Raw genomic sequence first — 72089 nt, 5'->3', positions numbered from 1 at the left:
TGTATATTTTGCTCTCCTTGAGTAGAATATTTAATAAATACCACTCAGGTCAATTTGATTGGTAGTGTTTTTCAAGTCTACCTTTTCCTAGCTATTTCTCTACTTGTAATATAAATTATTAAGGAGGTGGTATTGAAATCTCACTGTGGATTTGTCTATTCCCCCTTACAGTTCTAGCAATTTTGTTTCATACATTTTGAGTCTCTGTTTTAAAGAACATGAACATTTAGGACTTTTTTTGTCTTTTGATTAATTTATCCCTTTATTATTATGAAAAGATTTTCTTTATCCTTGGTAATATTCTTTGTCCTGAAATCCACTTTGATATTAGTGTAGCCATTAAAACTCTCATATATTTATTGCTTTCATAATACATCTTTTTCCATACTTTAAATTTTTTGTGTGTTTACATTTGAAGAGTATTTATTGTAAACAGTATATATTTGGGTCTTGATTTTTACATTCAATCTGACAATCTTAGCCTTTTAATTATGATTTTCAGACCATTTAAATTTAATTCACTTATTGTCCAGAGGAGTCAAGATGAGAGTTATAGGTGGGCCCTATGCATCCCTTGTCCCTGAAACACAACTAGATAAGTATCAAATCATTCTGAACACCCAGGAAATGGATCTGAGGATGAGAGAACAAGCCAAAACTAGAGAAAGAAAAGAAGCCACATTGTGGAAGGTAGAGAGTGTGGAGATGTGACTTGGGGGAGAAAAGAATCATGGTTTCTGTGGAGGGGAGGGAGTCCTGATGACATACATAGGGGAGAGAGAGAGAGAGAGAGTTAGAGATAGAGATAGATAGATAGATAGAACACACTGCATGGCGGAATGCACAAGAAAAACACTTCCCCAAAACCACTGAATAGGAAATGATAGGGGTTGACTATCATGAGTTTTTAAAAGCAGGAGAACTCAAAGACTGAAGTTTTTGAAGTCCCCATCATTGCAGGTGTGGAGCCTGGTGGGCATAGCAGTTCTCCTTTGGAGAAGGAGGAAGGAGGCCCGGAAGTGGACAAAAGTGTCTGAGGATCCCCTGGGTTGTGCTGAGAGAGACAGTTCCCCTTCCCCTTGTTGGAGTGCATTTGGGAGAGGAGGCAATGCCTTTCCAGGAACAAAAGAGCTGGCAGGCGCCATTGAGCTGCTCCATTCATTAGCATAGGAGCAGAGACACCTGATGAGGGCAGTTAACTGAGATGCCAACTTTTTGCTGGGTTTTACCACAGACTCCAAGACTTTCATTCATGTGCCTGTCCTTCTGGGACAAACTTCACCAGCCACAATGCAGTAAGACCTACCCCCAGAGGATCAGCATGGGTCCACATGGCACCAGGTCCCGAAAATGGGGAGTTTTGAAACACAGCCAGCAGGCATGAGATAAAACACAGGAACATTGCACCACTGGGAAGGAAGATGGACTGGACACAGACAGGGTGAAGGCAAGGATTTGAGGGATCCCTGGGCCACAAGAGAGGAGATTGTCTACTGTTCTGTGAGGTCTTCCTGAACAGTGGCAATTGAGATTTCCCCTCTTCAAGGACAAGACAGCAGGTTGATGCCATTTCCCTTGCCTACATAAGCATGGATGAACTTCAGTGAGCAGCACGGTGCTCACAGTAGAGGCTTGAGGAGTTACACCAAGCCCTAGCCCCTGTACTCTCTAGGTGCCTTTTTAAAAAATAAGGGCAAGTATGCCTGAGAGCCAGAGCATCAGCAGGCCTCTCCCCTAGAAGACCAGGACAAATCCTATGCATGCACCAAGTCTACTGACCATAGAGTGCTGCAAAGCTTCAGCTCTAGTGAAAACAGGATCTAGCCTCATTTAACAAGCAGACCAAAGCACACCTAGTTAAAACTTGCCACACACTGTATAAGATTCAAACACTGCCCACTGCAGGCATGGAGAAACTCAGCAGAGGACTGACCTAAGGGAAAGAAGAGACAAAACACAACAGCAGAGTGCACACAGCATACATCAGCAATGTTTCCTAAAGCACCAGGCCGTGGACAGTATATGACCTCTTCTTAATATAGCCATTACTCTCAAGAGGAAGAAACATAACAAATTTTCCTAACACACAGAAGGAGACAGAGACTTAGACAAAATGATAAGATGGAAGAATTCATCCCAAAAGAAAGAGCAGGAAAAGTTCATGGCTAAGGATCTAATAGAAACAGATATAAGTAATATGCCTGAACCAGAATTTAAAGTAACAATCATAAGGATAGCGGCTCGGCTTTAAAAGACATAGAAGACACCAAGGAGTCACTTACCTCAGAGATAAAAGACCTAAAAACTACTCAGGCTGAAATAAAAAATGCTATAACTGAGATGTGGAACTGATTATATGTAATGACCACAAGGATGGAAGAATCAGAGGAATGAATAGGTGATATAGAAGATAAAATAATAGAAAACAATGAAGCTGAAAAGAAGAGGGAAAGAAAAATATTGTATTGCAAATGTAGACTTAGAGAACTCAGTGACTCCATAGAACATAATAACATTCATATCATAGGAGTCCCAGAAGAAGAGAGGGAAAAAAGGGGCAGAAGGTTTATTTGAGCAAACTATAGCTGAAAACTTCCTACTCTGGGGTAGGAAACAGACATCCAAATGCAGGAGGCACAGAGAACTCCCATGAAAATCAACAAAAGCAGACCAACACCAAGACATATCATAGTAAAATTTGCAAAACATAGAGAAGCAAAAAATCTTGAGAGCAGCAAGGGAAAAGAAATCCCAGGCACCTTGGTAGCTCGGTTAAGTGTCAGACTCTTGATTTCAACTCAGGTCATGATCTCAGTGTTGTAAGATTGAGCCCCATGTCAGGCTCTGTGCTGAGCATGGAGTTCATTTAAGATTCTCTCTTCTGGGGCACCTGGGTGGCTCAGTCATTAAGTGTCTGCCTTCGACTCAGGCCATGATCGCAGGACCCTGGGGTCAAGCCCCACATTAGGCTCCCTGCCCAGTGGGAAGCCTGCTTGCCCCTCTCCCACTCCCCCTGCTTGTGTTCCCTCTCTCGCTGTGTCTCTGTCAAATAAATAAGATCTCTAAAAAAAAGATTCTCTCTTCCTCTCTCTCTGCCCTTTCTCCTTGTTCACACACATTCATTCACTTCCTCCCCCAGTCCCTCCCTCCCCCAGCCCCTCCCCAACCTAAACCATAAGATGCCTAGGAATAAACCTAGCCAAAAAAGTAAAAGATCTGTACTTTGAAAACTATAGGATACTTATGAAAGTGATTGAAGATAACACAAAGAAATGGAAAAACATTCCATGCTCATGGGTTGAAAGAACAAATATTATTAAAATAGCTATACTACCCAAAGCAATCTACACATTTAAGGCAATCCCTTTCAAAATAACACCAGAGGGGCGCCTGGGTGGCTCAGTGGGTTAAAGCCTCTGCCTTCGGCTCGGGTCATGATCTCAGGGTCCTGGGATCGAGCCCCGCATCGGGCTCTGTGCTCCGCAGGGAGCCTGCTTCCCTTCCTCTCTCTCTGCCTGCCTCTCTGCCTACTTGTGATCTCTGTCTGTCAAGTAAATAAAATCTTTAAAAAATAAATAACACCAGAACTTTCACAGAGCTATAATAAACAATCCTAAAATTTGTATGGAAACACAAAGACCATGGATAGCCAGAACAATTTTGAAAAAGAAAGAGAAGCTGGAGACATCTCAATTCTGAACTTCAAGCTCTATTACAAAGCTGGGAATCATAAGGACAGTATGGTACTGACACAAAAACAGACACATAGCTCAGTGGAATAAAATAGAAAACCCAGAAATGGACTCATAAGTGTATGAGTCATAACCCAGAAATGGACTAATAAGTATATGGTCAACTAATCTTTGACATATACTCAAAATCTTTGACATATACTCCATTTATTTGTCATATACTTTGACATATACTCCATTTCTGGACTCATAAGTGTATGGTCAACTAATCTTTGACAAAGCAGGAAAGAATAGTCAATGGAAAAAAGACAGCCTTTTCAACAAACGGTTTTGGGAAAATTGGACAGCAACATGCAGAAGAATGAAACTGGAGCATTTCCTTTTTCTTTCTTTCTTTCTCTCTTTCTTTCTTCTTTCCTCTTTCTTTTTTCTTTTTTAGAGAGGGAGGGAAGGGACCAGGAAGGGAGAAAAGGGAGAGGGAGACAGAATTTTAAGCAGGCTCCACACCCAGCATGGAGCCCAATTTAGGGCTTGATCTCATAACCCTGAGATCATGACCTGAGACAAAATCAAGTCTGACACTTAACTGACTGAGCAACTGAGGTGCCCCACTAACTTAAATTTAAATAAAAGCTTGAAACATTAAAAAAAAATAGAAGTGTTTCCAAATTAATGTGTGAAAGTATGTGGAAAATAAAATATACTTAACTGTTTGAAACTAAAAACATTAATTAGATTATTCCTAAAGGTATGTTTGATTCTATTAATTTGCTGTTTAATTTCTATTTGGCCCATAGCTACTTTGTTCCTTTTTCCTTTTTTTCCCTAATGATTTTGCATTGAGTTCTTTTTTTATGATTGTGTTTTGTCTCCATTTGTCTTGGCTTATTAGCCAGAAGTTGTTGTTTTGTTTATTTTCCAGTGGTTGCTTAAATTTTTATGAAGTACATTTTTATTACTATCTACTTCAAGTGTTATTATTTTATATGAATTTTAGAGATTTGGGGGCTGATCCAGGAAATAGACATGACCACAAGGTGGCAGTAGCATGCAATAAATTTTATTTGGGCAAAACACATGTTTGCATGGAAGGGATTTCTTGACAGCAAGGAAACTCCTAGAGTTTCTCCTAGGAAACTCCTAGAGGGAGCTTATATGTCTAAGTCATATAAATTAGCCACCTGACAAGGATATTCTGGATCAGAGAGTACTGAAGAACAGCAGTCACTTAGGATCTTTTATACCTATAGGGCTTATCTAATCTATGGCTAACAGATGTTAGGCATAGTTTTGCAGGGTATGCAAAAGAGGTAGGCTCTGAATGGCTAAAAATCTGTTTATTGGGGCTATGTTTAAGACAACTGGATGGGGGGTGGGGCAAGATGACGGAGGAGTAGCAGGCTGAAATGACATCAGGTCTCAGGAGTTCAGCTAGATAATTATTGAACTGTTCTGAACACCTACAAACTCAGCAGGAGATACAAGAGAAGAGCAGCAATCTTAGGAACAGAAAATCAACCACTTTCTGAAAGGTAGGCTGTGCAGAGAAGTGAATCCAAAGTGATGGATAGACTCCGGTGGGGGGAGGAGCTGGCTCCCAGCAAGTGGTGGAGCAGCAGAGCACAAAAACAGAACTTTTGGAAGTCTGCTACACTGAGGAACACCATTCCAGAGGCTAAGCAGAGGTGGAGCCCTTTCAGGGACAGTGTGGTCTCAGGTCCTGTGGGGTCACAGAAAGATATGGGGTGTCTGAGTGTGGCAGAGCTCCCAGATATCAGAGTGGAGAAGCTGATTACAGAGTCAGAGCCAAGGAGTGAGCTTTCAGATCGGGGTTACCTTAAACCGTGATCCAAGGCATAGTCAGGTCACTGCTCTTTGAGCAGGGACCCCACAAATGACAGATCTGGGGAGACTCACCTTCCTTCTCTGGGAGGAGCAGTATAGCAGGAATCTGCTGGGTTTGGAGACAACAAATGGGGCTGTGTGCCAGAGATAGAAATGCTCGGGCACAGGCCAGGTGGAACACTGAGCACGGCTGGATACCAGGGAGACGGGATGGATTGACTGCTTTTATTCGAGGGCGCACTGAGGAGTGGAGCCCTGAGCTCTTGGCTCCTGGGCTGGAAATTGGGAGGACAACATTTTCATTCTTTTCCTCCAGAGCTCTACGGAAAGTGTGTTCAGGGAACAGAAGCTCCTGAGAGTGAACCCGAGAAAATTACTTAGCCTGGCCCCTGGCAAGGGCAGTGCAATTCCACCTCGGGCAAAGACATTTGAGACTCAGTGCAACAGGCCCCTCCCCCAGAAGATCAGCAAGAACATCCAGTCAAAACCAAGCTCACCAATCAAGGTGAACAGTGGAACTCCAGAGCTAGGGGAAAACAATGCATAGAATTCATGGCTTTCCCTGCATGATCCTTTAGTCTTGCAAAGTTAAATTTTTTTAATTTTATTTTTTTCTTCTACTTTTTTTTAACTTTTCTTTTTTAACGTTTTTAAACTAGTTTATCTTAATACCTTTCTTAAACAATCTTTTTAAACCTTCATTGTTATATTCATATTTTATCCCTTCATTGTATTTAACCTTAGTTTTTGTAAACATATAGGCTTTTTTTTTCCAAAAATTTTGAGATACAATTTCTTCTAATTGATCAAAACACCCCTAAATCTAGCACATGGATTTGTTCTAGTGTCCAGGCTGAGCACATTCTCTCCTCTTTTTGTTTTATTTCTCCAACCAAATTATCAATTTATTTTTTGGAATTTTAAAAAATTTTCATCTTTACACACATAGTCCATCTCTTCACTGTGCTTACCCTTATTTTTGTATATATAAGGTTTTCTTTCTTTAAAATTTTGGGAGGTAGTTTCTCCCAAGAGACCAAAATACACCCAAAATCAAGTGGGTGACTGTTTTTTATTCACCAGTCTAATATATATATATATGTATATATATATATATATATATATATATATATATATTTTAAATTTCCTTTTTCTCCCTTTCCTCTCCCCCTGGTTTTGGGTCTCTTCTGACTTGGTTAGTGTACATTTTCCTGAGGTCTTTGCCACCCTTTTAGTATTTTATTCTCTCGTTCATATATTCTTATCTGGATAAAATGACAAGGTGGGAAAACTCACCAGAAAAAAACAAAAAGAACAAGAGGCAGTGCCAATTGCTAGGGACCTAATCAATATGGACATTGGTAATATGTCAGAAATAGAGTTCAGAATGACAATTCTCAAGGTGCTAGCTGGGCTTGAAAAAGGCATGGAAGATATTAAAGAAACCCTGTCTGGAGAAATAAAATCCCATTCTCGAGTAATAAAGGAACTAAAATCTAACCAACTTGATATCAAAAAAGCTATTAATGAAGTACAATAAAAAATGGAGGCTCTTACTGCCAGGATAAATGAGGCAGAAGAGAGAATTAGTGATATAGAAGACCAAATGACAGAGAATAAAGAAGCTGAGCAAAAGAGAGATAAACTACTGGACCATGAGGGGAGAATTTGAGAGATAAATGGTACCATAAGATGAAACAATATTAGAATAATTGGGATTCCAGAAGAAAAGAAAGGAAGAGAGGGCCAGGAAGTATATTGGAGTGAATTATAGTAGAGAATTTCCCTAATATGGCAAAGGGAACAAGCCCTTAAAACCTGGGAGACACAGAAAACCCCACTCAAAATCAATAAAACTATGTCCACACCCCATCATCTAATAGTAAAACTTACAAGTCTTAGTGACAAAGAAAAAATCCTGAAAGCAGCCCCAGGACAAGAGGTCTGTATCATACAATGGTAGAAATATCAGAGGGGCAGCAGACTTATCCACAGAGACCTGGCAGGCCAGAAAGAACTGGCATGGTATATTCAGAGCACTAAATGAGAAAAACATGCAGCCAAGAATACTATATCCAGCTAGGCTATCATTGAAAATAGAAGGAGAGAGAAAAAGCTTCCAGGACAAACAAAAATTCAAAGAATTTGCAAATACTAAACCAGCCTTATAGGAAATATTGAAAGGGGTCCTCTAAGCAAAGAGAGAGCCTAAAAGTAGTAGACCTGAAAGGAACAGAGACAATATACAATAACAGTCACCTTATAGGCAATGCAATGGCACTAAATTCATATCTTTCAATAGTTACCTTGAATGTAAATGGGGCTAAATGCCCCAATGAAAAGACATAGGGTATCAGAATGGATAAAAAAAAAAACCCATCAAAATGCTGTCTATAAGAAACTCATTTTAGACGCAAAGACACCTCCAGATTGAAAGTGAGGGGCGGGAAACCATTTACCATGCTAATGGACATCAGAAGAAAGCTGGGGTGGCAATCCTTACATCAGATCAATTAGATTTTAAGCCAAAGAGTATAATAAGAGATGAGGAAGGACTCTATATCATACTCAAAGGGTCTGCCCAACAAGAATTTCTAACAATTTTAAATATCTATGCCCCTAACATGGGAGCAGCCAACTATATAAACCAATTAATAACAAAATCAAATAAACACATTGATAATAATACAATAATAGTAGGGGAATTTAACACCCCCCTCACTGAAATGGACAGATCATCTAAACAAAAGATCAACAAGGAAATAAAGGCTTTAAATGACACACTGGACCAGATGGACATCACAGATATATTCAGCACATTCCATCCCAAAGCAACAGAATACACATTCTTCTCTAGTGCATGTGGGACATTCTCCAGAATTGATCACATCCTGGGTCACAAATCAGGTCTCAACTGGTACCAAAAGATTGGGATCATTCCCTACATATTTTCAGACCACAATGCTCTGAAGCTAGAACTCAATCACAAGAGGAAAGCTGGAAAGAACTCAAATACATGGAGGGTAAAGAGCATCCTACTAAAGAATGAATGGGTCAACCAGCAAATTAAAGAGGAATTGAAAAAATTCAAGGAAACAAATGAAAATGAAAACACAAATGTTCAAAATCTGTGGGACAAAGCAAAGGTGGTCCTGAGAGAAAAGTATATAGCAATACAAGCCTTTCTCAAGAAACAAGAAAGGTCTCAAGTTCACAATCTAACCCTACACCTAAAGGAGCTGGAGAAAGAACAGCAAAGAAAGCCTAAACCCAGCAGGAGAAGAGAAATAATAAAGATCAGAGCAGAAATCATTGAAATAGAAACCAAAAGAACAACAGAACAAATTAACGAAATTAGGAGCTGGTTCTTTTGAAAAAATTAATAAGATTGATAAGCCCCTGGCCAGACTTATCAAAAAGGAAAGAGAAAGGACCCAATAAATAAAATCTTGAATGAAAGAGGAGAGATCATAACCAACAGCAAAGAAATACAAACAATTATAAGAACGTATTATGAGCAACTGTACACCAGGAAATTTGTCAATCTGGAAGAAATGGATGCCTTCCTAGATACCTATAAACTACCAAAACTGAGCCAGGAAGAAATAGAAAACGTGAACAGACATTATGGTTAATGCTGGTCTTAACCAGTAAGGAGATTGAACAGTCATCAAAAATCTCCCAACAAAAAAGAGCCCAGGGCCAGACAGCTTCCCAGGGGAATTCTACCAAATATTGAAAGAATTAATTCCTATTCTCCTGAAACTCTTCCAAAAAATAGAAATGGAAGGAAAACTTCCAAATTCATTTTATGAGGCCAGCATTACTTTGATCCCAAAACCAGGCAAAGACTCCATCGAAAAGGAGAATTACAGACCAATATCCTTGATGAACACAGATGCGAAAATTCTCACCAAAATACTAGCCAATAGGCTCCAACAGTACATTAAAAGGATTATTCACCACGACCAAGTGGGATTTATTCCAGGGCTGCAAGGTTGGTTCAACATCCACAAATCAATCAATGTGATGCAATACATTAATAAAGAACAAGAACCATATGATACTCTCTATAGATGCTGAAAAAGCATTTGACAAAGTACAGCATTCTTTTTTGATCAAAACTCTTCAAAGTGTAGGGATAGAGGGCACATACCTCAATATCATCATAGTCATCTATTAAAAACCCACAGCGAATATCATTCTCAGTGGGGAGAAACTGAGAGCTTTTCCCCTAAGGTCAGGAACATGGCAGGAAGGTCCACTATGACCATTGCTCTTCAAAATAGTACTAGAAGTCCTAGCCTCAGCCATCAGACAACAAAAAGAAATTAAAGGCATCCAAATCAGCAAAGAAGAAGTCAAACTCCCACTCTTTGCAGACGATATTATACTTTATGTGGAAAACCCAAAAGACTCCAATCCCAAACTGCTAGAACTCATACAGGAATTCAGTAGTGTCAGAATATAAAATCAATGCACAGAAATCAGTTGCATCTCTATATACCAACAGCAAGACAGAAGAAAGAGAGATTAAGGAGTCGAGATCCCATTTACAACTGCACCCAAAACCATAAGATACCTAAGAATAAACTTAACCAAAGAGGCAAAGAATCTGTACTCAGAAAACTATAGGGGCGCCTGGGTGTCTCAGTGGGTAAAACCTCTGCCTTTGGCCCAGGTCGTGGTCTCAGGGCCCTGGGATCGAGCCCTGCATTAGACTCTCTGCTCAGAGGGGAGCCTGCTTCTCCTTCTCTCTGCCTGCCTCTCTGTCTACTTGTGATCTCTCTCTGTCAAACAAATAAATAAAATCTTTTAAAAAAAGAAAACTATAAAGTACTCATGAAAGAATTGAGGAAGATATGAGAAATGGAAAAATGTTCCATGCTCATCAATTGGAAGAACAAATATTGTGAAAATGTCTATGCTACCTAGAGCAATCTACACATTTAATACAATCCCTATGAAAATACCATCCTGACAAGATTGGGGAAGTAGGAGGAGGCGCCCTTTCAACCCGTACCCTAAAGTGAGCTGATTAACTTCCAAAGAACTCTGATCACCCACGAAATCAGCCTGAGATCAGAATTATACACGTCTGGATCTCTACAGGAGCAGAAGACGCCAGTGGGCAGGTAAAGCGGAGTGGGAACGTTGGACTGATATTGGAAGATAAACAAAAGGGGGAGGGAGCCACCAGAGGCGACCCATTGGAAAGTAATATCCCAATACGAGAGTGCCCTGCGTCTGGGGACCAGCATTAACTCGGAGTCTGGTAGAAATCACTCAAAAAGAGCAAAGGATCACGGGGGCGGGGCAGGGGGGGGAAATTGTGGGAATCAGGGCGGTTTGGGACAGGGGCTTAAGTCTCCAGACCCAGGACAGCCACCCCTGGCGCAGAGCCAGAGAGAGTGTGGCGGAGAAACCAGGTCTTGGTCCCTGACCCACCAGCACACCTGAGAGCACGTGGGGTCCGGCTCCCATGAGGGGCTGGGAGCCTCGCCCGCGGGCAGAAGAACAGCCTTTTTGCAGTCCCCACGCGAGTGCCGTGCTGTGCTATCAGAGTCTGAGTTGCGCCCCGCGCCCTCCCCTGAGAGAGGTGTGCACAGGCGCCAGCCCGGTGCTCTCAGACTCGGAAGGACCAGGCACTCCCAGCCCGGGCCAGCAGGAAAATCTCAGTGTGTGATAGCTGCTTGGAACTTCTCTGGCAGTCTGGAGCTGCCCAGACAGCCGCCGCTGCCGTGGTTTTGGGTACAAGCAAAAAATCCTGCGTCCCCAGGGACGGTGACTCGGAACCTGCTCTGCCAGCGGCCTAGGAGGAATTTATTTGGGCTCTGCAGCCAGACTGAGGCTTCTCTGAGACGGAGGTCAGCGTGCAGTTTGCTTTCCTCTAAACCTACAAAACCCATCAAAAGCGGTCAAGGCGAGAGAGAGAGAGAGAGAGAGAGAGAGAGAGAGAGAGAGAAAAGTGAACAAACATAAAAACCTCCAGAGAACAAAAGCCTGAAAAAACCGGTTTCCTCAGAGCCCACCCCCTTGAGGGGGGAGGGAGGACTTAACTCAGAGAACATCATTGACTGAAAACTCACATGGCAGGCCCCTCCCCCAGAAAACCAACCAGGAAAGAAAAAAAAACAAAACAACAAGAGAACAACCACCACTACTTCATAGGACAACTTTTATTTTTAATTCGTTCCCACTATTCTGGCTCATTTTTTTATATAGATAATTTTTTAACTTATTTACCATCACAGTGAGATGTCCAGTACATCAAATTCCATAATAATCTTCTAACCTGAACTTTTTGATACAAACACCTGTGTTTTTCTTTTGCATTTCTATTTTTTAAATTTCTTTTTTTAAAATTTTAGTTTAGTTTAGTCTAGTTTATTCCCTTTTTATTTTTATTTTCTAATATTCATATAGAGTTAAACTTCAAGGTAATCCCCTTTCCCCAATCAATGCTACCCCTATAGGTAAACCAATTTTTAATCTCCCTTTATCTTACGAAAGTTGAGTCCTTTAACAAAGATATCAAGATACATCCAGGAAGAATCAAAACAACCTTCCTTGCCCACACTGAGAATTTATAACCACTCTCCCATCTTTTTCTTCCACCAGTGTTTCTGTGTTTTTGTGTTTGTCCTGATAGTATATAAATCTTACACTTGGGGTTCTTTTTGACAAGGTTCTTCCTGTATTTGCTTATATATATATATTATTTTTTTTCTCTTGTCATATACTTTTATCAGTCTTTTTGTTTGTCTGTTTTTGTTTGTATACTTCATAAATCTTACCTTGGGGCCCATTTGGGCTGAACCTTCTTTTTTATCTTCCCTTTCTTTCCTGTCTCTCTCTTTTTCTTCTTTTTCTTTTTCTTTTCTTTTTTCTCTCATTTGGGTGGGGAATCCTGATTGCTCAGAAGTGTTCCAGGGTGCACCTTGACTGCACCACGGTCGATACATCCAGCTACATCCATTCAGCCATCTCTCACCAAAATGACTAGAAGGAGGAATGCCCAACAGAAGAAAAATACAGAGGATGGGCCTTCTGCAACAGAGCTAACGGCTATCAACATAGACAATATGTCAGAAAGAGAATTCAGGCTAACAATTATCCAGGCAATAGCTAGGTTGGAGAACGCCATGGATGACCAAACAGAATTGATTAGGGACGAACTGAAAGTGACCAGAAAATACCATCCTTTTTTTTCAAGGAAATGGAACAAATATTTATATGGAACCAGAAATTTATATGGAACCAGAAAAGACCTCGAATAGCCAGAGGAATGTTGAAAATGAAAGCCAAAGTTGGTGGCATCAGAATTCCAGACTTCAAACTCTATTACAAAGCTGTCATAATCAAGACAGTATGGTACTGGTGCAAAACCAGACACATAGATCAATGGAACAGAATAGAGGGCCCAGAAATGGACCCTCAACTCTATGGTCAACTAATCTTTGACAAAGCAGGAAAGAATGTCCAATGGAAAAAAGACAGTCTCTTCAACAAATGGTGTTGGGAAAATTGGACAGCCACATGCATAAGAATGAAACTGGACTATTTCTTTACACCACACACAAAAATAGCCTCAAAATGGATGAAAGAGCTCAATGTGAGACAGGAATCCATCCAAATCCTAGAGGAGAACACAGGCAGCAACCTCTTTGACCTCAGCTGCAGCAAATTCTTTCTAGGAACATCGTCAAATGCAAGGGAAGCAAGAGCAAAAATGAACTATTGGGACTTCATCAAGATCAAAAGCTTTTGCACAACAAAGGAAGCAGTCAACAAAACCAAAAGACAACTGACAGAATGGCAGAAAATATTCGCAAATGGCATATCAGATCAAGAGCTAGTTTCCAAAATCTATAAAGAACTCATAAAACTCAACACCCAAAGAACAAATAATCCAATCAAGAAATGGACAGAGGACATGGACAGACATTTCTGCAAAGAGGATATCCAAATGGCCAACATGCACATGAAAAGGTGCTCCACATCACTGGGCATCAGCGAAATAGAAATCAAAACCACAATGAGATACCACCTCACACCAGTTAGAATGGCAGAAATTAACAACTCAGGAAATGACGGAAGTTGGAGTCGTTGCAGAGAAAGGGGGATGCTCCTACACGGTTGGTGGGAATGCAAGCTGCTGCAGCCACTCTGGAAAACAGCATGGAGGTTCCTCAAATAGTTGAATATGGAACTACCCTATGACCCAGCAATTGCACTACTTGGTATTTACCCTAAAGATAAAAATGTAGTGATCCAAGGGGCATGTGCACCCAGATGTTTATAGCAGCAATGTCCACAATAGCCAAACTAAGCAGCAATGTCCACAATAGCCAAACTATGGAAAGAACCTAGATGTCCATCAAGAGATGAATGGATAAAGAAGATGTGGCATATAAATGCAATGGAATACTATGCAGCCATCAAAAGAAATTAAGTCTTGCCATTTGCAATGACGTGGATGGAACTAGAGGGTATTATGCTGAGCGATATCAGACAATCAGAGAAATACAATTAGCATACGATCTCTTGATATGAGGAATTTGAGAGGCAGAATGGGGGGTTTGTGGGGTAGGGAAGGAAAAAATGAAACAAGTTGGGATTAGGAGGGAGACAAACTATAAGAGATTCTTAATCTCACAAGACAAACTGAGGGTTGCTGGGGGGAGGGGGTTATGGAGATGGTGGTTGGGTTTTGGACATTGGGGAGAGTATGTGCTATGGTGAATGCTGTGAAATGTGTAAACCTGATGATTCACAGAACTGTACCCCTGGGGAAATAATACATTATATGTTAATAAAAATAATTAATAAAACAATTTACATAATTGAAAAAAAAACCCAAAACAACTGGATGTATAGGCATTTGAGTTTAGAGCCAGTGGCTTTTGAATTAACATGGGCAAATAAACAACTTAAAGGCTAGTATACAGGAGGCATCTTTAACCCATTTGTAGAACAATCCATTCACTGTTTTTATATTCTTTTTATAATCTAAGTTGTATGTTATCTTCTAATGCCTGAGTTTGGAGCCATAGATAAAGCATTTTGAAGACCCAGAATAATATAAGGGCAAAAGCTAGGATTTCAAAACCCACTCACAGCCAGTCTTCCCATTTAGGAGGGAAAGTCTGGAGAATAGATCACAGAAAGAAGTTTTTTATTTGTTCAATTGATTACTTAGTAGAGTTATATGGTCCCTTTGGTGAATATCTCTAGTCATCTGTAAAATTTGGTGCATATTATTTGCCCACATACAACAAGATGTGTTAAGTCCACAGATCCCTCACACAGCAGCCAATAACTAATTTATGACTATGGGGTTATCTAATATGAAGGTCCCCAGTGTGTGGCGAAATTTGACCAAGAGTTCTAGTCCTTAGACTGTTCATTTAATTTGTGTGGATAAGTCCTTAGATATGACTATCTATGTTTAATTGTTTTGTGGTGTCCCACACATAGGCTGTTTCTACTGGTCACAACATTAGTGATTCTAAGATAGTACTAGGGAGACTATTTGGAAAGTTTGTTTTTGGCATTGGAGAGTTGTGGCTAGTGTGGTTTGTGAAGGCAAGTCCTTGGGAATTCTACTGTTGAGTTAAAATCTACTGGAATTTCAAGAAAAACTCAAGTGAAGGAAATATTATTCAGGGTCAAATGAAAAAAAGACCTTGTGAGATTCCCTCAGGAGATTGATTCCCTTATAGATTTACCAGGCTCCTTTTGCTGCCTGTATTCTCTATGTTCTTTTTTTTTTTTTTTTAAGATTTATTTGTCAGAGAGAGAGAGAGAGAATGAGAGAGTGCACATAAGCAGGCTGGCAGAGGGAGAAGCAGGCTCCCTGCTGAGCAGGACTCAATCCCAGGACCCTGGCATCATGACCTGAGCTGAAGACAGAAGCTTAACGGACGGAGCCAGACGTTCCTATTCTCTACGTTCTTATGAATATGTTTGTGTGGCTTAGTACAATTCTAGGGGGTGTTAATAAAAGCATGCAATGTTATAGTTAAACAAGCTTTCATGTTATTCACCTTGCATTCAGCACCTTGGTCAACTAAATTGGTTATGGATCAGCTTACCATGTCCCACATATTAGTATGAGATTAGCTTCTGGATATCGTTGTTGGATGTCAGTATCCAGGAGAATAGGCTTATCTTCATAAATGAGGTTCATGGGGGAGCTTGGCCAGGGGAGAGGTATTATGCTATGTATACTAAAAACAGGTTGGTGAAAGGAAGCCCAGTATGCAGTTAAATTTGTCATCTTATATGTTGTTGTGACTAAGGCTACATGCAGTTTTGGTTTGGTGGGTAATTGTATGTCCCTTCCTGTTCCAAAAGATGTGTATTTGTGTCTTAGTTTCCTGATGCTTGTTAATAGTAAATACATCTGCTAATAATAAATATGGACATAGGACAAGCTTCACAGGTGCTCTCGGTGGTTTGAAAAAAGTTTATTTAGCTGTGCACCAAATTAGACCTTGAAGTATGGGGTATTCACGTAGGGGATCCTCACGGATAGACCAAGTTATTTTAAAAATATGGACATCAAAACATATTTGCCGATTTCTGTCTGTGTTTATCATGACTTTGTTTTATTTCAGTGGGGGACCACCTGCTCCATCACTTCAGTTCTAGGGGAAAATTTTCTGGGGCATCCATTTATATAGATTTCATAGCTCATGGGTGGCCCCTTGGGAAATGCTGATGTGACTACACCAATAAATTTCCATCAGGTTAGCTTTGTTGTAAGTCTTCTCATCATTGTTTCTATCTCTTGTAAAGTGGGGGTATGTATTTTTTAGGATCCCCCTGAAGAGTAACACTAGGTGGCAATTACCCTCAAATATTTCTCATGTCTTTATTTATTTTTTTAAAGATTTTATTTATTTATGTGATAGAGACACAGTGAGAGAGGGAACACAAGCAGGGAGATTGGGAGAAGGAGAAGCAGGAGAAGCTCCCCGCTGAGTGGGGAGCCCGATGTGGGGCTTGATCCCAGAACCCTGGGATCATGACCTGAGCTGAAGGCAGACACTTAAGGACTGAGCCACCCAGGCGCCCCTTCTCATGTCTTTATTAATGGTGACCTTGGTAAAACCAGCATATTTTGTAATAGCTGTAAGCAAGTAGTTGTCGATTGGAGGGGAGAAAGGCCCATGTAGAGAGTAGTTAGGTTTCTCCATGGGATCAAATATATTTTTCATAAGAATTGTCTTTACTGTAAGACCCAAGAGCTATGACCATTCACTGTGGACAGCCAGCATTACAATTGTTTTGCAACCTATTCCCACTGAGTGTTACGTAATACTTGCAGTTGGTACTGTGGTAAGATTAGGTTAGGGGAGAATTCCCAAAGCAGTTGTGGTCCCTGATTTTTTAGACATGACTTGGCCCAGATAATATTATATAATACATATTCCATTTCTCGTACATATTGATTAGCATCCAGGAAGGAAGTCTGTGTTAAGGTGCCTTTGGCCACTTGGTTAGTGCAATTTCTCTTTGCCTTAATAAATGGGATGTGTGCTAGAGAGAGAGAGAGATCCTTATCATCAACAGAAAAAGAGGCCAATATTTGTAAGGGCATACATTGTTGACAGGGTTTACATTTAATCATCTGGGAATTAGTGAGAACTAAAATTTTATCTCTGTAATCCCATAAGGTTTGTTGGCATTGGCTCTAGATTATTTTCAATTTGATTGTACCAGTCACTAGCATCCTGGTTATATTACTGGGTGCACACCCTCTCTGGGCATGCCTTAAATGACTCTCATAGGTAGTGGCCCATTGCTCTATTTTTTTGTTGGCACTAGTTGGTAGTAATCATTTTCATCTGATTTCAAGGAGAAGTTGGCCCATGACGTTAGAAGGTACCTGTAAGTCACAAGCCATATTTTAATGTCTAGCTTAACCAGAATGGGTATTTGCTCTATTATGATAGGAGGAGAAGTGCTACCTCAGTTTTGGTGTCTGTGGTAATGTTAGTAGGACTGACAAACCTGAAGGGTCAATAGCATGGTTTCTGTGGTCCTCACCTTGTTCCATATTGTGTGTAACCCTGTTTTGTGCATGTGGTATGTTGTTTCAAGACAGACCTTGTCAGCAGGAGGGTGTAAATTGCCAGGGCACGGTGATCCATCAATGGGTATGTATTTAACACTGGCAAGTATAGGAATTTCTCAGGTAAGAAAGGGGCACAGAAGGAGAGTAAGAGTGAAAGTCGGAGGTTATCTGTGAGCAGCAGTAGGAGATCTGATTGTCCCTTGGGTATCACCCAAATGGTGTTACTGGTCTGGGGGTGATTAGTTCTACCTCCTGGGTGTCAGGAACAGGTCCGGGATTGTTCCTCGGTACTTTAAGTGGAGTATATGGGCAGCAAATTAGGACACCTTTCTCTCCATAGTGGTCCGTGGCTTGCTCAGCTAACACCGTATGAAGAGGAGAAGCAGGCTGAATATTGTCGCATAGCTGGTGGTCCGTTAGAAGGTCCCCTTTGAGATGGAGGGAGAAGGGGCTAGGCTCTGGATTTTCTGTGAGGGAGAAAGATAAGGTGAAAGTATCAGGTGGATGTTTCTTTGCTGTAGGAGGCAATGTCAGGGTTCCCACGTCAGCAAAAACTAGTAATTTGCTTGTGTCCATTGTGGATATGTACACCAGCAGGAGGCACAGTATCTCTATTGGTGGTCTCTTCATTTGCTGTGAATTTTAATATGGTGCAGTTATGCCATAGGGCTATGGATTTAATATAATCAGGACTGTGGGCAGTATTTTAACCACCTGGAGAGCCACTGTCTTACAAGTTCTCTTAATAGCCTTTGTTTTTAAATATCATTATATTTTTCTATGACATCTGTTGCTGTAGGACAAAAGGGTAGGTGAAAAACCCAAAGCAGTTTTATTTTGTAATGCCCATCATAGCATTGCTTTGCAGTGGAGTGGGAGCCTTGATCTGATTGTATTACTTGTGGCACTCCTGAAGGCTATAAGGCTGTTGTGTGAACTCCTAAATAACATTAGTGGAGGCTGGTACCCTGCATGGTCAAGCTGATGGAAGGCCTGTATCAGTATCCACGATTGCCAAGTTGCCACTGCTTCAGAGAGAGGCCCAGTGAAATCAATTTGCCTTTTCTGATGTGGCCCTTCTCTGTAAATCTTTCTCCTGTGTGGTGGGCCCAATCTCTAGATTTCTGGCATCTGATACAGTCCTTAATGGTTTGTATCTCTGCTGGGTAGGCTCCTCTAGTAACAATCCATTTTCATAATCACATGATGCCCAAATACCCTCTCATGTGTCCACTGATAGAAGGGGGTAGAGTGTCTCCTCCCAAACGTCTGGAGATTCTCCCTCTTTCTAGAGCCCTACCTCCTTTAGTGGTTCAGTCAGTGAATTAGGTTTGGCTTTGTAATGTGCCTCCTCCATGTCTTGTTTGGCTACATGTGTATCATGCACCCATATTGGCAGAGTGGGAGCCAATGTGGTGATTTTCCCCACATCTCTGTATCCCAAATGCTTTCACTTATATTTTCTAACCCTGATTTTGTCAAAATCCTGACCAAGTAGTTAGCTCATTAGCTACCAACCAGGAGTCAGTAAAATTATAAACCTCAAAAAAATGTTTTTCAAAGGCATATTCTTTGCTAGGACTATTATACATAGTTCAGCCCCCTAGGTACTTTAGTTTGTCCCCTGTATAGACCTTGGGTGTTTAAATAGGGGTAAGAAGCTGTAGCTGTCCATTGTCTGTCTGGTTCCTTATATTCTTTGCTCACTCCATTGGTAAAGAAAAACCATTGCTTTTCTTGTTTTGAGAGTGCTGACCATCTTTCCTCTTGTCCCTATTGAGCAGGGGCAGAGGCATTTCTGGGATTTTTGGCAAGTTAGCCTCAGTGGCAGAGTAAATGGCTCTTTCCTCATGGAGTCTGGTAGTATTCCAGTGGGACAGGGTTTAGCTCAGTCCTATTGGTACCACTTTTATTTTAATAAGGAGGTCTCTGTTGCTGATCCAATTTTACCAGGGAGCCTTTTCCATTACACAGGGCGTACTAGGAACCTGGTCTGTAGGTGGTTTATTTAGCCTAGGAGGCAGGAAGCCTCATTGTTGTTAGGAATTTTGATTTAGGCTAGGTAGGGTATTGTCTAAAGAGTTCACAGGTTAACACTTGACACCAAGTTTTTCTTTCATGGGTTTCTATTAAATCCAGGGTAACTATAGCTTCTGTATTGCTTTAGCATTAGCCATCATTGCCAGTAAAGAGGACTTAACATTTGTCAGGAGTCCCTCTGAGAAACAATTGTGTAAACTCAGGATTTAATTGAGCTTCCTTTAACTAGCCAAGTCATTATGCAGCACACCATCTGTTACCTGATAAGCTCACTCCAGCACCCTCAGCTGATGGAGATCTTTGGCCTCAGCTAGGATTTTTCTATTGATGATCTATCTCATGTAGGGTGGGTGGTCCTCCAAGCCATAAATATCCACAAGGTATATGTGAACTGGGGTCCAAAGCCTCCTCTGGGTGTCCTTCCCAACTTCCTCACAAGTTGCGCAGGATGTTTTTGTGGAACTCCATTTTTCCATCCTGAAATATGATAGCCATTTAAAAAATTTCAACCCCTGTCAGGTGGAACTCCCTCCTCACCAGATACATACTATATTACCTGGCATCCCCTTTTTCATTTGGTTCCTGGGCTAGGTCCTTAAGGAGAGACTGGAGAGAAGGGGAGAGAGAGAGAAATAGAAGAAGAAGGAGGATGAGGAGGAGGAGGAGAAGAGGGAGGAGGGGGGAGGTGGGGGGAGGAGGAGAGTTCCCTACTTCAAATGACAACCAACCCCTCCTTGACCCTCACCCTCTTGTCTCTTTTGTGTATATTACCTTGCAGGTGGTCTTGGGGAGAGAGTAGATTCTCTTCTCCACTACCATGGTGGTATTGTGCAGCCTGTTCCTCTAGAGGGCACCAGTCCTCTTCTCCTGGGTCTTCCCTCCATTTTTGTCTTTCTGTCCTGGTGAGAAGCTGCCAAGGGGAAGGCCTAACATGCATCCTTTGGTTTGGAGCTCCAGTTCACCAGGACAGCCCCCTGTTTAGTAGTCCTGAGAGGGGCAGGGATATAAACTTCCTTGTCTTTAGTCACTTTAGTGCTTTAGTCCTTTTAGCCCAAGGTTTGAAGTCTGGATACCCCTCCAGATTGATGCCATCAGTCCAGGGACATGCACTTCTCTCTCCCTTTTCTGTTCAGACTGGCAGGTGTTACTTACATTCTTTATCACCTGTTTAGTGGACCTAGGTCGGTGGGCTTACCTCCTCCCCCAGGCAGCTTGGTGCCTCTGACCTCAAAAGTCAGTTCTAGTAGCTTTAATTCATTCAAATATTGGTATAACTGCTTGGCTAAGTTAATGAGGCACTTGGGAGACTGAGAAAAATATAGAGTAATACATATAAAATATAGAGCAATACAGCACAGAGCAATGTTACACCAAACTTAACATGGAGGTGTGTTCCAAATTTTGAGTCCCAACCACTTAAAGTCATTCAGGATCATTTTGCCAATTAATTGTCCTACTGACTGGATGGACTCCATGTCTATTTCCTGATCGTGACCCAAATCCTCTCCTTTCCTCTTCTCCACTTGCAGTTAGTTCAAAGGATTTAAGGGCTGGTCAAGGAAGGAGATACAAGCGTGAGGTGGCTGTAGCATGCAACAAGCTTTGTTTGGGCAATGCTTGGATAGGGATATATGGGGGAGTTTCCTCACAGCATAAGACCATCTAGTTATGGTATATGGACCACAACCCAGAAGGAGAGGAAAGTAAGAGAACCGCTAAAGGGCAGGGAGATATGGATGGGAGTTTATGTGTCTAGGTCATGTGTCAGTAACTCAGTGGGGATTCTCTGGGTTATAGAGCTCCAAAGGACAACAGAAATTTGTACTGTAGGAAACTGGGCACTCTTCCCTCTATCTTTTTTTTTTTTTGATGGCACTTTTTTTAGCCTTGAGTAGTGTTCTCACATGTATGTGCTGATCCAAACTCTGCTGAAGAGCCAAGATTCTGAAAGTCTCGGGGATTTTCTTCCTATGCAGCTTTCTACTCTCTAGTACTCAGACCTATGATTTCCTTGTCACCTTAATTCAGAGAGTTCTCCATGCTCTGTCTCATTCCCCTTTCCTTGTACTGTGATCTGTAAATTTCTCAAAGTAGTTAGGTCTCAGGGTCATTATCCTTTACTGCTTGATGTCAGTTGTCTTGAAAACTTTGTTTCATATATTTTGTTTCTCTTGTGTTGTTATTTCAAATGGAAGATTAAATCTAGTTTCTGTTACTCCATATTTTCCAGAAGCAATATTCCCCTAAAAACTGTCTAAAACATTTTGGATTTTTATTTCAGCCTAAGCCTTAAACAAAAGTGTTGCTCAGCCCCATATCATTTTCATTCTATGCATTATCTCTAGTTAAACTCATCTTCTTTCTTTGATTCACTTAACATCTATGTATAGGTGATTTCTGAATCTTAAGCTATAGCCTGAATGTCTCTCAGAAATCTATGGTCCTTTATCCAGCTGCCTGTGTACTGAGAAGCTCCACTTAGAGGTCCCAAGGAAGCTTGAAATCAGCAAGTCCAAGACTCATGGTCATTATTTGTATCAAACTTGATCCTCCTTTTGTATGACCTTTTCCACAAGTGGTACTGTTCTTTGATCAATTGTTCAAAGAGAAAAAAGGTAAATAAACCCTTTGGGTTCATCCTGGTATCTTCCCTTCTTTCCCTTGTTGTCAGGCCAGTTGTTCCCTAGAGTTCACTACACAAATATCTATAACATCTGTCCACTTTTCTCTATCTCTAATTCCGTCAGTGTAATCAAAGTATGAGAGAATATTATGGGAAACTCTGCTGATCATGACTTTCTGACTGTGGTCAAATATCTGGGTGCTGGTCTGAGGAGAACCATTTATAATCACAGACTGGCATTATCCTCAGGGCTTACTAAGAGCAGGCAGAACAGGACCCAGTCATGCTAAAAGTTTCCTGAGCCATATTATCCCTCCTGGAAGGGACACTGATTCACTCAGTCCAATGTCACTGACAGTATATGGTGATGAAGGAGTTGATAAGTTTTACAGTTTCCAAACTATCAAGACTTCTGTGAGTCTTGAAATGCTGACTCCTGGGAATTCTAGAAGAGATGGAGATGGCCAGTAGATGAACCACAGCCTCAGAGTTGTCCAGGATTCCAAGTCCTCTGGGGCCGCTGCGGGGTAGATTACCCTGACCTGAAATTACCTGTTTTCTTGTTACATCTTCAAATTCTTCACATATAGCAATTCCTGCTTCTTCATGCCTCCCTTGTACCCCATTCCTGGTATTTTTTGATAAGGGTATAGACTGTGATATCAAAAATACCCAGGCTGGAACTCAGGCCCTACAACTTAAATGACAATTAACAAGTTATTTATTATTGCTATGTCTTAGATGCTTCATTTGTAATATGGGCATAATACTAACCACCTTGTAAACCCTGACAGGGAATACCATATATTATGTTAACTCCAGGGTGTAGGTAAAATAGTACTGTGGAGTGGTTAATTTGGAACACTGATCCAAGAAACTAAAACCAGACCCACTTGAGAAATGTTGGAAAATGAAAAGAAGAATAACTTAAATACCCATTTCACATATGTTAAAAATATTTTCAAGCATTAATATTTACACTTCCTAAGTTTTCCTAAGGCATTTGGAGGAGTTCAATGCAATTAAGACATCAGTATTTAATTTTAGATCTTACTAGGCCATAACTCTGTTGAATTTCTAATCAAATAACAGTTGTGGCACTTTTATATCACCATGAAACTTAGATAAGTAACTCATTGACAAAGACAAGGATCAAAGATTTGATATAATGATGTCTTTAACTAGGTCAATATAAAATGATGGAATATTAGGGGAAATGTCCCTCTGAAACTACAGAGGGATGCAGGATTTTCTTTCTCATTAAAATTAGATGTTCCTTAATAGGGTATTTCTAGAAGGTTTTTTTAAGGCATGTACTCATTCAACTGAAGTATGTATACATTTTATACAAATACTTGAAAAGTCTATTATTCAGCTGCAGTTTCAGGTGTGGAGTTAGAAGGGCCAAGTAGTCAAACAATATGCCAAAACAATTTCTGGCATCCCTATATGAGGGTGTGGTCCTAATCACTCTCAGATTACCATCATCTCTAATCAATGTCATATCATCAGTAATGTAACAAACCATAACACCTGGAGTTACGGTCATCACCTGAACATACTCTTTCAATGATAGGCAATATTTCTAGTTATAATTTAAAATTAAATCTAGATGTAAATGTATTTGTTTACTTTATATGTTGATAGTCAGTAAAAGTACAAATATATATTCAGCATAGGTAGAGTAAAATGCAGCAATAATTAATGATTGTGAAAGCTGTAATTAATTCTTTTCTCATTTATTCAAGTATAATTAACACAGTGTTATATTAGTTTCAGGTGTACAATATAATGATTCAACAATTCAACAAGGCTAGAAATTCAAAATAAAAATGTCAGTTGGCTGGATTTTTTTGGAGGCCTCTCCTCAGCTTGTAGATAGACATCTTCTTGGCATGTCCTCATATGGTCTTTCCTCTCCCAGGGATGTTTCTTTGTGTGTCCCAAATTACCTCCTTTAAAAAAAATTGAATTTTAATTCAATTTAGTTAACATATAGTGTATTATTGGTTTCAGGGATAGAATTTAGTGATTCATCAGTTGCATATAACACCCAGTGCTCATAATATGAAGTGCCCTCCATAATGCCCATCACCCAATTATCCCTCCCACCAACCCCAGCAACCCTCAATTTGTTTCCTAGAGTTAAGAGTCTCTTATGGTTTGCCTCCCTCTCTGTCTTTATTTTATTTTTCCTTCCCTTCCCCTGTATTCATTCATTTTGTTTCTTAAATTCTACATGTGAGTGAAATCATACGGTATTTGTTTTTCTCTGACCAAATTACCTCACTTAGCATAATACCCCAAATTACCTCTTCTTATAAGAACATCATTTAAATTGGATTAGAACTCACTCTAATAGCCTCATTGAAACTTAAACACACTTCAAAGGTACTATTTCCAAATACAGTAACATTGTGTGGCACTGGGAATCAAGCTTCAACATATGAATTTGGGGAACACAATTCAACCTGTAACAAACAGTATTCTTCAGTCAACACATGGCAAATCTTATTTTGCCTATAGGTCTAGACACTTCTCCCATTTCCATATTATTTTGAAGCAAATGCCAGGTATCTTTTAATCAGTAATATTCCTTCAGTGTATTTATTTTTCTAATTCAAGCATAATTAACATACAGTGTTATATTAATATCAGGTGCACAATATAATGATTCAACAATTGTATACATTACTCAGTATTCAGAGTGTACTCTGAATCCCTTTCACCTATTGCACTCATTACCCCAACCTCCTCCTCTCTGGCAACCATCAATTTGTTCTCCATATTTGAATCTGTTTTTTTTATTGTTGTTGTTTTTATTATTGTTTTATTGTTTTTTATTATTATTTATTATTATTGTTTTATTATTATTGTTGTTTTATTGTTGTTTGTTTCTTATTTGTTCATTTGTTTCTTAAATTCCACATATGAGTGAAATCATGTGGAATTTGTCTTTTTCTGACTGACTTATTTCACTTAGCATTATACCCTCTAGGTCTATCCATGTTGTTGGCTAATGGTAAGATTTCATTCCTTCTGGCTGAGTAATAGTCTGTGATATCTATATCTATATATAGATCTTAATATATACATCATCCTAATATATATATCACATCTTCCTAATATTCCATTATATATATGTATATATACACATATACATACATATATACATATATATATGTGTGTGTGTGTGTGTGTGTATCTATATCTTACATCTTCTATATTCATTCATCTATGAAAAAAAAACTTGGTTTGGCTCCATATCTTGGTTATTGTAAATAATGCTGCAAAAAACATAGGAGTGCATGTATCTTTTTGAATTAGTGTTTTTATTTTCTTTGTGTAAATACTCCCTGGTGCAATTACTAGATTTAATGATATTTTTATTTCTAACTTTTTGAGACATTTCCATAGTGTTTTCCACAGTGGTTACATGAGTTTGCACTCCCACCAATAATGCAAAAGGGTACTTTTTTTCTACCTCCTCACTAAAACTTGTTATTTCTTGTCTTTCTGATTTTAGCCATTCTGACAGATGTATAGTGATATTTTATTGTGGGATTGCAGTTCCCTGATGATCAGTGATGTTGGGTATCTTTTCATGTGCCTATTGGTCATCTATATGCCTTCCTTGGAAAAATGTCTATTCAGCTCCTCTGTCCATTTTTTAATCAGATAGTTTGGTTTTTTTGGTGTAGAGTTCTATAAGATCTTTATATATTTTGGATATTAGCCTCTTATTGAATACAGCATTTTCAGATATCTTCTTCCATTCAGTAGATTGTCTTTTTGTTTTTTTGTTTTGTTTTGTTTTTTTAAAAAAATATTTTCTTTATTTGCTTGAGAGAGAGCAAGAGCTAGAGAGAACACAAAAGGAGAAGAAGAAGCAGATTCCCTGCTAAGCAGGGAGCCGGATGCAGGGCTTGATCCCAGGACCATGAGATCATGACCTGAGCCTAAGGCGGATGCTTAACCGCCTGAGCCACCCAGGCATCCCCGCCTATGCTTTCCTACAGGAATTTCATGGTTTCACGTATAACATTTAGGTCTTTAATCCAATTTGAGTTCACTTTTATGTACGATGTAAGAAAACAGTCTATTTTCAATCTTTTGCACGTAGCTGTTCAGTTTTCCCAGCACCATTCATTGAAGACGACGTCTTTTGCCCTTTGCATATTCTTGCTTCCTTTTGTTATTAATTAATTGACCATATAAATATGCATTTATTTCTGGACTCTTTAGTCTGTTCTATTGATTTATGTGTCTATTCTTGTACAGGTACCATACTGTGTTTATGACTACAGCTTTGTAAGTTTATCTTAACATCTGGGATTGTGATACCTCCAGCTTTGTTCTTTTTCAAGATTCCTTTGGCTATTCAGGGATTTTGTAATTCCACATAAATTTTAGATTATTTGTGGGGCAGCTGGGTGGCTCAGCTCATTGAGTGTCTGACTCCTGATCTCAGCAGGTCTTGATCTCAGGGTTGTGAGTTCAAGCCCTATGTTGCACTCCATGCCCAGCATGGGACCTACTTAAAATAATAGATTCTTTGTTTTAGTTCTGTGAATATGCTGTTGGTATTTTGATAGGGATTGCATTAAATCTGTAGGTTGCTTGGAACATATGGACATTTTAACAATACTGGTTCTCCCAGGCCATGAGCATTGAATATATTTCCATTTGTTTGTGTCATCCTCAATTTCTTCATCAATGTTTTATAGTATTCAGAGTATAAGTCTTTAACTTCTTTAATAAAGTTTATCCTATCTATTTCATTCTTTTTGGTGCAGTTGTAAATGGGATTGTTTTCTTAATTTCTCTTTCTGATAGTTCATTATTAGTGTATAGAAATGTGACAGATTTCTGTGTATTAATTTTGTATCCTGTGATTTTACTGAATTTATTTATCAGTTTTAGTAGTTTCTTGGTGAAGTCTTTAGGGTTTTCTCTATATAGCATGTCATCTGTGAATGGTGAAAATTTTTCTTTTTCCTTACTAATTTGAATGCCACTAATGTCCTTTTCCTGCCTGAATGCTGTGGCTAGGACTTCCAGTACTATGTTGAATAAAAGTAGTGAGAGTGGACATCCTTGCCTTGTTCCTGACCTTAGGATAAAAGCTCTCACTTTTTCACCATTGAATATGATGTTAGCCATGGATTTTTCATATATGGCCTTTATTATGTTGGGTATCTTCACTCTAAATCTACTTTGTTGAGAATTTTTACCATGAATAGATATACTTTTGTCAAATGTTTTTTCTACATTTATTGAAATGATCATATGCACTGGGTGTGGTGCAAAAACAATGAATAGTGTTATGCTGAAAAGAAATAAAAAATTAAAAAGAAAAGAAATGATTATATGGTTTTTATCTTTTCTCTCTTTTTTTAAAATGTGATATCTTATCTTAATGGATTTTCAAATACTGAAATACCCTTGCAACCCTGAAATAAATCCCATATGATTGTGGTGAATGATTTTTTAAAATGTATTGTTGGATCAAATTTCCTACCATTTTGTTGAGGATTTTTGCATCTATGTTCATCAGAGATATTCGCCTGTAGTTTTCTCTCTCTCTCTCTCTCTCTTTTTCTTTTTGCAATGTCTTTCTCTGGGTTGGGTATCAGGATAATGTGCCTCATAGAATGAATGTAGAATCTTTTCTTCCTTTTCTATTTTTTGGAACAGTTTGAGAATAATAGGTATTAACTCTTCTTTATTTTTTAAAGTTTTTATTTAAATTCCAGTTAACAGGGGCACCTGGGTGGCTCAGTCAGTTAGGCATCTGCCTCTGGTTCAGATCATGATCCCAGGGTCATGGGATCGAGCCCTGAGTCAGGTTTCCTGCTCAGCGGGAAGCCTGCTTCTACCTCTCCCTCTGCTTGCCATTCTGCTTACTTGTGATCTCTCTCTCTCTCTCAAAAAATAAATAAATAAAATCTAAAAAAAAAACAAATTCTAGTTAACATACAGTGTAATATTAGTTACAGTGTACAGTATAGTGATTCAACACTTCCATACATGTTTGGTAGAATTCACCTGTGGAGTCATCTGGTCCTGGGCTTTTTGTGCTGGGAGTGTTTTGATAACTGACTCAATTTCACTGCTAGGAATTGGTCTGATAAAATTTTCTATTTCTTCCTGATTCAGTTATGTTTCTAGGAATTTATCCATTTCTTCTAGATTATCTAATTTGTTGGCATCTAATTTTTCAGAATATTCTCTTACAATTCTTTGTATTTTTGTGGGGGCAGTTGATATTTCTCCTCTTTCATATCTGATTTTTTTTATTTGAGCCCCCTCCTTTTTTTTTTGGTGATGAAAGTATATCAGTTTTGTTGACTTTTTCAAAGAACCAGTTCCTGGTTTCACTGATTTGTTATATTGGGGTTTTTTGGGTCTCTATTTCACTTTTTTTCTGCTCTAATCTTTATTATTTCCTTCCTTCTACTGGCTTTAGGCTTTGTTTGTTCTTTTTCTAGCTATTTTAGGTGTAAGTTTATTTTATTTGAGATTTTTCCCTGCTTCTTATTTCATATATATATTTGAAGTTTTTATTTAAATTCCAGTTATTTAACATACAGTGTAATAATAGTTTCAGGTATATGATATAACGATTCAATACTTTCATAAAACACTTGTTGCTCATCACAACAAATGCATTCCTTATTCCCCATCACCTATTTAACCCATCCCCCTAACTCCCCTCTGGTAACCATCAGTTCATTCTCTATAGTTAAGAGTTTGTTTCTTGGTTTGCTTCGCTTCTCTTTTTTGCCATGATCATTTTTTTTTTTGTAAATTCCACATAAGAGTGAAATCATATGGTATTTGTCTTTCTCTTAGCATAATACTCTCTAGCTCTACCCGTGTCATTGCAAGTGACAATGGCTGAGTAATATTCCATTGTGTATATACACTATATCTTCCTTATCCATCCATCAGTCCATGAGCACTTGGGCTGTTTACATAATTTGGCTCTTGTAGATAATGCTGCTATAAACATTCAGGTACATGTATCCCTCTGAGTAGGTACTTTTGTTTTCTTTGGGTAAACACCTAGTAGTGCAATTGCTGGATTGTAGGGCAGTATTCTCCTTGTGCATATCCTTGTGTGCTCCATTTTCTCTTGCCTTTCCCCATGACCAGGTCTCCCTCACTCTGCAGCACCTGTAATCCATTTCTCCTCAAACCATGTCTCCACACTTAGCACCTTCCTCCATGTGGCCCCTTCTCTCCCACAAGTTATAAAGTTTGTTCTATAAGTCCTCCGGTCAATTTCTTGGGTATTCAGAATGATTAGATAGTTAACTAGCACTGTTTGAAAGATGAGGCAAGCTTAGGGTCCTCCTACTAAGCTGCCATCTTAGCTCCAAGGTTCATTTTCTTCAACATTGAAAGGAATAAACTTTCCCCACTGAATTGCCATGAAATATAAACATACGTTGTGTTTAGTTTAGAATTGTTTCTGGACTTTCAATTCTGTTGTATTGTCCTATTTGTCTCTTCTTATGTTGATACAAAACTATCTTAATTACTACAGCCTTACAATAATGCTTCATAACTGATAGTATAATGTACATAACTTTGTTGTTCAACAATGGTTTATGATTCTATACATTTACATATAAATTTTAGCAGAAGTATATCAATATCCACACCAAAAAGTCTGATTGAATTTTGACCAATTCCAGATTAGTTGTGAATTTAAATGTACAAGTACCTATAAATACTTAGAATAATGCTAGGGTCATAAGAAACAATCAATTAAACTATTACATTTCTCTCCAAAAATAGATCTAAATTTAACTAAGGATATTGAACTATGAAATTCCACATGTATAATTTTTTGTGTTTTTTTGGTCACCATTAAATACATCATTAGTTTTTGATGCACTGTTCCAAGATTCATTGTTTATGTACAACACACAGTGCTCTATGCATTACAAGCCCTCCTTAATATCCACCACCAGGCTCACCCATCCCCCCACCCCCTGCCCTCTAAAACCCTCAGACTGTTTCTCAGAGTCCACAGTCTCATGGCTCATCTCCCCCTCCAATTTTCCCCCCTTCACTTTTCCTTTCCTTTTTCTAATGCCCTCCATCTTATTTCTTATGTTCCACAAGTAAGTGAAACCATATGATAATTGACTTTCTCTGCTTGACTTATTTCACTCAGCATAATCTCCTCCAGTCCCATTCATGTTTATGCAAAAGTTGGGTATTCATCCTTTATGATGGCTAACTACTATTCCATTGTATATATGGACCACATCTTCTTTATCCATTCATCTGTTGAAGGGCATCTCAGCTCTTTCCACAGTTTGACTATCGTGGACATTGCTGCTATGAACGTTGGGGGTACATATGGGCCTTCTTTTCACTACATCTGTATCTTTGAGGTAGATACCCAGTAGTGTAATTGCTGGGTCATAGAGTAGCTCTATTTTTTTAAGATTTTTATTTATTTGACAGACAGAGATCACAAGTATGCAGAGAGGCAGGCGGGGGGCGGGCAGGCAGGCTCCCTGGCAAGCAGAGAGCCCAATGTGGGTCTTGATCCCAGGACCTTGGGATCATGACCTGAGCCGAAGGCAGAGGCTTTAACCCACTGAGCCACCCAGGGGCCCCAAGTAGCTCTATTTTTAATTTTTTGAGGAATCTCCACACTGTTTTCTAAAGTGGCTGTATCAACTTGCATTCCCACCAACAGTGCAAGAGGGTTCCCCTTTCTCCACAGCCTCTCCAACAATTGTTGCTCCTTGCCTTGTTAGTTTTTGCCATTCTAACTGGTGTAAGGTGGTATCTCAATGTGGTTTTGATTTGAATTTCCCTGATGGTTAATGATGATGAACATTTTTTTCATGTGTCTGTTAGCATTTGTATGTCTTCCTAGAGAAGTGTCTGTTCATGTCTTCTACCCATTTTTTGACTTAATTATCTGGTTTTGGATGTTGAGTTTGAGAAGTTCTTTATAGATCTTGGACACCAGCCCTTTGTAGTGTCATTTGCAAATATCTTCTGCCATTCCGTGGGTTACCTCTTTGTCTTGTTGACTGTTTCCTTTGCTGTGCGGAAGCTTCTTAACTTGACGAAGTCCTAAAAGTTCGTTTTTGCTCTTGTTTCCCTTCCCTTTGGAGACATGTCTTAAAATAAGCTGCTGTGGCTGATGTCAAAGAGGTTACTGCCTATGTTCTCCTCTAGGATTTTGATGGATTCCTGTCTCACATTGACGTCTTTCATCTGTTTAGAGTTTATCTTTGTGTATGGTATAAACGAATGGTCTTGCTAGGACTTCTAATACTCTGTTGAACAACAATGGCTATAGAGAGCATCCTTGTCACGTTCCTGATCTCAAGAGAAAGGCTCTCAGCTTTTCCCCATTGAGAATGATATTCGCCATGGGTTACTTATTGATAGATATTATGAAATTGGGGACTATTCCCTCCATCCCTATATGTTGAAGAGCTTTAATCAGGAAAGGATGTTATATTTTGTCAAATGCTTTTTCTGCATCAATTGAGAGGACCATGTGCTTCTTCTCTCTCATCTTATTAATGTGTTCTATCACAATGATTGATTTGTGAATGTTGAATCACCCTTGCATCCCGGGGATAAATCCCACCGGGTCATGATGGATAATTCTTTCAATGTACTGTTGCATCCTATTACCTTGGATCTTGTTGGGAATCTTGGCATCCATATTCATTAGGGGTATTGGTCTGAAATTCTCCTTTTTGATGGGGTCTTTGCCTGGTTTTGGGATCAAGGTAATGCTGGTCTCATAGAAAGAGTTTGGAAGTTTTCCTTCCATTTCTGTTTTTTGGAACTGTTTCAGGAGAATGGGTATTAATTCTTCTTTAAATGTTTGGTAGAATTTCCCCCGGGAAGCTGTCTGGCCCTGGGCCTTTTTTGGGAGATTTTTGATGATGGCTTCAATCTCCTTACTGGTTATGGGTCTGTTCAGGCTTTCTATTTCTTCCTGGTTCAGTTTTGGTAGTTTATATGTCTCTAGGAATGCATATTCCCCAGGGAATCCACCAGGTCTTGGACTCTTGTCCTTTGGGAGGTTTTTGTTCACTGCTTCAATCTCATTACTAGATATTGGTCTATTCAGGTTGTCAATTTCTTCCTGTTTCAGTCTTGGTAGTTTATAGGTTTCCAGGAGTTCATCCATTTCTTCTAGGTTGCTTAACTTACTGGCATATAACTGTTGATAATAATTTCTGATAATGGTTTCTATTTCCTTGGTGTTAGTCGTGATCTCTCTCCTTTCATTCATAATTTTATTAATTTGGGTCCTCTGTCTTTTCTTTGGGATTAGTTTGGCCAGTGGTTTATTGATCTTATTAGTTCTTTCAAAGAACCAGTTTCTAGTTTCGTTGATATGTTCTACTGTATCTCTAGTTTCTAAATCATTGATATCTGCTCTAATCTTAATTATTTCCCTTCTTGTACATGGGGTTGGCTTAATTTGTTGTTGATTTTCCAATTCCTTAGGGTGTAAAGGGAGTTGGCATATTAGGCATTTTTCTATTTTTTTGAGTGAGGCTTGGATGGCTATCTTTTTCCTCCTTAGGACCACCTTTGCCATATCCCATATGTTTTGGACCAACGTGTCTTCATTCTCATTGGTTTCCATGAATTGTTTAAGTTCTTTAATTTCCTGGTTGATCCAAACATTCTTGAGCAGGATGGTCTTTAGCTTCCAAGTGTTTGTATTCCTTCCAAACTTTTTTCATGTGGTTGAGTTCCAGTTTCAAAGCATTGTGGTCTGAGAATATGCAGGGAATAATCTCAATCTTTTGCTATTGGTCGAGCCCTGATTTGTGACCCAGTATGTGGTCTATTCTGGAGAAAGTTCCATGCATGCTTGAGAAGAATCAGTATTCTGTTGTTTTGGGGTGGAATGTTCTGTATATATCTATGAGGTCCATCTGGTCCAATGTGAGATTCAATGCTCTTGTTTCTTGATTAATTTTCTGCTTGGATGATCTGTCTATTACTGAGAGTGGTATGTTAAGATCCCCTACAATTAATGTGTTCACATCAATATGATCTTTATTTTGGTTAACAGTTGTCTTATGTAGTTGGCTGCTCCTGTATTGGGGGCATAAATATTTACAATTGTTAGATCTTCTTGGTGGATAGACCCTGTAACAATGATGTAGTGTTCTTCTGTATATCTGACTACAGTTTTTAGCTTAAAATCTAATTTATCTGATATGATAATCGCTACCCTAGCTTTCTTTTGAGGCCCATTGGCATGAAAGATGGTTCTTCATCCCTTCACTTTCAGTCTGGATGTATCTTTGGGTTCCAAATATATCTCTTGTAGACAGCATATGAACAGGTCCTGTCATTTTTTCCAGTCTGCAACCCTGTGCCATTTTATGGGAGCATTTAGGCCATTCATGCTGAGAGTGATTATTGAAAGATAAGTTTTTATTGACATCATGTTGCTGTGAAGTCTTTGTTTCTATAGATTGTCTCTGTAAATTTCTGTTCTTTTTTTTTTTAAAGATTTTATTTATTTGACAGACAGAGATCACAAGTAGGCAGAGAGGCAGGCAGAGAGAGGAAGAGAAGCAGGCTCCCTCCTGAGCAGAGAGCCCAACGTGGGGCTCGATCCCAGGACCCTGTGATCATGGCCTGAGCTGAAGGCAGAGGCTTTAACCCATTGAGCCACCCAGGTGCCCTGTAAATTTCTGTTCTACGTCACTCTTGGGTTCTTTTTTCTTCTATAGAATACCCCTTAATATTTTTTTGTAGTGCCGGCTTGGTGGTCACATACTCTTTTAAACCTTGCCAGTCTTGGAAGCTCTTTATCTCTCCATCCATTTTGAATGTCAGCCTTGCTGGATAAAGTATTCTTGGCTGCATGTTATTCTCATTTAGTGCCCTGAATATGTCTTGCCAGCACTTTTGGGCTTGCCAGGTTTCTGTGGATGGGTCTGACATTATTCTGATGGTCCTTCCTCTATACATAAGGAATATCGTCCCCTTAGCTGCTCTTAAGACCTCTTGTCTAAAATTATGATTTGTAAATTTCACAATTAAGTGTCTGGAGGTCTTTCTAGACTCGTTGATCTTGGGTGGGGGGAGTGTCCTTTCTGCCTCTAGGACACAAACACTCATTCCATTCCCCAGATCAGGGAAATTTTCATCCAGAATTTGTTCACTATATCTTCTAGTCTTCTCTCTTTTTCTACCCCCTCAGGGATCCCAATAATTCTGACGTTGGAACGTTTCATGGTGTCGTTTATTTCCCTAATTTGCTTTCATGGCTTCTAAGCTGTTTGTTCTAAGCCTCCTCCGGATCCTTCTTTTCTATTAGTTGGTCTTCTAGATCACTAATTTGATCTTCTGTCTTGGTTACCCTAGCTGTTAGTTTAGTTTCAATCTCATTGATAGCATTTTTTAGTACTGCCAGATCAGCCTTCACTTCTGCCCTTAGAATTTTTATGTTGCCATTAATGGCCTTCTCCAACCTAGGCATTGCCTAGATAATTGTTACACTGAATTCCCTTTCCAACATAATGTTTATATCCATATCCAATAGTTCTGATGCAGAGGACACAGTCTCTGGATTTTTCCTCTGTTCGGTGTTCCTCCTCCTAGTCATTTTGGTGAGAGGTGTTTAAGGGGATGTATAGCTGAATATATCAACCACGATTGAGGCAAGGTTCAGCCTGGAAAGTTTCCAAGCAATCAGAAGTCACCACCAAAAAGAAAGAAAAAAAGAAAAAGGAGAAAAAGAGAAAACCCAGCCAGAATGAGCCCCAAACATAAGATTTATAAGGTACATAAACAAAAACAAACAAAAAGACTGAAAAAGTGAAAGATGAGGAAAAAAAAAAGAAAAACCAAGCCAAAACGAGCCCCATGAATAAGATTTATATAGTACAAAAACAAAAAAAAATGCACAGAAACACTAACAGAAGAATAAGATGGGAAAGTGGTTATAAACACTTGACGTGGGCGAGGAAGCTTATTTTGGTTCTTCCTGGGTGACTCTTGTTATCTTTGTTAAAGGACTCAACTTTCCAGGGATACAGGGAAATTAAAACCGGTTTATATATAGGGGTAGTATTGAATAGGGAAAAAGGATTCCTTTGAGGCTTATATCTATATGCATAAAAAAGGAAAAGGAAAGAAAAAGAAACACAGGTATATATATGAAAAAAGTACAAGTTAAAAAGTTATTATGGAATATGCTGTATTAAACCTCTAGTTGTAATGGTAAGTAGGTTAAAAAATTAAAGAACAAGAATCATGAGAACGAAATTTTTAATAAAAAGAAAGAGTGAAAAGTTGTATCTATGAAATATACAGGTTTGGGGGCAATACCAGGAGCTTAATATATTGTTTTCCATTGAAGGTGGGGTTTTACAGTTTTTTTTTTTATTTTCAGCATAACAGTATTCATTATTTTTGCACCACACCCAGTGCTCCATGCAATCTGTGCTCTCTCTAATACCCACCACCTGGTTCCCCCAACCTCCCACCCCCCGCCACTTCAAACCCCTCAGATTGTTTTTCAGAGTCCATAGTCTCTCATGGTTCACCTCCCCTTCCAATTTCTCCCAACTCCCTTCTCCTCTCTAACTCCCCTTGTCCTCCATGCTATTTGTTATGCTCCACAAATAAGTGAATGGGGACTCTGTGGTGGTTATCCTCTTGTTCTTTTGTCTTCTCTTCTTGGGGAGCGGCCTGTCGCATTGTTTTTCAGTCAGTCCTGGTTAGGCTGAGTTGTCCTGCTCCTATCAAGGGGCTTGGCTCTGTGGATACTGGTTTTTCAGGCCTTTGTTCTCTGGAGGATTTTGTTCTTTGGTGGCTTTTTGGAGGTTTAGTGGAAAGTGAGATGTCTGTACCCAGAACTCTGCTTCAGAGAGAAACCTCAGTCTGCTCCCCTCTGGGTGGTCCAGAACACACAGATTTCCCCTCTGGTATCTCCACTGAAGACCACAACCTCCCACAGGCGGTGCACACCCCCAGCCACTGTCTCAGTGGTCGCTGGAGGCTCCCACTTGTCTCTGCACCCCTGTGCTACTAAAACACCAAGTGATACTGGTCCAGGTGAGCCTGAACCTGAGTGACTGCCATTGCCGGGACTGGTGTCTGGGGTCCATGCCCACACAGGGTGTGCTCACAACAGACAGTTGCGCAGGTAGTGGAAGGCTGCAGGGTGAGGGACCCTGACTGGATTCCACCCCGGGTTCTCTAAGGCGTGGGCTGGGTGCACTCAGTCACAGCGGTTACGCAGGTTGTGGAAGGCTGCATGTCCATGGGTCCAGAGTCCACTGGCCGGTGCCCACACTGGACTCTTTCAGGCGTGGGCAGGAGTGCATCCAGCCCCAGGCGGGAGTGCATCCAGCCCCAGTGGTGGTGCAAGCAGTAGAAAGCAGTGGGCGCAGGGACCATGGACTGAGGCTGCTGCTGGGCTTTCTCAGGTGTGTGGGGTGCACCAGCTGTGACCGTCCTGGTACCGTGGGTTTAGGCCCATGCCCATAACTGCCCAATTCTGCTTTTGCTCTTTTTTTTTTGAGTGCTTTTGACCAGACTCCAAGTTAATGCTGGTCCCCAATCACAGGGCACGTTTGTATTCAGGTGTTACTTTCCAATGGATCACTTCTGGTAGCTCCCTCCTCCTTTTGTTTATCTTCTGATATCAGTCTGAGCATTTCCACTCCACTTTGCCTCTCCACCGATGTCTTCTGACCCCATAGAGTTCCAGAAGTGTATAATCTTACATCTCAGGCTGATTTCATGGGTGTTCAGAGTGTTCTGGTAGATATTTAGCTCACTTTAGGGGACCGGTTGAAACAGGGTCTCCTATTTCTCTGCCATCTTGCCCCTCCTCCCCAAAGCTCTTATTTCTTTGTTGATTTTCTGCTTATAAGCTTATGATCTGTCTATTGCTGAAAGTGGAATGTTGAGGCTTCCTACTATAAATGTATTCTTATCAATATATCTCTTTGTTTTGGTTAACAGTTGGCTTATGTAGTTAGCTGCTCTCAAGTTGGGGGCATAGATATTTACGATTGTTAGTTTTTCTTGTTGACACTTTTAGAATGATATTGTGTCCTTATGTATTTCTGACTACAGCCTTTAGCTTAAAATCTAATTCATCTGATATGAGAATTGCTACCCCAGCTTTCTTTTGCAGTCTGTTGGCATGAAAGATGGTTTTCTATCCCTTCACTTTCAGTCTGGATATATCTTTAGGTTCAAAACGAGTCTCTTTTAGACAGCATGTAGATGGGTCCCGTCTTTTTATCCAATCTGCAACCCTGTGCTATTTTATGAGAGCATTTAGGCCATTCACATTGAGAGTGATTATTGAAAGATACTATTTTATTGACATCATGTTGCCTGTGAAGTCCCTGTTTCTATAGATTATCTCTATATTTCTGTTCTAGAGAACTCTTGGGGTCTTTTATAGAACCTCCTTAATAATTCTTGCAGGGGCAACTTAGTGGTCACATAAGGAGCTTAGTGGAAGCTCCTTATCTTTCCATCCATTCTGAATGACAGCCTTGCCAGATAAAAAATTCTTGGGTGTATGTTCTTCTCATTTAGTGCCCTGAATATGTCTTGCCAGCCCTTTCTGGCTTGCCAGGTCTCTGGAGACAGGTCTGACATTATTCTGATGGTTCCCCCTCTGTACTTAAGGAGACTATTCCCCCTAACTGCCCTTAAGATGGTTTCCTTGGTTCTAAGATTTGTGAGCTTTACCATTACATGCCTAGGCATTGGTCTTTCTCCTTGATCTTGGGAGGGGTCCTCTCTGCCTCTAGGACATGAATGCTTCTTTCATTCCTCAGATTAGGGAAATTCTAGGCTACAATTTGCAGAAATATATCTTCTAGTCCTTTCTCTCTCTCTCCACCCTCCTCAGGGATCCCAATAATTCTAATTCTAACATTGGAAACTTTCATGGTGTCATTTATTTCTCTAATTCTGTTTTCATGGATCCTAAGCTGTTTGTTCCAGTCCTCCTCCTGATCCTTCTTTTCTATCAGCTTGTCTTCTGGATCACTAATTTATTCTTCTGCCTCATTTACCCTAGCTGTTAGAGTATCTAGATTAGATTGGATCTCATTGATAGCATTTTTAAGGTCTGCCAGATCAGCTCTCATTTCCTCCCTTAGAGAATCTGTGTTGCCATTAATATTTTCTCCATCTTAGCTATTGTCTGTATAACTTACTCTGAAGTTTATTCCCGACATCTTGCTTATATCCATATCCATTTGTTCTGTGGCAGAGGTTACAGTCTCTTTTTCCTATGTTGGGGGTTTCTCCTGTTTGTCATTCTGTTGAGAGGTGGTTGAGGGAATGTACCAAGTCCAAATTATTTACCACAACCCAAGCAAGATCCACCTGTTTTATAGGGACCTTAGGGTTGTCTGCCTCTTGTTCTTCCAGCCTGTCTTCTGGGGGAGGAGCCTCCTGTGCTGTTACTTGGGCAACCCTGTTTGGGCAGAATTGCCCTGCCCCCTGTGGGGGATGGGCTCAGTGAAAACTGGTTTTGGGGGACTTTTGTTCTCTGGTGGCTTTCTCTGGTGGCTTTCCATGTTCCCCCCACCCCCATCCTCCCAAGAATCAGAGCAGATGTGGCCATATCCAAACTCCTGTCTCAGAACAGAGAGATCAGAGTTTGCTCCTCATTCAGCTCTCAAGGCCAAACTGTCCCTGCTTCTGTCTGTGCTACCCAAAACCAAAGCATCCCTGGCTATAGTTGTGTATCTCTGTTTTTCATGATGCAGCCTGTGGAGTCCTTTAACAGGTACCCACGCCATCATAACATTATCCTAATGGGATATGTTCCATGTTGAATAAATATCTTTTCTGCTACAATCTCCATAACTAGGTTCTAGTAAATAACAATGGTTACAACATTAGCTCTAGAAATAACAATGAAATATATAAGTTAATGTGGACTGGAATCTGCCCTCATGATCTTTCCATAGTCTGAGAGTAAAATTTTCCTTGTGAGATCTGATTTCCTCATATAAATGAGGAGCAAAAAAATAGGTTTTCTTGATATGCTATTTTCCTTCTTGTGAAAGTGGAATTTTTTTTGGAGTTTGGTTTCTTTTTTTTTCTTTCTCTCTCACTATCTCTCCCCAACCTCCTCTCTTTCTCTCTCCCTTCCTCTCCTCTCAAGACAGTAAAAATGAGCCCAAAATGTTGACATCTCAGCTGCAAGTAGTCTCATTCAATGAGAATCATCAATGTGTGATAATTTACATTCTCTACTGCTGGTAACATTGACAAAAGTGTTATAGGACAGGGAAATAATTCATTATTTTTGCATAAAATAAACCTGAATAGCCCTCCAAATGTCACACAGGAAGTAATATGGTGGAGCTGAGATTCAGGACCTTGTCTGAATGTGTGTTTCCCACACGACCTGCTCTTCATGCTCTTTACTGGGTAGCTACATGTTGGGACAGCAGCCAGTTAGAGGCTAATCCAACAACTGGTTGATCATTCTACCAATCACAGTTCTTAATCCTCCCCCCTTGCCACTTCCCATTCTATGCTTTTTCTGGCTGTTGTGATGGCTTATGAGGATAAATACAGAGACAGCCCCTGTCCTTGGTTTAATCAAGAGAGAAATATGATATCCATGGATGTGTTAAAAGGCATTTAGTAGATCCCCTGAGTGGCTCAGGTCTCCAGGAGATCAGTGGAGTGAGAAGGACCAGGTTTGGATGAAGTGGACATGAAGGAGTTGCAGAAGCTGGTGACAGAGTTTACTATGGACTTAAGGGGGGCACAAGGAGATGGGTAAGTGTGACATTCATCAGGTATAACTGACTGGATCACACTTCCTCACCCCCACCCTGTCTTCCACATCTTTGTTGGTATATTTGTGTGTTCTCCTGAAAGACAGGCTACATTTGCCAGAAGACAGGTAGCTCCATTTCCTAGGTGCATGGCCAAAGCATGCACCATATTCAACAGTACAGAACCCCAGCCTTTGAAAGTGATGTGAAGCTATAGCTGAGCCTCCCAACAGCCATTACCACATGCTACAATGCTGATCTCTGTAGATGTAGTGGACATGGTAATGTGACCGTTATGACTTCCACATATTTTAGTAGACACAGATCCTTGATCTTCTAAGACAACATAAATATTAACACCGGCAATAGTAATGAGAAACTAACATTACTGAGTATATATTGCATGCTGGGAACACTAACACCTTGATTTATTTAATTTCACAAGAACACTATGAGGTAGGTACTAATATAATCTCATAACTAATATAATCCTCATTTTACAGCAGTGATTCTGAGGATTAGAAATGGTGAAACCCAGGTTTGTCTGATTCCAATGTCCATGGGTATGACCACTTAACTGTACTGCATGTCTATCATGTTACAGATGCCTCTGTAATAATGTCAGCACTGACAGGAGATAGGGCTCTTGATCCTATTTGAACCTATTGTCCCTAAATACTTGTCACCATAAAAAAGTATTCACTGAAAGATCTAAGGTTTTTTTTATTGTTTAAATTTTTTAATTTTAATTTAATTTAATTTTTCATTGTTTAAATTGCACAGACTTTTGTATCAGCAATGTGATCCCCACGGAAACTGTGCAAACTTGTCTCAGCCCATCCATCCATCTATCCATCCATCCATTCATCCATCCATCCATCCATCCATCCAAGACATAGGTTTGTAGAGCTCCGATAGGCCATGAACTATAGCCCAGACCCCATTCGATAGTTATAGCATCATCCTGTGAGATAGGGCAAGGAACTCGCTTAAGGAATCTTCTTCCTGTGTCAGAAATCTGGTCCTCTGTGGTCTCCTCTTGGACTGATGGCCTCTTTTGGCATTCTGTAACATATTTATCACCAACTCATAAACAAATGTTTTCAGATGCATCTGTACATTGAATGCATCTTTTCAGCTGCTGGATCATTGAGATTATCCCCCAATGATCAACAACAAAGTACTAGAATATACACAGATGATGTAGTGCTACAAGACCATTTGAGCAATACTTCTGAATTCAATATACATCACAGAGCCAGGAAGTGCAACATCTTAAACTTTGTGAAAAAAGTACAATTGGGAGTCAATTTTTTGAACATGGCAAGCCTCCTCCTGTACTGTATCACTGTACCACGACCTATTTAATCACTTGGTTTGCCACTAGGAAAATTTCCAGTCCTGAAAAGAGGATCTGTCAACGCTTTTTTGTTCTTATGATGCTAGAAATTAAAAGGAACTTGTTCAACCAATCTCCCACTATGGTGTTCAAGAGATGTTGTTGCAGTATCTGTTGAAATACAGAGCTGCTTTATAAGATAACATTACCACAGTTTTGGCAATGTACTGTTATGATTTTTTTAATATGGTTCCACATTCTTTCAGGTGAAAGTACTTAACATAGAGGTTTTTCTAAATTAGTAGTTGTACAAATGGATCTAAATGAAATGCAAATGTCAAAATGAGCCTCAAAAGAACAGGTAGGTAATAATTTTAAAGATATAAGCTATCTCTTCCTCCTTTTCATGATCTGGTTTCTGCCTACATTCCTACCTTATTGCTTCATTCCCTGTCTCTCACTCAGATACCTTATGCTGCTGTCACTGTGCTGCTCTGGGCTGAAAGGAGCTCTTGAGCACACATGTGTGCATGAGTCTGTGCATCTACAGGACCCTTGTGACAATTTTATTGAGTCACTCTTCCATGTCTGTAGGTGGCCTCCCACAACACACCCAGTGTCTTAGTTTCCACTCCTTTGTTTGTTTCTTTTTCTCTTGAGTCAGATGGGTTAAGCTTCAGTTGCCCTGGCAACGAGCTTCAGTTTTTATCTCACCCTCTGGCCACAGAAAGGGAGCAAGAGGAAGAGAAGTGCTTTCTCATCTGTCCCGGATCTTCAGCTGGGCTGATGCTTGAGCTGAGTGACCCAGTGGGGATGTGCAGAAGAATGTTTCCATGACAGCGAAATCCCACATCCCCTTCCAGCACAGGAGCCCTTCTCCTTCCCTCTTCCTGCCTGCTAGGATCTCTCCTGAGAATGAGAATGTACTTTGGCTAGCAGGGAAGGGATAGATGTGTGGTAGAGGATGCAAAGAGAGAGGTGTAATCTTGGGATGTCTTCAGGAAGGAATGGAGAAGGGACCAGAGTCCCAAAGAAAGCATTTTGTACAGCACTGAAGCCCCAGGAGAGGATGAAGACTATGAACGCATAGTGTCTCTAAATGTGGTTCTGTGATTTTCCCCAGCAGTACACGGTATTACACCATTTTCTGAAGCCAAGTTCCATGGCTCAGTCCCTGAAAAATGGGGCCTGTGTTGTTAAAGGAGAATGGAATCTGCCATCAGTTGTGGAGGCAATGACAGACTTGAGAAGGACCCGCTCACCTCAGTGACAACGCTCAGGAGTTACTCCACCCTGTGTGTATGTCTGTCTGGTCCACTCTTCTTTTCTTTCATATTCTGTTTTGAAAGTCTATTTATGGTATGTAAAATGTTCTGGGTTAAAGTTGAGGACAATGCAAGGATGTTCCAATCTCCTCTAACATGGACTCATTGGAGGGTGAACAGCAGAAGAGCGGGTGAGGATAATATGGTGAGATCACTTGTGCTCCTTAGACTGCATGGGAATTTTGGTTGATTTATTCTCCCTGACTGATGTGATCTTCATCATAAATGCCCATGCTCTGGACTTGACAGTAAGGGGCAAAAACAAACAAACAAACAAAAACAAAACCCAACAAAACAAAACAAAACAAAAAAAATGCACTGAATTTGTGTCTAATCTTGTATGTGTAATCAGATGCTATTGCCAACAAAAACAAAAATATCCTAGAATGCAAAGATTAGTCACAGTCAAGGAAAAGCTTTATTGCCATGCACTTTGTAAACCAGAAAGACCCAGCCTTTGGCTACAAACGGAAAGTAGGCTCCAAAAGGGAAGGTTCAGGTTCAGGATTAAACAGCCCAAAACAGCAAGTCCTATGCCCTTTATTGAGATTGAGAATGGTTAGATTCAGGTCCCAAACTGCAAACTTCAGGAGCAGAGAGACAAGCAGGATACAACTATTTCTGGTAGCAGTTTCAGGATGTGGCATCAGCTGAAAAGAATGGCAGAATGTGTCGCAGGTGTCATTTTGTGAAATTTGCTAAATTTTGTGCAAGCTTATCGCCTCAGGCTATGCTGACTGGTTTTGTTACTCATGGTCATTTGGCCTAATTAAAATTTTTCTTTCTCTCCCATCTTTCCTATTAGCTGTTGCTAAGTACTAGGGTCTTTTGTTCTCACTATCATGTGAATGGTTCTTTTGAATAAATGTCCAGTCTGTTTTGGTGAAAATGTTCAGTTTCTCAGATTTCCACTTCACTTCCCTACTTCTTTCCAAGATGGGGGAAGGGGTATGTATAGTTTACAAGTCTCCTTGGTGATGCTGGAAGAGGAGGAAAGAAATATGAAATTCTTATGGTGCTTACAGTATGCTTGGTGGTTTCTGAGGGGAGGAGGACTCTTGTCTCCCAGGTCCAGCTGGTGAGACTGACCTCCACCATCCATGCATATGGCTGGCAAAACTTGCATTTTCGTCTCTCTCCTCTTGGTCAGGACTTGGTGCTGCTTGGCTGACCCAGCCTCAGCTCACGTTTGCTGGCATCTGTAGACCCCTCTGAATCTTGGTCTCAGCCTCCATCCCCACTATGGGCAGGGCTGTCACACAACAGCCTCAGTGGCAGGTTCCCCTACTCCCTTGCCTACTTAAGCTTCCTTCCTGTGTCCCTGGCTGTGGACTTAGTCACTTTCCACATTTCCCCCTCAGGGAATACAGCCCCTGGGGTCTTGCCTATAGCATAGCAGGAGTCAAGATCAGCTCCAGAAAGCTAAGTTCCTCAACCTCAGCCATCCTTCTGCCCAAGGAGGCTGCTGGCTCATCCTGCAAAGTGAACTATTCTGAGTCCCAAACACAAATGGGGCAAAATCATGCACCCACTTCTCTGCTGTAGCTCTCTTGTCCCCTTCCATAGAGGGGAGACAGAGCCTTGAGAACTTTCCCTCCATCTGCCACCTCCTGCGTTTGTCTTCTACTCCTTTGAGGCTGAGACAGAACATTCTTTTGCTTGACCTTCATGCTCACAAGGCTGCCCATAGTATGTCCAGATCTCAAAGGGAAAGCTTTAGGATTTTCTTCTTCTTTTCCTCCTCCTCCTTCTTCCTCTCCTTCTCCTCCTCCTCCTTCTTCTTTGAAAAGAGATTGGCCAACTGATAAAAAAATAAACATAAAATAGAAGAGATTACCAAACATGAATGTTTGTACCCTCATCGGCGGGGCAAGATCTATAAAAGTAAACTCGGAATTCAAAGGCAGACACCATGTTTTAACAGGGTCCTAGGAGATGCTGTGTCACCAATTTTAATGTCAGTGTCCAGACAGCTTCACTCCTGTCTTCTGCTCCCACCAGTGCCTGGTAACCATCAAGGAGAGTTGGGCACAGAGATGAACTTAACCAAAGCTTGTGATGTCTTTCAGGAGTTATGGGGCAAGCCGGAGAGCATGTTCATGTCTGACTAGTCCAGGAAAAGCTTGGAGTGTAGGCAAAATTTTTGTCCCATCAAGACAAGACATGTGGGGCCTCTGGCACCTGGCAGCTTTTCTCAAGCTCCTGAGTTCTCTAGCTGCAGTCACTCATTGAAAAGCAATGATGCTGTCAAACTTCTTTTGAGAGCTCCTGGTTCCTGCCCTGTTCTGAGAATGGACAGTCTCAGTCACCCTATAAATACATACCTCGACTGTCTGCCTATGTGCAGATGGAGAAATAAAGTCCCAGGGAGACTAAGGAATGTGCTTGATGCCATGCAGCCAGAGAGATTACTAGATGAAGTCGTGGCAGCACTGCTACCTACCCTAGATGACTTTATAATGGGCTAACACCTTCTCTTTCTCCCTCTCATTTATCATGGCTATGTTATTTTAAGTAGCAGTGAACTAATTTAATGATATAGAAGGAAAACAAGGCAGGGCACAGTATTCTTTGTGTCTTTAACACAAACACAGGAGTTGTAGGCATACACACATTGCAGATTTGCTATAGAGTTAAAGTGAGATTCTCTGGTAAAACCTCCTGTGCTGCCACCTTCCCCCCATGTCAGTCTGCAAGGAAGCAATGACAGGTCTAAGGTGACTTACTCAGCATTCAACAACATTAAAGGAACCTGTCTTAATAGGTGTTTTGTACTCTTATAAAAGCTGCTCATTTGGCACTTACCTGGGGAGCAAGACAATACCAACCCACCAACCAACCAATGCATGAAGAAGTTAGTGTGGGAAGTGTTAGGAAGAAAATAGCCCAGGTCCTAGGTCAGGAACAATTTACTACACAGAGTGGTCAGGCACAGCCTCTCTGAGAAGGCAGTGATGGAGCATAAACCCTACCATTGAGAAGGAACCAACTACATAAAGATCCTGGCCTGGACTCACCCAGGCAAAGAGCACCGTGATGACCAATGTCCTGATGAGAGAATAAGTTTGGCATGTTACAGGAACAGAAGTTGGCCAGAGTTATTGCAGTGAAGGCAAGAGCTGGTGGGATTGTGTGGCTATTGAAATAGTAGCAGTAGATAAACACAGAAGGGAATGGATACACAATATAGTCTGCAGATCGGATCTAGAGGACTTGTTGCTGGACTGTGGGGGAGACCGACAAGATGCAAGACATGAAGAGGCGTGCTTGGGGCACGTGAAGTTTATGGTTCTTTCAGGCCATCCAACAAATATACAGACACATCTGGATCTCAGGGCACAGGGTGATGCGAGAGCTAGGCCTGTGGGAGGTCCCATCGTGTACATGCTCTGTTTTCTGCTGGCCAAAATGATGAAACAACCCATAAAGAGAGTGTAGCATGAGAAGGGCCCTTTTTAAACTAAAAGCCAGTTTAAAGGGAAGAGTAAGTACTAAATACTGACAAGGAGCAGAGTGGCCATTTGGGTTGGAGGAAAAACACCCAGAGAGTGTATTGTCAAATATCCAAAAATTAAAAATGAAATAAAGGAAGTGAAGGAGGAAGGGAGGGAGGAACAGTTTAAAAAAAGAAACAATTGTGAAATGTACTAAAGGCATCTGAGAGATGCAATAAGTTGAGGATGAGAGCACCATCATAGAATTTTGGCAATATGAAGGTCATCAGTGACTTAAAAAAAAAAAAGGGTGTTTTTTTGTGGGGCAGGCTGGCAGAAGCACAATTGAAATGGTTAGCAAGGAAAATGGTTATAGAACAAGTGGAGACAGATTTGCTGTTTAGAGCATCAGAGAAATGTGGCAGTACCTTGAAAGTATATGAGATCAGAGATGGCTTTGTTTTACTTCATTGTGTAGAAAGGGTGAGAAATATGAGCATATTTATAGATAACTAAATGACCCAGAAAAAAAATGGGAACACAGCAATTCGAGACAAAAGAATGATCATTGCAAAGGCCTACTTGTCCTCCAGAAGATAGGCATGGGATCCAGGTGAAGGGCCTTGTCTCAACTGGGTTCACGTCACTGCCTCCAGAGAGGCAGCTGAGAATGCAAATACAGGTCCGGTGTTGCTAGGAAGTGCTAAGAGTTCCTGTTTGGTCCCTTCTCTTTTCTCAATGAATTATCATTGTGATGTGGGAAACAGAGGCAGAAGAAAAGTTATTAAATTTCCTTACCCACTGACAAGCCCTTAAAACAGGCAGAGTGACATTCCTCTAGGGACTCAAATGCCTCCACCTTAACATTTTGCTAAGGGCAGCGGGCAATCATAGCCTGACCAACCCCTACCCCCAAGCAGGATCCTGTAAGTCTATAAGTCTACTTTAACAATTCCTTTGGAAACTTTCTTTATCTCTAAACCCTACAAGATGGGTGTTGACAATCATTCCCAAGCATATAGCCCACTGATGTACAACTAAAGCATCTCACGACAAAGGTTTTACCAACGTATAACCTTTTTCCCAACAATAGCTAGCCCCTCAAGGTCCTGGAAACCTTGCTTCCAAAATTCCTCAGAGACTTACACCATCCCTAACCCCCTCCCAACTTGCAAGCATATAATGGACCATTCCTCATAGCCGCGGGGCAGCAGCTCTTTCTGCCAATGGGTCCTGTCCCCATGCTTTAATAAACACCATTTTGCAAGAAAGATGTCTCAAGAATTCTTTCTTGGTTGTCGGCTCTGGACCTCACCCCACTGAACCTCACTTATATTCTAAGACTTCATCAACTGAATATCATGAGAAGAGCGGGTGCTGGTGATTGTGGAAGGCTACTGGAGGTAGAGGAGAGAGGACACACAGGTATGGAGGGTGCACAGTGTGTCCTTCGTTGGGGGTGTACCAGGAAGGTAGAGAAGAGAGAGCATGGAGCAACAGACATGTGTTTGAGGGTGAGAGTTTATAGCCCTGGGTAAGCTGGGGAAGAAGCAGCCTGGTAGAACTCAAGGAAGGCTGTGCCGTCGCTGCTCTGGAGGTCCCCAAGAGGTGTGGATGAAGAGTTGTTAGAAAGAGAGGGGCGCCTGGGTGGCTCAGTGGGTTAAAGCCTCTGCCTTCAGCTCAGGTCATGATCCCAGGGTCCTGGGATCGAGTCCCGCATAGGGCTCTCTGCTCAGCAGGGAGCCTGCTTCCTCCTCTCAAAGTCTATGCCTGCCTCTGTGCCTACTTGTGATCTGTCAAATAAATAAAATCTTAAAAAAAAAAAAAAAAAAAAAAAAAGGAAAGAGGGAGCCAAACGAACAGGGCATCACCATGGGGTGATGACAGAGAGGAATGTTACAAAGGGACAGCATGGAGGGGAGCAGGGCATGACTGGGGGCAGAGGGATGCCCCGAGGGGAGGGGAACATCCCTGAGAACAGAGAGGCTCTTAGTTGGTTGGATCTTTACCGTGGGCCCTGAGGTTGCCCTGAGGAATCAAAGGAGGGAAGGCTGAGAGGAAGAGAGAGAGTGTGCCTCAGGGACAACCCTATTTTCAGGCTGGGATTGGGCGGGAAGAGAATGACCAAGGAATCGGTACAGGGGCCGCACATTGGGCGGTGCAGGCGGCTGGGAAGTCGAGCAACTGGACATATATCTTACCAGTCTGGTCTCTTACCGGACAGCTCGCAACAGTGTCAGGGAAGACACCGCCAAAAGAACTGGACAGACGGACTGGCATTGACCTCACTGATCTCTTGCGCGCAGGCCCAAAACTGGCCAATTGAGACGCAGCCCCGCCCTTCGCCCCCCCCCCCACCCCCGCCTCCCTGTGCCCGGACTTCCTGCGTCTGTAGCTAAGGTTCTGTGGGGGAAAATAGGAAAGGCTTTTGTCCTGGAGACTTGCGGCAGCGACAGTTCCACCGGTTCTCTTTCACTCTCTGGTCTTCGCTCCTATCCGCTTTGGCCTTTTTAGCCGCGATCTCTAAGGCTCTGCGTGGAATATCAACAAAAAAAGATAGATTTTCCTTAAGGATTGGGGGGCAGTTGGTCCCACTTGCCCACAGATGGCAGTGTTGCGCCATGCAGCCACCCTGCCCGCCTCCCCCCCCGCCCTTCGTGCTTGAAAAAACTAGGCAGAGCCTTTTGCGCAAAAAAGAGATGGCTTCTTTCTTGCGCCTGCGCGGGCTCGGCTGGACCTCGGGCTGGACCTTCTTTCAATGAGGTCCCTTGTGAAAACTCAAGACCCAGGGACAAAACCCCTTTGCGTTTCAAGTTGCTTTTTCTTTTGATAGGCTGCCTATGTTCCTTAACAACTTATATGTCTGCTTTTTGGTTTGTCTTGTTATGATCTTTTCTCAGCTTTTCCTGGATTTTATTGACCTTTTACATATGTTAAAATATATTTTCTCATTATGAAAGTCACCCAGCCTCAGTATAGAACATTTGGAAGACAAAGTGTCATAAAGATGGTTTCACTTATTTGTGGAGCATAACAAATAGCATGGAGGACAAGGGGAGTTAGAGAGGAGAAGGGAGTTGGGGGAAATTGGAAGGGGAGGTGAACCATGAGAGACTATGGATTCTGAAAAACAATCTCAGGGGTTTGAAGCGGCGGGGGGGAGGAGGTTGGGGGATCCAGGTGGTGGGTATTGGAGAGGGCACGGATTGCATGGAGCACTGGGTGTGGTGCAAAAACAAGGAATGCTGTTACGCTGAAAAAAAAAAAATTAAAAAAAAAAAAAAAGAAAGCTAATCATATCCTTAGTCCCATTACCCAACAATGACCGTTCGTGATAAATTTCCTTAGATGTTTTTCATTCATAAAACTGATTTTAAGCCCGAGGTTCTTATTTGCATAACTTAAACATACTATTTTTTAAACAGATTTTTAGCCTGTTACCCCCATTGTAAAAATAATTTGAAAAAGACACTTAAATTTCTTATTCGTCTTCCTAAAACAATACACAATTTAAAAGACTGAAAAAAAGTTAATATCTGAGATGGAAAGTAGAAATAACTTGTGACCCCCATCTCAAAGGCCATTATCATAATGGAACTTTCCTAAGGTAGGGGTTATGTTCATTTTGCTTTGTTTTGCTAACCACTGTATTTTCAGCACACCAACTAAACGATGCTTAACAGTGTGTTCTCAATATACGTTTGTTGAATAATTGAACAGGTATTTCTTACGGATGCTTTTTTAAATAAATATAATTTTTTTTGTAATACTGAGATGGTATGATATGAACCGTTTCCTATATTGCTTTTTCCCCCCTCTTCCATTTAGCAATTTATTGTGGACAATAACTATATTATTACCCTTTGAAAAAGTTTTGCTGGCTATTTTACCCTCTTCCCTAGTGAGTCTTTTATTTCATTCTTGTTTTGGGGCAGGAAAACATCCTGCAAACCAGTGTACCATCTAAGGCCTGACAGACCTCAGACCTGAATGTTGGGGCCCTTTTTCAGGAGCCCTGAGACCCTTGAAAACTGACTTCTCTGCGTGCCACCATTTCCATGGGTATAAAATGAGGGCAGCATCTGCTGTATGAGGTGGTGGTCAGCATAAATAACCCAACAAGTTCTTAGCTTGAACCTGCACTTGTAGAGATCATGTTATTATTGTTGGTGCTATTGCTAATATTTGCTGTAATGTGTGTAGTAGGTACAGATCTTCCAGCCACAAGACTGAGTGTGATAAAAGGCACTTTAAATTTACTTTACAGGGGCGCATGAGTGGCTCAGTCGTTAAGCATCTGCCTTACTGCTCAGGTGATGATCCCAGGGTCCTGGGATGGAGCCCCACATCAGGCTCTCTGCTCAGCCGGGAGACTGCTTCTGCCTCTCCTTCTGCCTGCTGCTCCCCCTGCTTGTGCTCTCTCCCTCTGTCAAATAAAGAAATAAAATATTTAAAATAAAAAAAAATTAAAAAATAAATTTATTTATAGCACACCTCTATTCTTCAACTACCCATTTCTGCTTTCCAGTGGAAAACTCATACTAGTAATTCCTTGGGAAATTCAGTCAAGTAAAGGCATAGGATGAACACACTGATATATTCCTCAAAGATTATACCACCATATAATGAGAAGAATACTTTTGTATGTGCATATTTTCACCATCTTTGATTTTTAAAATAGTTTTCCAAGAATAGATTTACTGAAATGAAGAGACATGAACACTTTAAATAGTCTCAGTGTACACTGCAAGAAATACAATATTTATTGGTATGGCCCCAACATTCTGTTAGAATGCTTGGTTTTTCATACTCTCACCAGTATTCATGTTTTAAATAAAATTACCCTGTTGATTTTAAGAGTTATATGTGAAGATCTTGGCCGACATTTTGACATGTACATTACAAGCACTTGTCTTGGATTTTGCATTTTAATTATTTGTGGGTTTCAGATGCATGGATAATTTTATTTTTATGTAGCTAATTCTGTCAATCTTTCACAAATAGTTTTACCCATTGGTGCAAAGCTGAAAAGGTCCTTTTTGATCCACCTGCCCTCTTACTTATTTTTATCATGCCTCTCTTTGTGCTTCCAGTCCCCTGACTAGTAAACTCCCCACTAAAATTCCTTGAAGATGCAATTCAAATGAAACTTGACAGTAAATACAGAGAGTTAGGATTTACTCCCAACTGCTTGGCACAATCTGAGATTTCCCACTTACTAAAGGGCTGACTGGAATGACTCTCTGACCCATTGCAGCACAACTTTTAGTAGAACCAGGAGGTGCCAGAGCCTACTTTGACAAGGCCATATAGGTAACCATAAAGGAGAATTGAACTAACCCTGACAGATTAACAACCCCCCTCTGCAGCACATGTTACAGCTCCAGAGAAATGAGCATTTCTTCTAAATGGTATCCTTTGAAACTCCCTCCCATCGCTTGGCATTTCCTGGGTAACAGTCCAAGCCTGTTGACATGGGTGGGATGAATCCTTCTACAACTATAGAGACTCATGAGACACTGCTTTCAGGAATGCTGGAGGTTGGGCATTAGAGATCTACCTCTTTTTTGTTAATGGCCTTAGGCCTGAAATAACAGTTGTTGTTCAGAAGCAGAAAATAGGCTGGCCGACCTTGCCATCTGTGTGTTTTAACAATTAGCCCAGCATTTTGTGCATAGTCTGATTTTAAAAAAGAGAGAAAACCACACACACAAACTTATGATCTTACAACTTAAACAACTGGAGGGAAACAAAAGGCCCTCCACAAGTACAACACAGATAGAAAAAAACACTTGCACATACTGGGGGAAAGAAGTCACTGGGCCTGAATTGCATTGTTTTGGCCAGGCCTGGGTAGTCTAACAGGCTGCTCAATCAAAATGATGCCCTTTAAGGAAGGCATTTTTCAGAGCCCCCAAGTGCCTTTGTTTCAGTAAAGTGAAAAAACCCTGTTAAGAAATGATCATTGTATTGATCAGAATTCTCCAGAGAAACAGAGCCAATAGTGTGTGTGTGTGTGTGTGTGTGTGTGTGTGTGTGTGTGTGTTTAAGGAATTGGTTCATTCAATTGTGAAGGCTAAGTAGGTTGGGAGGCAGGAGACCTAAGGAAGAGTTTATCTTGCAGTTTTTGTCTGAAGATGGCCTCCTGGCAAAATCTCCTCTTTTTAAGAGGATGTCTGTTTTCCTTAAGGCTGTCATGTGATTGGATGAGGTTATGCACATTATGGAGGCTAAACTGCTTTACTCAAAGTCTACTGATTTAAATGTTAACCTAATCTAAAAAAATACATTCACAATAAGATCCACCTATTTGCTGCCAAAAGAGACTCATTTCAGACTTAAAGACACCTGCAGATGGAAAGTGAGGGGATGGAGAAACATCACATAAATGGATGTCAAAAGAAAGCTGGAGTACCAATACCAATATCAGATAAAATAGACATTACAAGAGACAAAGAAGACACTACATAATCATAAAATGGAGAACCCAACAAGAAGATATAACAATTGTAAATATTTATACACCCAACATGCGAGCATTCAAATGTATAAAACAAAACCAAACATAGAAGAACTCATTAATTATAATACAATAATGATAGGGGATTTAACACCACACTTACAGCAATGGACAGATCATCTGAACAGAAAATAAATAAGAAATGAAACAAGATGGGATTGGGAGGGAGACAAACCATAAGTGACTCTTAATCTCACAAAACAAACTGAGGGTTAATGGGGGGAGGGGGGTTGGGGGGGTGGGATTATGGACATTGGGGAGGGTATGTGCTATGGTGAGTGCTGTGAAGTGTGTAAACCTGGAGATTCACAGACCTGTACCCCTGGGGATAAAAAGATATTATATGTTTAAAAAAAAAAAAAAAGAAAAGAAATAAGGAAACAACGACTTTGAATGACACATTGCACCAGATGGACTTAACATATATATTCAGAACATTCCATCCTAAAACAGCAAAATACACATTCTTTTCAAATATACATGGAACATTGTCCAGAATAGATCACATATTACATCACAAAACAGGACTCAACAAATACAGAAAGACTGACATCATATGATGCACCATTTCTGACCATAATACTATGAAGCTAGAAGTCAACCACAAGAAAAATTCTGGAAAGACCACAAATACATGTAGGTTAAACAACATGCTACTGAACAATGGAACCAGGGAATCAAAGAAGGAATAAAAAATACATGAAAACAAATAAAAATGAAAACACAATGGCCCCAAACCTTTGGGATTCAGCAAAAGTGATCCTAAAAGGGAAGTATATAACAACACAGACCTACCTGAAGAATCAAGAAAAATCTCAAATAAACAATGCAACTTTATTCCTAAAGGAGCTAGAAAAAGAACAACAAATGAAGCCTAAAGCCAGCAGAAGGAAGGAAATAATAAAGATTAGAGCACAAACAAATGATACAGAAACTAAATTTTTAAAAAAAAGATCAGATCAATGAAACCAGGGTCTGATTCTTCGAAAAATTTAATACAATTGATAAACCCCTAGCCAGACTTATCCAAAAAAAAAGAGAAAGGACCCAAATAAATAAAATTGCAAATGAAAGAGGAGAAATAACAACCGATACCATAGAAATACAAGCAATTATAAGAGAATATTATGAAAAACTATATGCTAACAAATTGGATAACATGGGAGAAGTAGACAAATTCCTAGACACCTACAAAATCACAAAACTGAAACAGAAAAAAATAGAAAACTTGAACAGACCTATAACCAGCAAAGAAATTGAATTGGTGACCAAAAACTCCCTACAAATGAAAGTCCAGGGCCAGATGGCTTCACAGGTGAATTCTACCAAACATTAAAGAAGAGTTAACACTTATTCTCCACAAACTATACAAAAAATATAGGAAAGGAAGGAAAATGTCCAAACTTTATTCTATGAGACTAGCACTATACCAATACCAAAACCAGATAAAGACTCCACTAAAGGAGAGAACTACAGGCCAATATCCCTGATAAACATGGATCAAAAATTTCTCAAAATATTAACAAAACAAATTTCTCAAAAATATTAACAAAATAAATGCAACAATACATTAAAAAATCATTCACCACACACTGTGAATTGTGTAAGACTGATGATTCACAGAGCTGTACCCCTGAAAAATAATACATTATATGTTAGTAAAAAAAATCACTCACCACAATCAAATGGAATTTATTCCAGGTTGCAAGGGTGGTTCAATATTTGCAAATTAATTAAATATTATACATCACATTAATAAAAGAAAGAACAAGGACCATATAATCATTTCAATAGATTCAGAAAAACCACTTAACAAAGTGGAACATCCATTCATGATAAAAACCCTCAATATAGCAGGTTTAGAGGGAACATACCTCAACATGATAAAGGCTGTGTATGAAAAACCCACAGCAAATATCAATCTCAATGAGGAAAAACTGAGAGCATTTCCTCTAGGTCAGGAACAAGACAGGGTTTTCCTTCTCACTCCTCCTATTTAACAGAGTACTGGAGTCCCTGCCAGAGCAATCAGACAGCAAAAGGAAAAGACATCCAAAATGGCAAGGAAGAAGTAAAATTTTCACTATTTGCAGATGACATGATACTATATATAGAAAACCTGTAAGATGCCACCAAAAACTGCTAGAACTGATGAATGAATTTAGTAAATTCCCAGGATAACAAAATCAATGTACAGAAATCTGTTGCATTTCTGTATAGCAATAATGAAGCAGCAGAAAGAAAAATTAAGGAATCAATCTCACTTACAAGTGCACCAAAAATAATAAGATACCTAAGAATAAACCTAACCAAAGAGGTGAAAGACCTGTACTCTGAAAACTATAAAACAGTGATGAATGAAATGGAAAAGGAGACAAAGAAATGGAAAGACATTCCATGCTCATGAGTTGGAAGAAAAATATTGTTAAAGTGTATATACTATCCAAAGCAATCTATATATTTGATTCAATTCCTATCAAAATACCACCAGTATTTCTCACAGAACTAGAATAAACAATCCTGACATTTGTATGGAACCACAGAAGTCCCCAAATAGCCAAAGCAACCTTGAAAAAGCAAAGCAAAGCTGGAGGCATCACAGTTCTGGACTTCAAGTTCTATTACACAACTGTAGTGATCGAAACAGTATGGTTCTGAAACAGAAATAGGCACATAGATCAATAGAACAGAATAGAAATACCAAGAAAGGAATGGATTAAATACCTAAATGTGAGACCTGAAACCATAAAAATCCTAGAAGAGAACACAGGAAGTAACTTCTTTGACATCAGGCATAATTACTTCTTTCCATATATGTCTTCTGAGGCAAAGGGGGAAAAAAAGCAGGGAAAAAAAGCAAAAATAAACTATTGGTACTACATCAGAATAAAAAGCTTCTGCACTGTGAAGGAACCAACAAAACTAAAAAGCAACCCATTGAATGGGAGAAGATATTTGCTAATGACATATCAGATAAAGGGTCAGTATCCAAAATGTATAAAGAACTTATAAAATTCAACACCCATAAAACAAATGATCCAATGAAAAAAATAGGCAGAAGACACGAATAGACAGTTTCCCATAGGAGACAGACAGATGGTGACCAGACACATGAAAAGATGCTCAACATCACTCATCATCAGAGAAATGCAAATCAAAACTACAATGAGATATCATCTCACACCACTCACACCAGATATCACCTCACACTACAAGAGACTACAGGTTTTGTTGAGGGTGTGGAGAGTGGGGAACCCTCTTGCACTATGATGGGAATGCAAACTGGTGCAGACACCCTCTAAAACAGTAAGAAGTTTCCTCAAAAAGTTAAAAATAGAACTACCCCAGGACCCATCAATTGCACTTCTAGGTATTTATCCAAAGAATGCAAAAATACTAATTCAAAGGGATATGTGTATCCTGATATTTAAAGCAACATTATCTACAATAACCAAATTATGGAAACAACCCTAGTGCCCATTGACTGTTGAATTGATAAAGAATTAGTGTGTGTGTGTGTGTGTGTGTGTGTGTGTGTGTGTGTACAATGGAATATTACTCAGCCACAAAAAATGAAATATTTTCATTCGCATGTATGAAGTTAGAGAGTATAATGCTAAGCGAATAAGTCAGTCAGAAAAAGACAAATATTATAGGTTTTCACACATATGTGGAATTTGGTAACAAAAAACCAGCAATGGAAAAAGAGAGAGAGAGAGAGAGAGAGAGAGAGAGAGAGAGAAATTAATGGAATATTAGTCAGCCATCAGAAAGTATGAATACCCAGCTTTTGCATCAACATGGATGGGACTGGAGGAGATTATGCTAAGTGAAATAAGTCAAGCAGAGGAAGTCAATTTTTATATGGTTTCACTTATTTGTGGAACATAAGGAATAGTAGCACTGAGGACATTAGGAGAAGGAAGGGGAAAATGAAGGGGGGGACATCAGAGGGGTAGGTGAACCATGAGAGACTATGGACTCCAAGAGACAAACTGAAGGTTTTAGAGGGGAAGGGGTAGGGGGATGGGTTAGCCTGGTGATAGGTATTAAGGAGGGCATGTGTTGCATGGAGCACTGGGTGTTATATGTAAACAATGAATCTTGGAACACTACATCAAAAACTAATGATGTACTGTATGGTGACTGATATAGCACAATAATAATAATAAAAGAAACAGATTCTTAACTATGGAGAACAAACTGGTGGTTGCCAGAGGGAAGGTGGGGGGGGGGTGGGATGGGTGAAACAGGTGATGGTAATTAAGAGTACATTTATCATTATGAACACTGAGTAATGTATAGAATTGTTGAATCACTATATTGGAATTAAGATTCAAAACTTAATTTAAAAGTATGTTCATGGCAACATTTAAACTAATGTTTTTTGGCCTTGAGAAGTTGTCCCATAAAATTTTTTAAAAAATATTTTATTTATTTATTTGACATACACAAAGAGAGAGATCACAAGTAGGCAGAGAGGCAGGCAGAGAGAGAGGGGGAAGCAGGATCCCTGCTGAGCAGAGAGCCCAATGCAGGGCTCGATCCCAGGACCCTGAGATTATGACCTGAGTTGAAGGCAAAGGTTTAACCCACTGGGCCACCCAGGTGGCCTCCATAAAATTAACCATCACAGCTATCAACCTAATTTCTTCTTGACAGTGGAGCTGCACGTGGTTATGTAAACACTGGGGCTACAAATGCATCCCAATTTTCTTTCAACTTTCCTTGAAATAATAAGGAAATTTCAGTGGGGTGACTTTCTAATTGAGTACTTTCTGTCTTTACCCATTTCTTTGTGTCCCTTAACTTCTTAACATAGTGTTTTCTTGAGTCCTTTTACCCATGCTATCTACTAAGTTGGGCGCTTTGGTTCAATGAGGAGCCAGTATTATATGCACACCTAAAAGACTTTTTCTTGACTTTACTGAGTTGGCCACCCAGCACCCCATCTTATGGTGGCTTCCTTGACTGCTCTGCATGTTGAGTCCCCAAGTTTCTTTTTAATAATTTTTATTATTAAAATATGTTTGACATATGTTATATTAGTTTCAGGTGTACAACATAGAGATTTGACATTTCTATATATTATACAGTGCTCACCATGATAAGTGTATTGTTCTCCATGTCTTCTACATTTTGAATTGTCAACATTTTCTGATTTATTGAGAATTCTTCACTAGATTAAAGACAATTTCTCAATATATTGAGGAATGATAATTAATTCTATCACCAGGCAGAGTTAGAGCCATTTTGTATTTTTCTTGCCGTATTGCTAAAAGACAATTTAGAGACTGACTTCCATAATGGTAGAGTAAGGAACATGGCAAAACATCATCCCCCAAACAACAACTTAACTGGAGAATATTATTTTTAAAAATCATTTGTGGTCTCTGACAATGATCCTGACATACAATAAATGGAGAAATATTAATTCAAGAAGATATACTACATTGAGATTAAGAGCAGTGATAGTCTGTGACTACACTTGAAACACAGCCTGCTCTTTATTTTCCTCCCAGCTATTATGGAAACTAATCTGGGCATACTACTCATGACAGATGCACCCAAGAAATATGAGGTTTCCTATTCTCCCACCTCCCAGCCTAGAGCTATGGTTTCACCCCAGGATGAGCAGGCAACTGGCATTTCTCATCTCCCCCAGCCCTGTGTTGCTGAAGTGCTATTCCTGATAGGCCTTGCCAAGAAGACTGAGATCTTTGTCTCCACCTATTTATAGGGTAGAAGATCTATTCCAGGAGGAGTAGACTGAGAACACAGGTCTGATCAACCCCACTCAAAATTGTTTGTAGGGTGGAATCCCCATGCCAGAAGGGGCAAGCCAAGAAGAATAGGGTCTCCTACTGCCTCAATGCCAATGCATAGAATAGAAGTGTGTCACTCTGGGATACTCTGTCACTCCGGCTACTGTACAGAAGTTTTGTGCAAGGAGAATGGAAGACCATAAGGATGAATAATTCAGTAGTTCTGTCTAAGGGGACTAACTTTATTTGGAACAGGCCATAAAGAATTCCATGCCTAAGAATATTGTTAAAAATAATGGATATCTTGGGTGCCTGGCTTGCTCAGTCAGTAGAGCATGTGACTCTTGCTATGGGGGTCATGAGTTCAAGCCCCACGTTGGATCTAGAGCTTACTTAAAAAAATAGTGGAGATCTTGTTGTAGAGCAATTAGGAGAGCACTCGTAACTCCATTTTATTAGTAGCAACAAGTGAAATGGCAAAGCAATCAGAAATTTTACAGAGAGAATTAGGAAAAGGAAAGCCAAGAAGACCTGTCTGGGATCATAGTGAAGCCTGGGGTCAGGAAGGCTGTGCATAAGCACTATCCTGTACCTACTTAGGAGCAATTAGAGTAGACAGAAGAAAGCCTTGAAAACATTCCTCAGACTTCACACAGATCCATGAACCAACAGTGCAAGTCTCATTGACTAAATACTGGCTGAATAATCTACTCCCAGGAAGCCAGGCTTAAAAGTGAAATCACAAGTACCCATGGCAGTTAGAAGAATATATGCATGCTCAAAACTGTGTTCTCTTAGAAGTTATTGGAAGGGGGCACCTGGATGGTTCAGTGGGTTAAGGCCTCTGCCTTCGGCTCAGGTCATGATCTCAGGGTCCTGGGATTGAACCCCGCATCGGGCTCTCTGCTCAGCAGGGAGCCTGCTTCCTCCTCTCTCTGCCTGCCTTTCTGCCTATTTGTGATCTCTGTCAAGTAAATAAATGAAATCTTTAAAAAAAAGAAGTTATTAGAAGGACAAAATTCAAGCTAATAGTACCTGATTCTAAATTAAGATGTATATTGTAAGCCCTAGAGCAACCACTAGACAACTATTAAAAAGAACAATAAAAATTATTAATTATTAATATAATCGAGATCTATTCTAGAAAATACCCAGTTACCGTGAAAGAAAATCGTTACAAAAGAATAGAGTAACAAACAAAAGAAAAAGCAAAATGGCAGATGTAAATCCAAATCCATGCATATCAGTAAAGTGTGAATGGATTAAACAATCCAATCAAAAGAAAGAAAGGAATTTTCAGGTTGGGTTAGAACAACAATGACAGGGGAACCTGGGTGGATCAGTTGGTTAAGCATCTGACTCTTGGTTTCAGCTCAGGTCATGATCTCAGGGTCATGGGGTCAGCCCCAAGTTGGGCTCTGCCTCAGGCTCCCCACTGGGCAGGGAGTCTGCTTAGGGTTCTCTTTCTCCTCTCTCTCTTCCATTGCCCCTCCCTCTTATTGGCTTTCTCTCTCTAAAATAAATAAGTGAATATTTTTTTAAAATATCAACAATGGGGGGATGGGTGAGCCTGGTGGTGGGTATTAAGGAATGCATGTATGCATGGAGCACTGGGTGTGGTGCATAAACAATGAATCTTAGAACACTGAAAAAATTTTTAAAAAATCAACAATGACAAAATACAATCACATGCAGTCTACAGAAAGGCACATTTTATTTTAATTTTTTAAAAAGACTTATTTATTTATTTTAAAGAGAGAAAGAGCATGTGTGTGAGCAGGGGGAGGGACAGAAAGAGGAAGAGAGACTCTCAAAAAGACTCCATGCTGAGCATAGAGCCTGATATGGGGCTCGATCTCATGATCCCAAGATCATGACCTGAGCTGAAACCAAGAGTTGGACTCTTGACCAACTGGACCACCCAGGTGCCCCTATAGAAGATACATTTTAGATGCAAAAATGCAAAACAGTGGAAAGTAAAAAGACATAAATAGATATACCATACAAACAGCAGTCATAAGCCACCTGGAGTGGCAATACTATTATTAGGCAAAATTCATTCTAAAATATGTTGCTAGAGATAAAGAGTGGCATTTCGTAACAATAAAATAGACAATTCATTGGGATGATTAGCAATAGTACATATATATGCATTTAGAAATAGGGCTCAAAATGTATGAATCAAAACCTTTCAGAATCAAAAGGAGAAATAGACAAAACAACAATAATGGTAGGAGATTTTAATAAGTTACTCAAAATAATGGCTAGAACAATTAAATAAAAAACTAACCAGAATATAGGACATTTGGACAATACTATAAACCAATTAAATCTAATGGATACCTATAGAACACTACCAAATAACAACAGAATACACATTCTTCTCAAGGCCACATGGAACATTCTCCAACATAGACCATATTTTGGCCAAAATCATCCTGAAATAAATTTGAAAGGATTGAAATCATACAAATTCATTCTACAACCACAGTGGGGTGAGATTAGAAATAAATAACAGAAAGAAGGGGAGCCTGGGTGGCTCAGTCAGTGGGATGTCCAACTCTTGGTTTTGGCTTAAGTCATGATCTCAGGGTTGTGGGATCAAGGCCTGTGTTAGGTTCCATGCCCAGCATGGAGCCTGCTTGGGATTCTCCCTTTCCTTCTAATCCTCTCCCACCTCTCTCTCTCTCTAAAAAAAAAAAAAAATAATAATAACAGAAAGTAAATTGGGAAATTCACAAATATGTGGAAATTAAGCAAGCAACATGCTCCAAAATGTCCATAAGGTCAAATAAAAAATAAGGAGAAAAATAGAAAATACATTGACATGGATAAAACATTTCATAAATTGAAATTCAATACAAAATTTCAAAATTAAAATAAAAAAATGTAAGCAGTCTTCAGAAAGAAACTTGAAGCTGTAAATACCTGTATTAAAAAAGAAAAAAGTTCTCACATAATTAGTTTAACGTTCACCTTAAGGAACTAGGAAAAGAAGCACAAACTAAATCTGAAGCAGATGGAATGAAATAATAAAGACTGTAATGGAGGGATACCTGGTGGCTCAATTGGTTAAGTATCTGCCTTCGGATTAGGTCATGGTCCTGGGATGGAGTCCCCCGATGGGCTCCTTGCTCAGTGGGAAGCCTACTTCTCCCTCTGCCTGCCAGCTCCCCCTGCTTGTGCTCTCTCTCTCTCTGATGAAAGAATAAATATATAAAATATTTTTAAAAATAAAGATTTTAATGGAAATAAATGGAATAGAGAATAGAAAAACAGCAAGAAAATCAGATACTTCTGATTTTTTTTCCTTGAAAAAAATCAGAGTATCTTCTTTGAAAGTATCTTCTTTGGGAAAAAATCAATAAAATTGACACACTTTTGGCTAGACTGACCAAGCAAAAAGAGAGACAACTCAAATTATAAAATCAGACACATGAAAAAATGCTCAATATCAGGGAAATAAAAATCAAAAGCACAATGAGATACCACCTCACACCAGTCAGAATGGTTAAAATTAACAACTCAGAAAAAACAGATGTTGGAGAGGATGCAGAGAAAGGGGAGCCCCTTACACTGCTGGTGGGAATGCAAACTGGAAAACAGTATGGAGTTTCCTCAAAAAGTTAAAAGTAAAACAACCTTATGGCCCAGCATTGCACTACTAAGTGTTTATCCAAAGGACACAAAAATAGTGATTTGAAGGGGCACTTGCGCCCCAATGTGTATAGCAGCAATGTTCACAATACCCAAAATATGGAAAGAACCCAGATGTCCGTTGATGGATGAATGGATAAAGAAGTTGTGATATATATAATGGAATACTCTTCAGCCATCAAAAAGAATAAAATCTTGCCATTTGCAATGATGTGGAACTAGAGTGTGTTATGCAAGTGAAATAAGTCAGTCAGAGAAAGATAAATACCATATGATTTCATTCATATGTGGAATTTAAGAAACAAAGCTGATGAACATAGGGAAAGGGAAGGAAAAAATAAAATAAGATAATAACACAGAGAGAGGCAAACCATAGGAGACTCTTGACAATAAAGAACAAACAGAAGGTTGCTGAAGGGGAGGTGTGGGGGAGAGTGGGGTAATTGAGTGATGGGCATTAAGGAGAGCACTTGATGTAATGAACAGTGGTTTTTACATGCAACTGATGAATCACTAAATTCTAATCTTGAAATTAATAAAATCAGAATGAATGGGGGGACATCTCTATTAACCTCACAGAAATTTAAAAGGATTATATGTAAATATAATGAACATTATATTGCAACAAATCAGAAAACTTAGATGAAATAGTTAAATTTTAGAAAAACTCAAAATACCAAAACGAACTTAAAATACCAAAACTAACTCAAAACTAACTATAATAAGAGATCAAATTAGTAATTTTAAAACTTCCCACAATTGGGGCATCTGTGTGGCTCAGTCTGTTAAGCTTCTGCCTTTGGCTCGGGTCATGATTCCAGGTCTTGGATTGGAGCCCAGCATCCGGCTCCCTGCAGGGAGCCTGCTTCTCCTTCTCCCTTTGCCCCTCCCCCTGCTTGTGCGCTCTCTCTCTCTGCCAAATAAATAAAGAAATTCTTTAAAGAAAGATAAAACTTCCCACAATGAGTATCTTGGGCTAAGATGATTTTACTGGTAAAACCTAACAAAGATTGAAAGAATTAATAACAAAATTTCACAGTCTTCCAAAACAGAGAAAAGAGGGAGCACTTCTAAACTCTTTTTATGGGGCCAGTACTACTCTGATACCAAAATCAGACAAAAACATTACAAGAAAAGCAAAACAAATATTAATAACATTTATGAATATAGATACAAAAATCTTCAGAAAAATTGCATGCATTCACATGTCTTAGTCTGTTTGGGCTGCTAAAATGGAATACCGTAGACTGGGTGCCTTAAACAACAAATGTTTATTTCTCACAGTTATGGAGCCTGGGAAGCCCAAGCCCACTTCGACTAAGATCAAAGTGCCAGCAGATTCAGTGTCTGTTGAGAGCACTACCTCTTTCATAGGTGGTCTTTTTCTTGCTGGTCCTTGCATGATGGAAGGGGTGAGGGAGCTCTCTGGGGTCACTTTTATACGGGCACTGTTGTCATTCATGAGGGCTTTCCCTTCATGAACTAACCACATGTCAAAGTCTCCACCTCCAAATACCATCACACTGAGGATTAGGTTTCAACATATGGATTTGGGGGTTGGACACAAACATTCAGTCAATAGCACATGTTTAATAAGAACCATCATCACTGTCCTATCCAAACAGATGATCCAAACTATTATTAGAGAACAGACTATAACAGAACAAACTGTCCTCTAACTCACTATGGGGGCCTTATTGACTCACTTCCTGAATTTTAAACATATCTGTAATTTTGTTTTTTCTCTGAAAGATTTGGCTGCTGATGAAAGCAGTTCAACTTGTCTAAGAGGAGGAACCAAAAAAAAAAAATTACAAGAGATTCCAGTTTTTCTTGCTTCAACCCTTGCTTCCTTTACTTTTTTTCCTCTTATTTTACCTATTCAACCTTTTTTTTTGTTATAGTTCCCCGTTCCCAAAACTTGACAAACAACAAATAAAAAAACAGCTCTCAAAGAACTATTTTGATAGCTGATAGAATGAGATTATACTAAGGATTTGAGCAAGACATAATGAAAATTGGAACAAATTCCCATCCATTACAACCATATGTTTGTATCAGTTAAAGAAACTACAACCTGGGACATACCACAGTCCTGTTGTTCTCTTCTCCTTTCCCTATAAAAATCTCAATTCTGCTTTCAGCTGAGAGTGTTACTCGGCCTTAAGGTGATGATCATCATCTGGATAAACCTTATTTCAATCACTTTAACTGTATTTTTTTCTCAATAAGCTTTATCACTAATTAGACCCCAATTTTCTAGCAACCAAAGCAAAGAGTTCTACAGGATCACTTTATGAGCTACTACTAGTTAGTTGCTAGACTGTATCCTAACTAGTTAAATAAGTGCATGTACTACAACAATACTGAAAACCAAGCTCTATAGAAATTTGTGCCATTTTTTTCAGTTTAGTCAAACAGTCTAGTATATTTAATAAGGGAGAAAAAATGCATTAGCTTATAAAAGACAAGTTTCTCCTTCAAATAATCTTTTTAAAAATTTTTATTTTATTTTTTCATTGTTCCAAGATTCATTGTTTGTGCACCTCACCCAGTGCTCCATGTAATATGTGCCCTCTTTGATACCCACCACCAGGCTCACCCATCCCCCAAATCCCTCACTTCCAAAACCCTCAGTTTGTTTCTCAGAGTCAAATAATCTTTTGATTAATACAGGGGCTGGTATAGTAACTTAACAGTGTTGGAGACCTAAGCTCCTTCCATCTGGTTGTCTCTTCCATCTTTTGGATGTTGAGATCTGTTTCTGAAATGGTGGAATGAAGACTTCAGTGAACACACTTCCCCACAAAAGAAATGTAAATAACTGGAAAAACTATCAAAACCAATCATTTTAGAACTCTGGAAATTAACCAAAGTCACAGAATAAACTGAAAAGCATTTAATGAAGAAAAACTACTGGATAACCATAAGAACATCATTGTTTCTGTAGCATCTTAACTTGGGGCTTCTCACACCCCATCCCTGATCAGGTGGTGTGGTAACCATGAAAAATCAGCACAAATATATATATACACACACATATATATACATGTATATAAAATATTTGTATATATATATATGTACACACAAAATATTTGCACAGCCATTAGAAAGTGATGAGACCTTGCCATTTGTGAGATGGATGACCTTAGAGGGTATTATGCAAAGTGAAATAAATAAGACAGAGAAACATAAATACCATATAATTTCACTTATATGGGTAATCTAAAAAACAAACAAATAGACTAATCAACAAACAAGACAAAAAGCAGATTAAGACCTGTAAATACAGAGAACAAACTGAGGTTTGTCAGTGGGGATGGGTGGGGGAAAGGGTAAAATGGGTGCAGGATAGTGAGTGATATGGCTTCTAGTTATGGAATGGTTAAGTCACAAAAATAAAAGTTACAGCATAGAGAATATAGTTATTGATATTGTAATAATGTTTTATGGTGACAGAGGGTAACTATAATTGTGGTGGGCATAGCATAATATATAAACTGTGTTGTACACCTGAAACTAATGCAACATTATGTGTGAACTATACTTGAAAAGATTTAAAGAAAATATTGACTGATCATTGGCTGACCACTGATCAGTATCACTAAACAATACTGACCTAGAGATGACCCTAAGGAAGCCAAGCTCGAAATAAAAGCAGTAAAAAAAATTAAAACTATGAGCAGAGATCTGGATGATCACATCCTGCAGGGAATATAGAACCCACATAATCAGTATAGGAAAGTTGCTAAACAAATTAGCAGTAACAGCAGGAAAAGCCCAAAGTAAAACAACAAACCAGAAGTAGAAGAGGTTTTAATTCAATTTACTACAACATAGTATGTACAATGTAAAGTTTTCAACAAAACATTATGAGACATACAAAGAACAGGAAAGTATGGCCCATACACACAAAAAGAAGTAGCCAGTTGAAACTATCCCTGAGGTGGCCCAGATGGTGTACTTGTATCAAACACTTCTTAAAATGTGTTCAGAGAGCTAAAGGAAACTGTGTCTAGAGAACAAAAGGAGAATATGACAGCTATGTGTTGTCACACAGGGAATAAGTATAAAGAGATGGAGAACCATATTTAGACTCTTGCCCTCCTTTGTATGATTGAAGATGTCTTGCCATCCTATGATTATTTCAGCTGGCAGGAAAAGGAAAGGAAGAAAAAGAGGAAACTGAACAATTTGCTTTAATGGCATGACATAAAAGTTGTTTACAACACTTCTATTCATGACCCATTGGACTGAACTTAGTTACATGGGCACATCTAGCTGCAAATAAAGATAAGGAACATGAACTTTCATCACTTGACCATGTTCCCAGTTAAGATGTCTACTCTTTTTTTTTCCATTTTATTTTATTTTACTTCTTTTCAGTGTTCCAAAAGTCATTGTATATGCACCACAACCAGTGCTCCATGCAATACATGCCCTCCTTAATACCCACCACCAGGCTCACCCAACACTCCACCCCCTACCCCCCCCAAACCCTCAGTTTGTTTCTCAGAGTCCATAGTCTCTCATGGTTTGTCTTCCCTCTGATTTCCCCCAACTCACTTCTCTCCATCTCCTAATGTCCTCTGTGTTATTCCTTATGATCCACAAGTAAGTGAAACCATATGCTAATTGACTCTCTCTGCTTAACTTATTTCACTCAGCATAATCTTTTCCAGTCCCGTCCATGTTGATATAAAAGTTGGGTATTCATCCTTTCTTATGGAGGCATAATACTCCATTGTATATATGGACCATATCTTCTTTATCCATTTGTCCGTTGAAGGGCATCATGGTTCTTTCCACAGTTTGGCGACTGTGGCCATTGCTGCTATGAACATTGGGGTACCGGTGGCCCTTCTTTTCACTACATCTGTATCTTTGCAGTAAATACCCAGTAGTACAATTGCAGGGTCATAGGATAGCTCTATTTATAATTTCTTAAGGAATCTCCATACTGTCTTCCAAAGTGGCTGCACCAACATGCATTCCCACCAACACTGTAAGAGGGTTCCCCTTTCTCCACATCCTCTCCAACACATGTTGTTTCCTGTCTTGCTAATTTTGGCCATTCTAATTGGTGTAAGGTGGTATCTCAATGTGGTTTTGATTTGAATCTCCCTGATGGCTAGCGAGGATGAACATTTTTTTCATGTGTCTGATAGCCATTTGTATGTCTTCATTGGGGAAGTGTCTGTTCATGTCTTCTGCCCATTTTTTGACATGATTATCTGTTTTGTGTGTGTTGAGTTTGAGGAGTTCTTTATAGATCCTGGATATCAGCCCTTTGCCTGTGCTGTCATTTGCGAATATCTTCTCCCATTCCGTGGGTTGCCTCTTTGTTTTCTTGACTGTTTCCTTTGCTGTGCAGAAGCTTTTGATCTTGATGAAGTCCCAAAAGTTCATCTTCACTTTTGTTTCCTTTGCCTTTGGAGACATATCTTGAAAGATGTTGCTGTGGCCAATGCCAAAGAGGTTACTGCCTATGTTCTGCTCTAGGATTCTGATGGATTCCTGCCTCATATTGAGGTCTTTTATCCATTTCAAATTTATCTTTGTATATGTGTAAGAGAATGGTCAAATTTCATTCTTCTACACATAACTGTCCAATTTTCCCAGCACCATTTATTGAAGAGACTGTCTTTTTTCCAAAGTATATTTTTCCTGTTTTGTCGAAGATTATTTGACCATAGTGTTGAGGGTCCATATCTGGGTTCTCTACTCTGTTCCACTGGTCTATGTGTCTGTTTTTGTGCCAGTACCATGCTGTCTTGGTGATCACAGCTTTGTAGTAAAGCTTGAAATCAGGCAACATGATGCCCCCAGTTTTGTTTTTCTTTTTCAACATTTCCTTAGCAATTCAGGATCTCTTCTGGTTCCATACAAATTTTAGGATTGTTTGTTCCCGCTTTTTGAAAAATGCTGGTGGAATTTTGATTGGGATGGCATTGAAAGTATAGATCGCTCTAGGCAGTATAGACATTTTTAAAAATTTCTTTTCAGTGTAACAGTATTCATTGTTTTTGCACCACACCCAGTGCTCCATGCAATACGTGCCCTCCACAAGACCCACCACCTGGTTTCCCCAACCTCCCACCCCCCACCCCTTCAAAACCCTCAGGTTGTTTCTCAGGGTCCATAGTCTCTCATGGTTCACCTCCTCTTCCAATTTCCCTCAGCTCCCTTCTCCTCTTCATCTCCCCTTGTCCTCCATGTTATTTGTTATGCTCCACAAATAAGGGAAACCATATGATAATTGACTCTCTCTGCTTGACTTATTTCACTCACATAATCTCTTCCAGTTCTGTCCATGTTGCTACAAAAGTTGGGTATTCATCCTTTCTGATGGAGGCATAATACTCCATCGTGTATATGGACCACATCTTCCTTATCCATTCATCCGTTGAAGGGCATCTTGGTTCTTTCCACAGTTTGGCGACTGGGGCCATTGCTGCTATAAACATTGGGGTACAGAGGGCCCTTCTTTTCACTACATCTGTATCTTTGGGGTAAATACCCAGTAGTGCAATTGCAGGGTCATAGGGAAGCTCTATTTTTAATTTCTTGAGGAATCTCCACACTGTTCTCCAAAGTGGCTGCACCAACTTGCATTCCCACCAACAGTGTAAGAGGGTTCCCCTTTCTCCACATCCTCTCCAACACATGTTGTTTCCTGTCTTGCTAATTTTGGCCATTTCCACTGTATATTTTTTCCTGTTTTGTCGAAGATTATTTGACCATAGTGTTGAGGGTCCATATCTGGGCTCTCTACTCTGTTCCACTGGTCTATGTGTCTGTTTTCATGCCAGTACCATGCTGTCTTGGTGATCACAGCTTTGTAGTAAAGCTTGAAATCAGGTAACGTGATGCCCCCAGTTTTGTTCTTGTTTTTCAACATTTCCTTAGCAATTTGGGGTCTCTTCTGATTCCATACAAATTTTAGGATTATTTGCTCCAGCTCTTTGAGAAATGCCGGTGGAATTTTGATCGGAATGGCATTGAAAGTATAGATCACTCTAGGCAGTTTAGACATTTTAACAGTGTTTATTTTTCCGATCCACGAGCATAGAATGGTCTTCCATCTTTTTGTGTCTTCTTCAATTTCTTTCATGAGTGCTCTGTAGTTCCTTGAGTACACATCCTTTACCTCTTTGGTTAGGTTTATTCCCAGATATCTTATGTTTCTTGGTGCTATAGTAAATGGAATCGATTCTCTAATTTCCCTTTCTTTATTTTCATTGCTAGTGTATAAGAAAGCAACTGATTTCTGTACATTGATTTTGTATCCTTTCACATTGCTGAATTGCCATATGAGTTCTAGTAGTTTGAGGGTGGAGTCTTTTGGGTTTTCCATATAAAGTGTCATGTCATCTGCGAAGAGAGACAGTTTGACTTCTTCATTGCCAATTTGAATACCTTTTATTTCTTTTTGTTGTCTGATTGCTGTTGCTAGGACTTCTAGTACTATGTTAAACAAGAGTGGCAGGAGTGGGCATCCTTGTCGTGTTCCTCATCTCAAAGGGAAGGCTGTCAGCTTTTCCCCATTGAGGATGATATTCCCTGTGGGTTTTTCATAGATAGATTTTATGAAGTTGAGGAATGTTCCCTTTATCCCTATACTTTGAAGTATTTTAATGAGGAACAGATGCTGTATCTTGTCAAATGCTTTTTCTGTATCAATTGAAGGACCATTTGGTTCTACTCTCTTTTCTTATTGATTTGTTCTATCACATTGATTGATTTGTGAATGTTGAACCACCCTTGCATCCCAGGGATAAATCCCACCTGGTCATAACCTTTTTAATGTACTGTTGGATCCTATTAGCTAAGATCTTGTTGAGAATCTTACCATCCATATTAATCAGGGATATTGGTCAGAAATTCTCCTTTTTGGTGGGGTCTTTGCCTGGTTTGGGGACTAGGGCAATGCTGACTTCATGAAAAGAGTCTGCACATTCTCCTTCTGCTTCAATTATTTGAAACAGCTTCAGGAGAATAGGTATTATTTCTTCTTTGAAAGGTTGGTAAAATTCCCCAGGGAATTCATCAGGTCCTGGGCTCTTGTTTTTGGGAGGTTTTTGACCACTGCTTCAATCTCTTTACTAGATATTGATCTATTCGGGTTGTCAATTTCTTCCTGATTCAGTTTTGGAAGTTTACAGTCTTCCAGGAATGCATCCATTTCGTCTAGTTTCCTTAACTTATTGGCAGAGTGTTGATAAAAATTTCTGATGATTGTTTCTATTTCCTTGGTGTTAGATGTGATCTCTCCCTTTTCATTCATAATTTTATTAATTTGTGTCCTTTCTCTTTTCTTTTGGATTAGTTTGGCCAATGGTTATCTATCTTATTGATTCTTTCAACAAACCAGCTTCTAGTTTTGTTGATGTGTTCTAGTTTCTATCTCATTGATCTCTGCTCAATCTTGATTATTTCCCTTCTTGTGTGTGGGGTTGGCTTAATTTGTTGTTGATTCTCCAGTTCTTTAAGGTGTAAAAACAGCTGGTGTATTCTCAATTTTTCAGTTTTTTTGAGGGAGGCTTGGATAGCTATGTATTTCTCCCTTAGGACCGCCTTTGCTGTATCCATAGGTTTTGGACCAAAGTGTCTTCATTCTCATTGGTTTCCATGAAGTGTTTAAGCTCTTCTTTGATTTCTTGGTTGATCCAAACATTCTTAAGCAAGGTGGTCTTTAGCTTCCAGGTGTTTGAATTCCTCCCAAACTTTTTCTTGTGGTTGCATTCCAGTTTCAAAGCACTGTGGTCTGAGAATACGCAGAGAATAATGTCAGTCTTTTGGTAACGGTTGGGCTCTGATTTGTGACCCAGTATGTGGTCTATTCTGGAGAAAGTTCCATGTGCACTCGAGAAGAATGAATATTCCATTATTTTATGGTGGAATGTTCTGTATATATCTATGAAGTCCATCTGGTCCAATGTGTCATTCAATGCTCTTGTTTCTTGATGAATTTTCTGCTTGGATGATCTGTCTATTGCCGAGAGTGGTATGTTAAGATCCCCTGCTATTAATGTATTCATATCAATATGACTCTTTATCTTGATTAACAGTTGTCTTAAGTAGTTGACTGCTCCTGTATTGGGGGCATACATATCTAAAATTGTTAGATCTTCTTGGTGGATAGACCCTTTAAGAATGATGTAGTGTCATTGGAGGAGTCAAGATGGAGGAGAAGTAGCAGGCTGAGATGACATCAGGTAGCAGGAGATCAGCTAGATAGCTTATCAAACCATTCGGAACACCTACAAATCCAACAAAAGATTGAAGAGAGGAAGAGCAACAATTCTAGAAACAGAAAATCTACCACTTTCTGAAAAGTAGGACCAGCGGAGAAGTGAATCCAAAGCAATGGGAAGATAGACTGTGGGGGGAGGGGCCATCTCCCGGCAAGTGGCAGAGCAACGGAGCACAAAATCAGAACTTTTAAAAGTCTGCTCTACTGAGGGACATCGCTCCTGAGGCTAAGCTGGGGTTAAGCCTACATGGAGACAGTGTGGCTTCAGGTCCCAGGGGGTCACAGAAGGATTGGGGGTGTCTGAGTGTCTCAGAGCTCACAGGTATTAGAGCAGGGAAGCCAGCTACAGAGACGGAGTCAAGGAGTGAGCTCTCAACTCGGGGTTACCTTGAACCATGATCCATGGCACAGGCCACTGCTCTGTGAGCAAAGACCCTATGAGATCCGGGGTGACCCCCCTGGAAGAGCTCAGGGATCTGCAGGGATCAGAGACTCCAGGCGGGGCTGTATACCAGAGACAGAGACATTTGGTCACAGGCTGGGTGAGCTCGGAGCACAGCTGGAGGCCAGGGAGACAGGAGTGATTGAGCGCTTTTCTCCGAGGGCGCACTGAGGAGTGGGGCCCCGAGCTCTCGGCATCTCTGGCTGGAGATTGGGAGACTGCCATTTTCATTCCGGTCCTCTGGAACTCTACAGAAAGTGTT

The sequence above is a fragment of the Enhydra lutris genome, unplaced genomic scaffold (genome assembly GCF_002288905.1).
Source record: "Enhydra lutris kenyoni isolate GAN:26980312 unplaced genomic scaffold, ASM228890v2 scaffoldscaffold119, whole genome shotgun sequence".
In the NCBI taxonomy this organism is placed as follows: domain Eukaryota; kingdom Metazoa; phylum Chordata; class Mammalia; order Carnivora; family Mustelidae; genus Enhydra; species Enhydra lutris.
The sequence above is the reverse complement of the archived record's forward strand: the minus strand, read 5'-3'. Positions refer to the sequence as shown.